The sequence below is a fragment of the Pholcus phalangioides genome, unplaced genomic scaffold, assembly GCF_987345545.1.
Source record: "Pholcus phalangioides strain wild (caught in Gottingen) unplaced genomic scaffold, Ppha-v1.0 ptg000001l_1, whole genome shotgun sequence".
NCBI lineage: Eukaryota > Metazoa > Arthropoda > Arachnida > Araneae > Pholcidae > Pholcus > Pholcus phalangioides.
The window spans coordinates 17,401,085-17,473,173 of NW_028301594.1; the positions used below are offsets into that span (position 1 = coordinate 17,401,085).

Sequence of the window (72,089 nt, forward strand, 5' to 3'; positions counted from 1 at the left end):
ATTAAACGTGACAGACGTGCAACCCTTCCGCAAATTGCTGCAGATTTCAATGCTGGTCCATCAACAAGTGTCAGCGTGCGAACCATTCAACGAAACATCATCGATATGGGCTTTCGGAGCCGAAGACCCACTCGTGTACCCCTGATGACTGCACGACACAAAGCTTTACGCCTCGCCTGGGCCCGACAACACCGACGTTGGACTGTTGAGGACTGGAAGCACGTTGCTTAGTCTGACGAGTCTCGGTTCCAATTGTTTCGAGCTGATGGACGTGTACGGATATGGAGACAACCTCATGAATCCATGGACCGTACATGTCAACAGGGGACTGTTCAAGCTGGTGGAGGCTCTGTGATGGTATGGGGCGTGTGCAGTTGGCTTGATATCGGACCCCTGCTGACAGGTACGTAAGCATCCTGTCTGATCACCTGCACCCATTCATGTCCATTGTGCATTCCGACGGACTTGGACAATTTCAGCAGGACAATGCGACACCCCACACCCACTCCAGAATTGCTACGAAGTGGCTCCAGGAACACTCTTCTGACTTTAGACACTTCCGCTGGCCACCAAAATCCCCAGACATGAATATTATTGAACATATCTGGGATGCCTGGCAACGTGCTGTTCAGAAGAGATCTCCATCCCCTCTTACTCCTACGGATTTATGGACAGCCCTGCAGGATTCATGGTGTCAATTACCTCCAGCACTACTTCAGACATTAGTCGAGTCCATGCCACGTCGTGTTGCGGCATTTCTACGGGCTCGCGGGGGCCCTACACGATATTAGGCAGGTGTACCAGTTTTTTTGGCTCTTCAGTGTATATGAACGTCTGGTATAACCAAAAACAATTCATAAAATTATTATTACTTCCGTCCGATGAAATTCAGTTTTTCTTTTGTCTAAAATTTTCAGTCACTGAGATGGCCAGAACATTCACGAGTCTGCTCCAGTAGAATCTTCTCACAGTCTCCCAGCACGTACTCCTAGTCCGTTGATTTATTTCCGAAGGTGGTGCCATCTGTCGTCGGGAGGAGAAAACAGAAAAGATTCAAAGGAGGGGGAAAAGTATTATTTAAAAAAATTCGTCCTTCACATTTGGGAAATTTTCACCATAAGAAAAGTACGATGTTGATGTGGAAAAAATTTAATTGCACGCAGACACAGAAAGTTATATACCACATATATATATGTGTGGAAAAATAAGTGTGTGACACATGTGAAAGTATATTAAAAAATATATATATTAATTATATACAAAAAAATCCTTTGTTGTTCGGAATTATCGTTTGCTAGTCGTAGTAGAGATTTTGTCTTTATACGTATAAATATAACTATTATCGTGACTTCATCATTAATATATACATATTATAAAAATTAATGTTATTATTGACTATCATTGCCATTTATGTGTTAATTGTTGATGTTGGTGATGATCACGTGATGTGTTGAATGTTCATTCTGCCAGAAGTTGTAGAAATTTTTCCTTTTGTTGTCCTTTTTTTATTGGTTTGTAGTAATTGATGCTGTTGTTAATGTGTTAAATTTGTTTTCCTCTTCGGTTTGGAGAAGTTAGAGATACATACCTAAATAATTAATTAATTAATCCAGATTTTTTTTTTTCTTTTTTAATCAAAATTATTGATTATCTTTGTCAAAGGCATTTTGTGGCTAAATTTAGTTTTGTTCCTGTATTACATCTGATGTGAGATTGTTTTTCTTAGCAGCCATATTGTTTTTTTTCCTTTTTCAATTTATTAATTAATTTCTTGTCTTGTTGCCAAGTGTTGCTAACGGTAATTTTTTTCTTTTTCTTTTGTGCATTGATTTAATGTATTTAAAAGAAGAATAAACGAATTGATGAAATTTTTTACCCGTTTTGGTTATTTGATTCTCAATTTTACGATTTTATTTTCAGCTTCATCGATTTCGATTCAGCTTATGATGGTCATTCGTTTTTTTTTTTAAACTTTAGTTAATGTTACTTTTTGGTAATTTGGATGTTTCTAATTTTAGTGAGTACTATTCCTTTTTTAGAAATTCCAGTATTATACTTTTTTTTTTAAATTTTAGTAAGTTTTTTAGTATTTTCTTGACTAAATTTTTTTCTGATTTTAGTAATTTAGGTTACTGTATTCAGTACATAATTATTTTTGATTATTACTGACTTAAATAGAAGCATTAAGACAACCAGAATATTTTTTATGGTCAATTCATTATATAGTATTAATTATGGTTTTTTTTTTCTTTCGTGATACAGTCGAATCCCGTTATAACTAACTCCAATACACCGGAGAAATCAGTTCGTTATAACGAAATTTCGTTATAAAGGAATTCCAGGCTTTTTTATTGTTCCTATGTAAACTTATCTGGGGGATTAGTGTTGTTTAAAACGAGATTTTCACTATAACGGTATTCGTTAAAACGGGATTCGACTGTGTATGCTTTTATATTGGATTTCTGTGTATATTTGCCATCCCCACACATATTTTATTATGGGCGTCTTTTTTTTTCAGCCACCTCGCTCGGCAATTTGCCTGTTGTGGGATTTGTATTTTTTTTGGTATAATAATTACATCTTTTTTTTTTTTGATGATTTAATTACCTTTTTGATTTCAGTACCTTTTTGTAAATTAGATAATTATTAAATTGATTTATCGTTAACCTTCATTCGTGTATCGGGGTGCCGCAGATGAGACTGCAATGGGTTCCAGTAGTTACTTTTTGAGAACATTAACCAAATTTATAGAGTAATTAAGTTATCAATGTTTTGATAACTTTTTTATTTCGGGAATTCCTTTAATTTTGTCTACTTAAATGAATATTCACCATAAAAACAATATTTTCATTAACAAATTAAAATGATGACAATTATTTAATTTCACTATCATTGCGTGTTTTTTAGAAATTTATTCCCGTCTTTTGAAATTTTAGTGAGGTAGTAGATGCCACCTTTTTTGATATGAGCACTAAATTTAAAAACTACTGATCATTCTTCATTTTCTATCTATTGACCCACCCCCCAACATACAGGGACGACTATTTATGCCGCTGTGGTGGTTGTAGTGACGGACTCGCATCGCGAGGACTCAGGTTCGAACCCCACCGTCGCCACAGTGGTGGTCGGCTGAAGTTGGTTTTCCGTGGTTCTCCTACAAGAGGTGCGAATGCAAGCCGAGATCTCCCCTTTTAAAAATGTCTCGCCACAGAGAGCAACAAGCCTACGACGGGACACTTATTCAATCATTTACACTTCACTCATAGTAATAGACATTAATGGCAGATGACAGCACTGCACACAGCTAGCGTTACACATTGACAAGCTTCGCGTTAGGTTAGCAACACGTGCACGCACATTCTAACATGCACCGATTCGTTAGAAATTCCGCAAAGGAATGTGGACTAGGTGCATGTGTGGTTTGGTACTACAGTCGACACTCGTTATAGCGACCATTCCGTTGCAACGACTAGTAGGATATGTCCCTAATATTTTCATGCAACTAATAACCCAAATGTTTTTCCGTTCGATATAACGACCTTCCAATGTGACGTGTATTTCCGATGGGACGATGAGGTCGTTATAACGAGCGTAAACTATAGTAGGGACGACATGCTTCTGCCCTGTGTTGTATTCAAATTCTCTCGACGCTCTTCGTTGGTAACCCCTTGAAACGAAAACTTGAAACAAGTAGAATGAATGCAGGGCGTCCTCCTCTTAACCAGATCATTCTGAGCCGATCTGTTTCAATGAAGAGATTTCAGCAGGTGGTCAAGGAAGACCTGGGCCTTGCTGGGAGCTGTGCGTGCATGTGCTGTGATCCCAACGCGAAGTTTGTTTCCGTATAATTCTTGTTATGTGTATAGTGCTGCCATCTGCCGTCAGTTTTTCTAACTATTCTGGAAGTGTATTGAATATTTTATCGTTGTAAGCGTGTTGTTCTCTGTGGCGAGACTTTTTAAAGGAGGAGATTCGCGCCACGAAGATGGGAACCACAGAAAACCAAACTTCAGCCGACCGCCACTGAGGTGACAGAGGGGTTCGAACCCGAGTCCGTCACTATGACCACTCGACCACCACAGCGGTAATAGAAAGCGCTGCACGAAAAATAAGTCACAAAAACTTTCTTCAATCTCTTCTGTGTCCAAAAAAACATTCGTAAAGTTTCAGGCGGTGATTTGCTTCATCTGCCAAACACCACCATCACAAGGAAAACCTTATGTCGACACCAGTAACATTAAAATTCAGAAATGAGCTGCTAATTGTACGCCGTTCATTATTTTATAGCGCTGATTTGCATATTTCCTGTAGATGATTTGCTTCCGATCAGTGCTCTCTATCGACAGAAATTCGAACTAATTTTTTTTCTGTGACATAAAAAGGACCTTTGAGAGAATAACTTTTTTTCGCAAAACCGCATTCCACAATATGCCAATTCCTTTCATTTTTTATGAATTTTTTTTATCTATTCACGAATTTATGGGACACCCTGTATACAGTATTACTTACATAGGCAAAAGGGTAACTGAGATAGCGTTCATTAAAGCTACTGGAATCGGCTGTGTTATGATGAAGGGGGTTTGATGGGTTTACATCACTACGCATTGCAACCCCGTATCACTAATTATGATGTTCAAGGGTGCATTCTGTTTGTTGCCAAAGCCCTGTAAGTAAGGGTTTAATCGATGTTTTCACTGAATCTCCAGGAAAATGTGTTCGCCAATTTTTGTCTGATATCGGCATGGCATTTACGACCAGTTATTTCGGTTAATACTCTTCCAGGACTACTCGAAAATTTTGGCCGGGAATTTTCTGTGATCACTGTATAATTAGAGCACACTAAAGCATCAGAGAGATCGAAGAATTCACAAGTGATGCGATAAGTCATCTGCAAATATGCCGCGAGTCACTTAAGTGGTCTATAAATGTGCTGCGGGTAGCCAAAGCTATGTGGAATAGCACCACGGGTGGCTCAAGTGCTGTGGAACTGTGTCGCGGGTTACTCAAGTGATCTGTAAATGTGCTCGGGGTAACTCAAATGATGATGAACTGTGACTTGGGTGGCTTAAGTGCCCCACAATTATACCGCAGGTCACAAATTTGATCTGTAAATATGCCGCGGGTCATTTGAGTTGAATGATTCGACCGTGGGCAGAGAGAGCTTGAATGATTCGTAAATGTGCCCAGGGCCACTTGAGTGATCTGGAACTGTGACGCGGGTCATTAAAGTAATCTGTAAAAATGCTGCGGAGTCCCCGTAAGTGATCTGGAAAAATGTGCCGCTTAGTTCATCTTTTACAAAATTGGTTTGAATTCGTGGGTCACATCCACGAAAATTTTTTTCTCTTAATGACTCCGAGGGCCACGGGTTGAGCATGCATGGATGTACGGTACAGATCCGGGATGGCCAACAGCTGGCCCGCATGCGGCCCGCGACAAGGTAAAAGTATCGTGAAAAAATTTAATTTGTGATCATTATTTGAACTATCGGAGTTCCAACAGCAGATTTTTGGACGAACAAACTGCTTACAAACTTCTTATTTGTAGTCGCGAAATTAATAACTAATTAATTCAATTAAAATAATGGAGCGGCTTATACACCGAAGTTGCACCACTGATGCGGCCCGCGACGCTATAGATGACCATTATGTTGGCCCGCGAACAGAAAGAAGTTGACCACCCCTTTTATAAGATCATAGTTTCCCAAACTATTTGTTCCATCTTTCCTTTTTCAACAAACAAACCCAAATCTTCCATCGCCCCCTTTGAGAAACACTGGTATAGATAGATCAGCGGTTCTCAACCGGTGCTCCGCGGAGCCCTTGGGGGCTCCTTGTGCACTCTCCAGGGCTCCGCGGCCGCTCGAAGAAAATTAAAAAAAAACTGAAATTTAAAAAATTACTGTAAATATTTTTAAATAGTAAAAGAATTTTTTTTCTTGAAAGGGTTCCGTCAGTCAAAAAAAGGTTGAGAACCGCTGAGATAGATCATTCCAAAGGGGGGGATAAAAAGATAACCTATGAGTGATCCGTCACGCAATGTTCGAGCGACCCCTCGCTCGAAGTTCTTACACGTTGATGACGATCCATTTGCTAAAGTAATATCGTTTCTCTGGTGTGTTTTTTTTCCTCAGAAATTTCTGGAACGTTTCCTGGAAGAAGGTGCGGTGGAGATAGAGGGGAGGTTAGCGGTTGTGTGACGTGTGTGTGCTATTTCCACCCGGTAGGAAATTTTCTTCCATAATTAAACATTTCGATGATTTAACATGAGAGAAGCTCTGTTTTCTAGGTGATCCATTGTGTCGTAAATAAATGGCTATAGATATACGTATCCCATGAAAATGGAGGGGAAATAATCCTTCTTTTTCACCATTTTACTCAAGGGGTGGACTCAAAATTAGGGGAAATTTTTCATTATCCAAGAAAAAGGTAATTTTTCCCGAAACCAATAAAATTTACGAATTTATCACAATTAAAATCCTTTTATGCGTTTAAACTGTTTCAGTGAATTTTTTCATCCTATTCGTTTTGTAATAATGTGTTGTACTGATTTGAATCCAGTTAATGCAGTGATATTGGGATCAGTACTGAGTACCGTTACAAAAAGAACCGGGAAAAACGGGTCTTTTGTGACGATACTCAGTACTCTAAAATTACGGGAGTTAATGCAGTGATATCGGGATAAGTATCACTGCATTAACTCCCGTAATTTTTGACAAACCTTGAAAAAAATTGCCGATTTTTTACATTAAAAAAGTATTTTTCCCTCATGCTTCCAACAGTCTAAGCCCCGTTTACATGGGAAGTAGAAAAAGCGGGTTTAAAGCCCGCTTCAAGAATTTCCACTAATAACTGCTTAAGGGAAAAAAAGGAAAAAAGTCTTCAAAAGCGGGTGCTATAACTTCAAATGCTACCGCAATATTAGCACATGTAAACGGGCCTTATGTGGATTTTAATTCTTCACTCAGACCTCCAAGTTATTAAGTATAATTATATAAATATTCAACGCATAAATTTGTCATTGTTCAACTTAATTTTTCTTTCCTGAATTGCATTATAATACAGCAAGATTTGCAGGAGCGTTTCATTTCCGGTCATTTGCGATTTTTCAGTGATTTTAGCTGCAGTTTCACTGATCATTGGCATCATTTTTGGTGACGATCGGTGACTTCCCGTATTGTGATCTTAAATTTCCGTATTTTTCTCGAGGAAATATGGTTAGGTTTATTTAAGGAAAATATGTTTTTTTTCCAATTCAAGTATTACGTTAGCAGATTTTTAGCCCTTTTCTGACACCCCCCCCCCCACCGCAGCAAAATTTCGTCAGCTCCGCCCTTCTAACGCCTATTGGGATCAGGGACATACGTGGGTTGGGGGCACAAGACCACTGTGCTTCCCCCCCCCCCCAGATGATAAAAAAAATTATTTTTGATGCGAAAAATATTTTTAAAAAAATAAATAATATATTGGAAGAAAACACCGTTGTGTATGTTATTGTAACCAATTTCTGTCAATTTCAATGCTGCTTGATGGCTAAGAACTCAAAATTCCTCTAAGAAATTCATTGCGATCCACTCCCTAAGCCTTTTGTGCCCCCTCGATCGTACGAAAATAGTACTAATTACGGCTGAAATTGCTTAAAAATGTAAATTGGCAGAAAATCAAGGGTTACTGCTTATAGTAGTGATTTAAAATATATTTCACGAAATTAACTTTGAAAAAAAAAAACATGGCAAATATGAGAAATGAATTTTTATATCTATTCTCATAATTATCGCAATGCAAGTAATTTATGAGAATTAAAAATTACTTTCATGAATGATTTCTCTCAGCTCGAGATTACCAAGTAAACATTTTATGTTTTAAAAAAAGACAGGAAGATATGGGTCATTTGATTACATTAATTATAACTTCCCAGCAATCGTGTAGAATGTATATGGTAACCACATTTCTCATCCAGAAAAATATGGAAAATTGTCAATTATAGCTGAAATTGCTAAAACATTCTTTTCTTGCGGGAAGTTAAAAGTTGAACAAAACAGAATTTAATTTATTTCGTCGTTTCTCAGCCCAAAGAGGCTGTCTGACGACTTGTAAATAGCCTTTCCGAGGCATTGTGAAGAACAAAGGCAAGGATGTGTAAAATCAGTTAAAAGTTGTAAAAATGAATATAAATATTTGTGTGTGGTAAAAAATTACACTGGTCTACAAAATTTCAAAAATTTTCCGCTTCCGAGATGGAAAAAGCCATTTCCTAATTAATTCAATGTGATGAATACGAATATGAAAAAGCTAAATTGGCTACAGTTTTTTTTGTAATGTGTACGCAATTTTTAGAAAAGGAAATGTGTATATGTAAGTAAATTATAGTATACACTGCTCAAAAAAAAAAAAAAAAAATTTAATGTTCTTAAGAAAATTTTAATGGTTTTTAGGGTATATTGTGGCAGCTGATTCCGAATCTGCCATTGATTTTAGCAGATTCGCTCTAGTTTTCGAGATAAAGAGAAAATCAAATTTCTCTCAATGGTAATACATAAGCAGCATATAAATCACATTGATGAGAGTATGAATTATCCCGAATACTAGAGCCAATTTGGCAAAACCAATGCTACATTCGGAATTAGTCCCCCCCCCCCCCCACAATATCACCCTAAAATCGCTGAATTATCTTTGGCAACCATTTGCTATATTTGTTTATAGCGCAGTTTCAATTTGATACGCATGCTGCTTATGGTACTTCCACTGAAATTTAATTTTCGTGTTATCACAAAAACTAGAGCCAATCTGCGATTTTTATTGTCAGATTCTTGTTCAGAATTTGTAATTTTCGCCTACTTCGGTTTCTGAAGCTTTTTGGCTGTAGACCTGTGTTATTATTAGAGTGTATCCTGTGAATTGAAAAATAGTTTTAAAATCTTTCAACGACAGGACTGAACTGAGATTATTAAAAATTGAAGGGACTGCTGTATTTGAATGCGTTGTGCGAAGAAAGTTGTACTCACGAAGGGGAATTTTTTTTTTTTTTGATGAGAAAAATATTAATTAATCTTTTTTCTCAATAGATGTCACTGCACGAAGTCGAATGACCAAATTCTGGATCTGAACCTTTCTTCAATCTCTTCTGTGTCCAACATGTTAGTAACGCTTCAGCCGGTGATTCGTGGCTGAGGTAAAACAACTTCTCCAAAATGTCGGCATGCTTCACCTCAATGTCAACATGACAATTAAGAACCTTTTGTAATCACCAGAAACAAATATCCAGAAACGAGCACTATATAAATCGTACACCATGCATTTTATATGACTCAGATTCACATATTTCCGGTGATTTTCTTTCATGCAGCACTCTTTAACGACAAAAAAATAATTTTTTTCTGCACCAAAAAAATCCCCCCCTTCGTGAGAATAACTTTTTTGCAAACCGCATTCAAATATATACCAACCCCTTCAATTTTTATAAATATATAAATTGTTTACGAATTTATGTGACACCTTCTATATTAATAGGATGACCACCCACAGTGGTGAAAAATACGTAACATTGTCAGTTCCCGCCAAAAAATGAGAAGGACAATGCCAATTATGGCTAAAATTGCTAAACAAAATTCATTTTGCTGCAAATTAAACCTTTGGCTGTGCGGGAATAGTCGGAGAAAAGCTGCTTTCGAAAAGGCTGCGTGAAAAAAAAATTTTCAGTTCCCTTTTTTGAAAGATAGATGGTAATTAAACCCATACATTGAAAATACAGTAATACCTCTGCTAACGAAGATAGTTCGTTCCAGAATTACGTTCGTTAGCAGAAAACTTCGTAAGCCGAGGCATGACTGTGCATTGATACCTAAGACCGACACATTATGAGACGGAAATCTGTCTTCGATGGAATCAAAAAATAGTCTCTTCATTGAAAAATGCTTTTGTAAATGCACGCGCACGTTTTTTAAAATGGAAACCTGCTTCAAATGGAATATTATTTCAGTCTGTTGGCGTTTTTCGTTGTATAATATAATCGAGATAAAAAGTGTAATACAAACAGAGAATCGAAATCACAATCACCAACAAAATAGTAATTGAGGACAGGCTTGCACTCCACCACTACTCAACAACGTACAATCATCCCACGTAATACGTACAAGCAAACCGCCGCTGTGGTGGTTGAGTGGTCATAGTGACGGACTCGCATCGCAAGAACACTGGTTCGAACGCCATCGCATTGGTGTTCGTCTGAAGTTGGTTTTCTGTGGTTAACAAATTCGAGGCGTTAATGCGAGCCGATGTCCACGTTAAAAAGTCTCGTCACAGAGTGCAACAGGCCTACAACGGTGCAAATATTTAATCAGTACACTTCATTCACGATTTGAAGTATAGATGGCAGCACTAAAATTTATTAATTTATTTACCTACACTTAAACTTATACAAGCGTTCAAGTGGAGCAGTGGTAAGACGCTCGTCTTCCACTTTGAAGGTTCGAGTCCTGGTATAGAACCTTAGATACAACTTCTTTACCTGCCGATCCTGGGCGATTTACCTCTCCGAACAGGAAAGATGGCGCCTTCATTTCCCACCCAACTCCACTGGTTGGAAATTGCAGTATGATGATATATATCACCCGAGTTGGTGTGCGGTAAAGTGGTGTTGTGTATTACAACAACGCACTCAGACTGCTAGGTGCACTCACGATTCCGGCACAACTCAATCGGTAGCAAATTGCCCATGGCGATAGACCGGACTTGTGTTCGGTTTAAAGGAAAAGTTCTACTTTTGCGAAAAAAAAACTAGAATATATGCAGGTGCCATCTATACTTCATTTTAAGAGCTTTATGCTAAACAATTTCTTGGGGGGGAAATCCAAATCATCTCAGGATGATGCTGCTGACCCATGGTGATCTAATGTATATGTGAATTGACATAATCATCATCGTGCCCCCCCCCCATACTTCCAAGTCTATCACCGCCTATAATGTGCTACGCTGAGGGTTAAGGGTTACTACTAATCGCAGGGAATTAAAATGCATTTCACAAAATTAACGTTAAACATGGAGAATATGTGAGATGAATTCAAATATGTATAGAAATAATTATTTCCATATAAAATGTAATTTGTAAGTATGCATTAAAAACTATTTTCACGAACGATTTCTTTTATTTTAGAGATTATCAATAGAAATAAGCTTCGTTAAAATACGTAGTGAAAAAACGGGACAATTTTGTGGGGGGGAAAAAAAAGACGTGACGGCCACGATTACGGGAAAATACCGGAATGTCCCGTAAAATACGGATCACATGGTACTTCTAGAAATCTATCGGTTTCCTTAGACTTACTACGATAAAATGGCAACGAAGATTACATTACATCTACGGATATTTCGCGTCGTAATTTCAGATTAACCCCTTCACGGATAGCGTTATACAATGAACGGCAGTAAATCTTTTCCTAGTATTTGGCTCCTTTTTTTTCCCCTCCGACGAACATCAAATTTCCCTTTTTTTTTCCCCCCTAGAGATATACACATTGGTACGTACAGTATAAAACAGGCGAAATGCCAAAACTGCTTTTCATTTTGTGATGACATTAAACAACTGAATAATTCAGAATGCGTATTACTTGTCCCGTATTCTTCTCGTATTACCTTTAAGATAAGAAATATACATATTTATGTTGCTGTTTCTTTCTTTCTTTTTTTTGAATGGGAGTACGGAAGGAGAGAAAATTCATTTTATTTCATTGGGAAATATGGGAAATAAAAACGGGAATTTAGTTTCGCTAGAGGAGTTAAATATGGCCGCTACGAATGAAATTCCGTATTTTGTTTACAGTATCGGCTTTATAGTGTTTTATAGATCGTTGTTATTCGGTTGTTTTTCCTTGGAATTTCATCGGAATGTTACGACGGATTTGCGTGAGAATAAGTAAGATAATCATGCGTCCCGTTTTTTGAAAAAAAACTCTTTGCCGTATTTCTTTTTTTTTTTATTATTATTCGCTTTTACAGAAAATGTCCCGTTTTTTGAAGCATTTTTCAACTCCTTCTTCCCCGTATTTCTGTACTTTTCGTTTTTTTTAACATAATTTTTTCCGTAGTTTTCCGATTTCCTCTTTCAAAAAAATGTCCCTTTTTTAGACTTTTTGATTTGATGAAAAAATTTCAAAATTTTTTTACACATTTTGATGAAATTTTTTCAACATTTTTCCATTTTAACTCTTTGCGGGTCAGAGGTTTCTCCGACATTTCGTTGGTACGGTTCGTACTTTATAGCACTTCCTCCGCAAGGAGTAAGGCCCCTGGAAGATCGTCCCTTTGCAGTTTCTGTATAGCTTATGAGTTCTGCTAAGATGCCGAATTCACAGTGCCTTCCCATTATTGTAAGAAGTCGTTGTTGCAATTAAATACCGTTGTTTGCTGATGCAGACCTATGTCGAGTCCACCTCGATATAGGACCACATAAGGTTAACCTTTTGGCTGCGGGAGTAGTCACAAAAATAATACTTCTCTCACTGCGGAGAATGTAAAAAAATGCATTCTTTTTATTTTTCCTTTGTGAGAGATAGATGGCAATCCAGCTCAGACGTTGTAAATTCAATAATATCCAAAAAAAAGGTGTGACACAAACGTGACGGTCAAAAATGGGCAAATCTTTTAATTCCTTAACTTTTAAAATTAAATACTTTTATTAAACATTATCCACGTAAGGCGTTCATTGGATGAAAACAAAATCAGCCTTTAAGATGCGGGTGAAACGTCCGGAAATATGTGCTCGTGTGAAAAGGCATGCGGATGCAGACCACGTGAAAGGGGCCTAAGCAATATTTGGCAATTTCACCAACAACTGGCAACGTGTTTGGTGAGAATCGGCGATGTCACGTATCAATTACAAATATGGTCACTATAATCATCATGATATTATATGCGCAGTTTCATCTCTGATTATATTTTTTGCCCAAAAAAACAACCTCGGGGTGCGTACGAATGTAAAATTCGTTTATAAATATTAAATTAAAGCCGAAATAAATTTCGGGAACAAAAAATAAAAATCTACAGCGGTGCACAGATTGCCTGTGTTCCATAGACGTAGAAAATCAATAATTCCATTAATGAAAATAATAGCGATGTTTTCTTGTACTAATTCAATTTTTTGTAATAGCAAATGTTAATTAATTCCTCGGATAATTAGTGATAACTATTTTTTTTAATTGGCAAATTATCTTGACGTAAAAAGTAACTAGATTTGGAAACTTTGACATGACCGCACATGCTTGTGCTACCTACTTAACGACTCATATCTCACACCACAACAGATGACGCCCCCACTATACTTAAAAAAAGCAGTTTTTCGATCAAAACGGAGCTGTTATTATCTTTTTCGGTCTTCACCTCAGCTGTTTTAAAGCCAGATCTCGAAACTTTAAAATGACCACACATGCGCACACACTCTTGGAAATCTCACTTGCATATTTTCACAACAGATGGCGTTTCTGTGCAGACAAAGCACAACAATATGTTTTCCAATCAATAAACCAGAGACATTCAATATTTATATAGTATTTTTTGAAGGGGAGGGGGGTTGCTTTTAAGTAGAAAGTATGGCTCTCAATTTCCGAAAACGATGTGAATATGTGAGAGAAAAAAAACATACTGTAAAAATGTACTTAAAAAACACTGTAAACATGTTTTTTTTTTCGCAGTGCATTTTTTTTCAGGAAAGAAAAAAAGGGAGGAGAAATAATGGAACCCGGGGAAAATTACGAAGAGAAAAATTTTAAAAACGCATGAGGACGTTTGAAATGAGATCAATTAAAAATGGGGTCGTCTGGTAACCCTACTCGATATCCACTTTTGCCTTTGCAAAAAAATGATTAATCTACGCCAGGGGTTCTCAACCTATGGGTCGCGATACAAACTTGTGTCGCAGGGGCTTCCGAGATGGGTCGTATAAACCCACTTACAGCCGAGTATTCTTGAGCTATGGTCATGACAGAAACTTTATTTACAATGTCTTTTCAAAAAGAGTCGTATTTTTTAGCCAGCCTTTTATAGCCAGGGATTCTTCAATTATGGGTCATTACCCGAAATCAATTCGCAGTACCATCGATTTCGAGATGGGTCCTACAAACCCTCTTACAGCCAAGCCTTCTTGAGCTATGTCACGGTGAAAATTTTATTCCAAAATGGGTGGCACAAATCTATCTTACAGCGTCGTCAGGAGAGCGCTTGCTCCCCCTGGCATTAAAAAATTCACTATAAATGGTGTATATATATATAAGTCACCTCGTTGGGCATTTTGCCTGTTGTGGCGTTGTATTTGTATTTGTATATATACATACATACATTGAGTACATGATCTTTACCGCCCTCCCGGAAAAAGTTTAGATGGCGGCCCTAGACCCATTTATTATTTTCAAACCGGGTCCAGCGTCTGGTAAGAGCGGCCCTGACAATTGTAATTTCCATTAAATAATGAGAAATTAACAAAACTTTCATTCTATCTAATAATAATTTTATGCAATGCGAAAATTGCTTTTGAAAAACTTGACAGTCAATTAATATCAGCCAGAAATTATCTAAAACAGTGAAAAAAATCTTGATAAAGAGGAAAGAGGAGGACACGTACTCATTCGAAAAAGATTTGAGTATAATTCGATTATAATGGTTTATAATCCTATATAAAGACATTAAGGAGCGTTATTAAGATCCAATAACGATCGCAACAAATCACGTCCAATTATCGTCATTTTATCCACCGTCAATAGATGCGCGATCCCCCCTATCAAGGCATGGCAACAGCACCGAAATCGTAACAGAATTTTCGTAGTGTGTGTGTGTGTGTTGTTTGAACGGAGAATCCGGGATTTCCCTCTGGGAAACGAACCACCGACCTCTTTTCCCAACCCATCTCCATTACTCTTTCTCCCTTTAGACAGAGTGGGAATTGCAACATAGAGAGAGAGAGAGAAAGCCCCTAAACGATCAATAAGAACCTTCCACTAAACGGAAACAAGAAGAAGCCTTAGGAATTCGACTCTTTCACTGCGACGAAATTCACCAGAAATGATATACGATATGCGATATTTCTTCAGAACAAAACGTCGTATAATTACGATCACTTCCAAATTTTACGAGCAATTCATGGACTAAAATAGTGGTGGTCGTGATTTTCCGTTGAGTGCTTCCAGTCACAATTGAGTCCAGATTTAATAACACGAGTCAACTTGAATTAAACATGATTGTTTCTCCCATGCCGGGTGGATACTATCGACCTCCCAATAATTACACACGTGATTCCTTAAGAAAGACTAATACGGAAAAAGGCTTTCATTTTTTTTTATTTGACCAATAATTATGGATTTATATCCTATTAGTTACGTCGATATAACATTAGCTATATCGCATTGATTACGTCACTTTCGAATCCTGCCAAATTGACCGAACGTGCATTACACGTACAACTTGGCGTTTTTGATGATAGCAATGCTACAACCCTGAGAGTAATCAAAGCTAAAGTCATGCAAACCAGTTTTTTCCCTCAACAAATTTCACTTGACAGCGAAGAAAAAAAATTACCACATTTTGGCAAAAAAAGTGTTGATTATGGGAAAACAATTTTTCTAAGTAGATCTCGTTTGGCGAACGCACTGCAAATCTGGTGATAAAATTTGCCGATATAGTGGGGTGAAAGTAACATGGAATAACAAGGTTAACATCACTATTCTAAACACGAAGATGAAAAAGCGCCAACCGCGGAAAAAAAATAACTGAACTTGGCTTCAAACGGAGTTGAATATTTCAGTTCATTTTCAATTAGCGGTAACCCGCTGCATGGGGCAATCTTTTTTTTCCGTTGGATGTATAGCGCGTAACCGAGTAAGAAAACTGAAACACGTCACAAAATTTCAAACCGTTATAACTCCCTCAATACGGGGGAATGGCAAAGCTACGTAAGGTTGCCAATTATTGTCAAAGGTGAGAAAAGCTATCAAATATCAAAAACTGAAATCGCTAGAAAATCGCCAATGGCGGAAAATAGAGGTCTATTGCAATTCACAACTGATAAAAATGTATTATATTTGTCAATTATGTATATTTAACCAAAGGACGAAAAATATACATAATTGACAAATATACGGAATGAATATATTTGAGTAAAATTAATTATGATAACTATACAATGATTATTATTATCGCATAATTTATAATCTGAATCTTGATTTCAGAAGGAAATATAAATTCGGGTAAGATTCGTTGAAAAAATCGAGGGAAAAGGGGAAATTTTTTTATTTAAAAAAAGTCCCGTAAAATGCGGGTCGAATGATCTCATTAGAAATTTTAGTTTTTGACATACTAGTGGGAGAAATACCGCACATCTGGCCCGCGGATTGGAAAGTTTGCGCACCTGTACTCTTGATGAACCCCGTGGCTACGCGGAACTCAAGTGGAAAACCCATGCTCTATGAGAGCTATTCTGAAGTTCTCCTAGCACTGCCGATAGAGCCCGTCCTGAAAAATTGGGAATCCCGGGACGTAAATATTTTGTGGGTTCCCCAATTCAGCTTCGGTCAAAAATAAAATATAGAGTGCGGATATAAATTCTTGAAGATAGTGATTAAAAACAGGGCCGTCTCAAGAGCATCGTGGGCCTCCAGAGCCAAGTGATTTTTCTGAGGCCCTACCTGGCGAATTCTCGAAAATTTCAACCAGATCTCATTTTTGTGAGGCACCTTCTTCTCTTGAGGCTCCCAGGCTGTGCCCAGGTGAGCCCATGCGTTAAGACGGCACTGAATAAAAGTTCAGAATTAATGAAGATTCGAAATTGTGTGAAGCAAATTATTTCAAAATTAATGAAAATTCATAAGAAATGAAAATTGAGAATTAATGACAGATAATCTCAGAGATAACTAAAATTAATGAATAAATGAGAGAAATAATTTCAGAATTAAGATGGTTCAGTTCCTTCTACAATTCAGAAATGGACAAAATGGGTAAAACGACAACACCCAAAGCATGATTCTACCGTCCGTTAAAAAGCATTCCTAAAAAATACGCTGTATACAAATTCTAACCGTCCTCTTCAGTATGGTGGCGTCCTCTATCGCAAAACATGTAAGTGATGTCGTAAAAAGCGCGTGCGCATATGTCTTCAATTTCAATTTTCGGGATCTGCTAATCCCAGTCAAAAAACAGAAAACTTCCTGCAAAATAAAGCTCTTGTGATCGCCTTTTACTCCGACACACCAAGTACTACTTCAATTTCTTTTTTTTTTGATATTTTATGAAATTTACATGCAGATGTCGCCATCTGTGTTCTTATTCTAGAAATTTAAAACTTTCATTCCGAGTTACTGATACCGCAACGATGTGATCGGTTTTTTTTTCGATCTTTTTCACCATCTACATAAATGAGAGGTTTCATTTATTCCGACGAGACGGAATCCCATAATACTGAAATACTCGAATATCGATTTATTTTTTCGGTCATGACCATTTACTTATCCTGATTCCGAACAGTAACATATGGCCATTCATTATTAATGAATCTGTCACACGAGGTAAAAAAAAATAAATGGAAAAGCTGATTCGCGTGCATGAACACGTTTTCCCGTTCCTGTTCCAGAAAAAAGACGAAGTGTGGGTCACAAATGGATAATCATGGTCTGCTCTCATTGGAAAATAACGGGAAATAAATCTTTTTTCAATTTCTCTTTTCCCCCACCCCATAGGACTTAATTACTATAATTCATTAGTTTAAAGATATAATTAACGCGTGTCTGACTCTTTAATCACGAGTTTGTTAAACTCTTTGAAATATGTTTCCCGAAACGCAAAACTGATTACATCGTGGTCTGTTATTAATTACTTTCAGGATCCCAATTATTATTACAAATAATTAGTCTGTGCATTAATATTATTCACCAACAAGAATAAATATTATTACAGTTGAATGAATTTTTTTTCTAATTTATTGAAACCGAATAATTGAATTTTTGTGAATTCCTGAATAACCATAAATCAAATTATCGAAATATTTATTCATCTTCAAGTGTGCGATTTCATTATTCTAGTTGCGTTTAATGTAAAATTTGCATAATTTAGTTCTATATAAATTTTTTAATGAATAATTTATATAAAAATTTTTAATTGAATGATTACTCAATTTCTTTTTTGCCGTACTATTTTACTGGCGAACCGTTGATCCTAGAGAGGCACACTTCCAATAAGAAAAATTATCCAAATAATGAATAGATCTCAGATAAACCATTCATGTTGCAAGGGGTTGTATACTTATTAAAATAAAAAAATTAACTTTTTATACGGACACTCTGTCCTCAAAAACCCAAGTAGAAAGTCACTGCCCTCTCTCCCTTGAGGCCAACAAAAGACTCCCACTTTTCTAAGTCCAATATACGCAGAGATATTAGAATTCAAAAATTGGGGAAAGTTAGGAAAGAACAGCATAAAAATAAGGGAAAGAAGCGTTGTCCGTTAGTTTTTGTTCATCTTTCTTAGTGAATATTGCATTTAGAAACGAGAGAGTTTTTTTTTTGTTGGCCTCGGAAAAGACAGGGCAGCAACTTTGTAATTGGGTTTTTGGCACCGGGACTGTATAAGAAGTTAATTTTTTTATTTTAATAACTACACATCCCCCTTGCAACATCAATGACGTATCTGAGTTCTACACGTTATTTGGATAATTTTTTCAATTGGAAGTATGCCTCTCTTGGAACAACGGTTCGCCAGTAAAATGCGGCCAGGGGAATTAAATATAATCACTCTGTATATACTGTACTAGGTCAGCTAAATATGCCTTGTACTTTTAATATGTTTGTCAAAGGGTATTATAACATTTTTGAGGCATACTATTGACAGAAAAGTAAATTATTTGCTGTTCGTTTTACAATATCTTTCAATTTTTCCTCAAGTCGAGGAGAAATATACATAAAACGAACAGAAAATACAGTAAAACCTCGTTAAGTCGTCACTTCGGTTAAGTCGTCATTTTTCTTCAGGCCCCTTCCATCTCTCATAGACAACAATGTTATTAAACCCTCGTTTACTCGTCGCTAATTTCGGTTAACTCGTCACTATGAAAAAGTTTGAGAAAGAGGAACAAACTATTTTTATGGTTCCCATTAATAAAAGAGCTTGTTAACAGCATTGCCATATGCTTAAAAGTTACTATAAAATCCTATATACCCAAACGGAACAGTTTAAGTAACGAAAGTTACGCTGGGAAGTTCATTTGGCGACTAAGGTTTTTGGAACGTTCGGAACTGTTCGAGCTAGATCTCATTTCTGTATTGGCTCTACTAATTTAGGGCTTGAAACTTAAACAAAATATCTTTGTTGAAAAAAATTAGACATTCTTTCCCAAGTTGTGGTCTTGTGTTTACTTTTCCCTGCCCAGGGCCCCTCCACCAAGTCAAAAGTGTTCGAGATTACTTTGTAGTTGTATCATGAACTACTGATGAAGAATTAAAACATTTAAATAATTTTAAAATTATAAATTTGTTGTATATGTAAAATTAATGTGAAATAGAGAGTTCTATTATGAAGAAAAGCTCCTTATTCTAACAGTTGCTCTGTTAGTCTAAATTAAAAATTACTAGTATAAATCAAAGTGTACAGTACATTTTAATACAATAATTTAAGTAATAAGAGATAAAAAAGGTAAAAAAAGTGGGTATTTTTTTTCGCAATCTATAAATTTTATTAATATTGTATAATTTTGATTCATACTTTAATAAATGTCATATTACTTTAAATTTATATGATTTTCGCAACATTGCACATTAAAACTGACGGTACTCCGCTTAAGTCGTCACTCCGCTTAAGCCGTCGTAATTTTTCTATAACTTGAGGTGACGACTTATCGAGGTTTTACTGTAATTTAGTGTCTAAAAAAATTAGGGTAGGCAGTGTCATTCCGCCCAGTTCACACGGCCGCAAGTTTTGACGTGAATACGTTTTTTGTGCCTTCAATCACGTGGTATGTACTGGCGCAATATATCATCGGCTTTGTCTTTGGAATAGCTAACAAACGATACCAATGTCGTCTATTTTCGTTGTGAACTGCTCGAGATACAGCGTAAAACAATTTGATACTAATCAAGAAAGTAGATCTGGTGCCCAGACGGGAAGAGATATTGAAACCGGAGTGATATCATTCTCTCTCTCTCTCTCTAACTGAATGCATTTTTGCATTGTGCATCTGACGATACCATGATACCATTGCTTTTGACGTTGCGTATTTTCTGAGATATGAGCATTTTCGTCACGCAACTTTTTTGCGAATGCTCCCAATATCGTCAGATAATTTCGAAGACGTAATCACGTCGAAAATGTAAACAGAAAATAATTACTTTACGTAATATTTCCCGTTTTTTATGTATTTACACAGTTACATTTACACATAATTTGTATTCTGCTTTTTTTTCACTTATTTCTTCTTTTTTTTTTATCCCATTTTTTTTTACCCTTCTTACTTTTTTCATTTTATCCCATTTCTGCGGAAATATCTTTTGTTTTTCTTTGTTCTTTTGATACATCTTATTTTTCTCCTTCCTTTCTTATTTTTGCTTTATTTTTCTTCGCTAGTTATTTTGTTTCCATCTGGTTTTCCTTTCCTATCTTTCTCCTTCGTAGTATTCCTTTTTCATTTTCTCTACAATTTGTGTGTTCCCTGTTTTTCTATTCCTATCTTACTCTTTTTTTTTCTATTTTCCTTCATATTTCTTCAACATCTGTTTATTTTTCGTTTTTTCCTCTCCTACGTTTTTCCTATTTCTTTCTATGCTTATTTAATTCCTTTTGTTGTTTTTCATTTCTTTTATTTCTTTACCATCTGTTCGGTTATTTTTTTCCCCTTCCTTGTCTTTCTCTTTTCCCTCTCTTCCTATATTTCCTTACCATTTGTATTATTCTTTTCTTTCCTACTTTTCAACATCGTTTTCTGATTCATTTTTACTTTACTTTTTTTGCTCCTACCCCATTCAACTTTTTACTTTTTCTTCTCCTTTCTTTTAGCGGTTCCCTGTTTTTCTTCCCACTAATCATTTTTTCAATCCACTAATCCACCTTTCTTTTTCAATGTTCCGCTTGTATTTTCCTTTTATAACTCAAATACAGTAGGCTATTTTTCACTTTCACTCTATAAATTTTTGTGTCGTTTGACACTCCTTTTTTTTTAATTTTTCAGAATTTGTATTTTTCAGCATTTTTTTCTCCAACAAATATCAATATTCTTATATCTTCCCCAATTGGGCACGACTTTCTTCTTTTCTTTTCTAATCAGATTTGTTTTTAAATCTTTCTTTTACACTTTTCGGCGTTTTGGACCTTGTCTTTCCTCCGAGATACATCCTTCTTTCTTTCTCCCGCGGATCTTTTTTTTCCTCAGTTTCCCTTTCTCTTCTTTTTTCTTTCGTTTTCTTTCGTTATCTTCTTTTCTAGCATGTATAAAAAAAAGATCATACTACTACATGTTGTTACCTTTCTTTTTCCTTCTATTTTCACTCTGCTCCTTTGAAGATCTACTTTTTTTTGTCTTCATTCTACTTATTAGTAGAGATAAAAAATCTCATTGCTTTTTCGGTTTCAAATATCTTTCTTTCTCGCTTATGTTCTCCAACTTTCATTTCATTTTTTTTTTCTTCTCGTAAATAGAAAAATATATGTCTTTAATCGTATTCTTTCTTACAGTAAGAGACCATCCTTGTCATTTTTCTTCCTCGAGCTATGTTTCTTAATATCTCGTTCTTCTTTCTCATATATGTTGTGTTCTCTATATCTGCTCCTTTTTTTCCTTTCTCTCTCGCATCCTACGGAGACTTGCACAGAAACTCTAATCTTCGCTATTTCCCTAGTACAATGTCTTTAGTATTTCTTTTCTTTGTATGATTATTTCGTTTACTTTTTTTCCGCCTTATTTTTTTTTTTTCATCTTCGTTTCCGTTTCACGCCCACTGACACTGGCTGAAGCAATATTTCTCGGTAAATGCAATCCGGCGGAGACGGACGGGCAGGAATCGATTTCGTGAGAACGGCCAGGTCAAGAGGGAGGCTGTAGAAGGGAACCCTTTACGAGAAGCAATCAATTGCCTTTCTCGGAGGAAATACACACACATATATATACATATATATATACAGAGACAGCATATATACATCTATCTCTCTCTCTCGGTACTTCTCTGTATGCATGCACGTGTGTGTGTATATATATATATATATATATACAAATATATATATATATATAACGCGCTGGTTTGATACGTGAGAGTTGTCAAGGGATACCATCCTTCCATGCACTACTAAATCCAACAGCAATGATATGCGTGTATCGTGAATGCTGGCTCGTCGTCGTCGAATAACACACGAGAATCGGAAGTCACTATTCTCCGATAAATGCCAGAAATGATCCTTGGCAAGAGGATAAAGATTCCTCCCCCCCCCCCCCAAAAAAAAACGTAGCAAAAACAAATGAACCTGCCACTCCGTTAATTATGATAAGATTAGATTATTTTCTTGTTATAGTGATTTATTACTGACAAAACTTTCCGTGATATCTTTCTTGTTATCGTCGTCGTCGTGAAACGTATACGAAGAGAGTAATAGATTATTGTAATTGATAACCTGCGATACTCAATTAGGGGAGCGATTCCGACCATTTCTATTAACTCCCCCCATCCCCTCTCGCTCCTGAAGAGTAGCTCTGGCATCATCCTTCAATAGCTTGTTATAGAAGTGGAAAGAAATTTATTTCAAAAGAAATAAAATAACCACGTAGGAAAAAAAAACACATCATCGTGGATTTTAGTCGCGGGGATTGAAAAACTGTGATTATTTTCTTCTTTTTAGGAAAATAATCATTTAGTTATACGGTTAATTGGCATAAAAGATAACAATTAAATAAAAGATAAATTAAGATAATTAGCTCTTAAAAACATGTATAAAAACGTAAATAAAATAATTTAAAGATGTTTTGATAAATTGGTAATATTATGAAATATTATCGGCTTATTGACAACTGACGTTATCTATGGACGATGGGAATTGACATCGATTCTATGAAATACTTGATCTTGTCAGCGGCATTTACGAGCTATCTCTCCAAACTTGATGCTTTGTACAGTGTTTCGTTAATTACGAGAGATATATCTTGTTCCGTCAAAACTCTCTCATTTCGGCAATGACAAGCTTAAGCGGTTCTGAACTCTAGTTTCGATTTTTTTCATTCCTTCCGAGAATTCGCCGCTGTGCGATCGTTTGATCAGAGAGACGGGTTCACAAAGCACAAATGCGGGCCGATCTCCCAGAAGTCCCGCCACAGACCCATAACGGTACAAATATTCAATTATTACACTTCACTCATACTTTGAAAAACCGATGGCAACAGCACTAAATATGCACGTAAAACAATAAATTCGCAAAACATACACACTTCCAGCACAACTCAAATCCCATGGCGATAGACCGGAGTTTTGCTCGGTATCAAAGATAGATAGAAAAGTACAGGTATGCTTATCATCGCTAGTGTGGTTGAGCGCTCATGTAAATTCACCACCGGTGTATATAGCAAATATGATCCGCTTACGGAAATTGAAAATTTGACAGAACGTTGCTTAGGGCTGCTTGCAGTCCGAGTGGTTAGCCTCTTACCTGGAAATAAAATATCTTTGGAAGCTTTCATCCACAACCCAGCTAGAGAAAGGATGAAAATGCTCCCTGTAACTACAGGTAGTGCCGTCTTAACGCATGGGCCCACCTGGGCCTCAAGAGAAGAGGGGCCTCAGAAAAACAAGAGGTAGTTGACTTTTTCGGGAATTTTCCAGGTAGGGCCTCAGAAAAATCACTTGGCCCGGGGGCCCGTGATGCTCTTAAGACGGCCCAAACTACAGGCTGACTCATCCATCATCTTTGAGCGAAGTGTGAGACACTGTAGAAAATCCCTTTTCACTATTAATGTTTTTTTAATATATTTTCTAACGATTGGACGTCAAATTTGCTTTGGACAGGCAAATCAAGTTTTTTGTGGAAAGATGAATAACGCGATGCGTCCGCTTTTTTTTTTCCAGAATCTTCAATACATTCCTTAATTCAATTGTTCAGAATATGCTCTATAATATATTCGCTGTTGTGCCAGCGAAAGATGACGACCATCACTGAATCGCACATGCATCTCGTAAACATTCCACAAGAGAATTTCTAAATTGGTACCTGCCGGAAAATCTTACGTGTACGTGGGACCTCTAATGTAGTCAGGGCCGCAACTAGATACTTGGTCAGCCAGGGCAAGCCCGCATTTCGGCGCCCCCTTTTAATGTTGAAGGAGAGAGAGCTTAAAGGGTGAAATCTGCTCCCCTTCTGCTATCCCCCCCCCTCCCTAGTTTCGGCCCTGAATGTAATTATGCGTGTTTGAGAAGTACTGCCAAATATTTTCACGTACTACATCAATGAAACTGGCGGATGCCCGAACTTTGATGTTTATGTAAATAACCGTGTCCGAATGTCCGCCAGCTTGCAATCGCACCTCGAAATGGGAAAACCACAAAAAACCACTTCATCCCACCACAACTACTCAACCTTCAGGCTATCCACCTACTTAACCTTTTAAAAAATACTCAACCCTTACAACTTTACTGGCTTACGCATTGCCAGAACTTATACGTGTGGCCCTGACGTGCTTCTGTTGCCGCAGTCATGTGTGTTTCTTGTTATGCTGGTGTTGACAAAAATCTGTCTCCTATATTTTGAAGTAAAAATGGAAAATGCCTGATAGTTTTCATGTTATATAAGTATCGTGTTGAGGAGCTGCAGAGGGACTTTTTTCAAGTGAGAAAGAGAAAGACCGGCTTGTATTCCCACCCGGAAATTGACAACACATCGACTACCTCTGCACCGCCTGTGGGGATCGAACCCGAGATATCACGACGCCCACGCTATCTTACAGAAGCAGCGAAAAATGGTTGTGTGATGGTCACAAAAAGTGGCAAATCGAAAATTGTTGAACCAGTCTTACGAGACTTCTGCTGCTATCTAACGGCGTGAATGAGTACTAACAGGATACACAGATTAGTGTTTTCAAACCTTTTCTTGCCGGTGGTCCTCTTTGGGTGTTTTTTTTTTCTCATGACTCTCCCTGTACTATCCAAAAACCATTATCCAGGAACGAAACGCTTTTTGCTTATTGAATTCGTTTTTTTAGAGTGAATTTGTAATGAGAGCAAAACTTGAACCAGGATCATAAAATTTTAATTATTCATTACGTCCCTGTATACCTAAATTTCAGTGTTCTTCCCCCCCCCCCGTTTTGGGGAGGAAGCGTATGTATGGGGCAGTGACAACATCAATGCCCCACTCTGGGTGAAGTGTCATGGGATCTTGTATTTTTCTGTAAGTGCAACAGCCATATATATATATTATATATACATAGTGATCTCCCACTTATACACTTGCACGTTTCTCTCAGTTATGAGACCATTTTCTGCACTCCCAGTCAAAGATATAGCATATTAATGCTATTCACTTATACGCCTCTCTCATGTATGCGTCATTTTTCCTCGTTCCCTTGTGAGAGATCACTGTATTTACAAAAGTTCCAGAGCTCATTATGTAGGCTCTCCGTCCATGCCAGGATTGGTCCATGTGATATCATGGACCTGGTTCTATGGACAGTTCTGCCGGATTCTGAAAGTAGTCACACTTTTTCTCCCATGCATTTAAAAGCTTCATTTCTTCGCACTTGGATTTTTTTTTTACATTTCTGTGTGGCTCTCCTTCCACTTGATTTTCACCCATGGTCCCCCATTATTTCAGGATAGCAGGGGAGGGGGCATGTGTCTCAGCCAGACCAAGAACCACTGTCCTAGATCACCAGTAAATATGGCAACAGAAGTTTCATTCATAGCCCTTTGAAATTTTTATTCAGATGACGATAGATGCATAGCACAGCATGATCTTGATAATACATTAAACTTTGAGAATAATAAATAATTTTGAAGGAAGCAGCTCCTTGGACCTACTTTTTTCGTTTCAGATAAACAAGATATTCAACTAAATTACTGAAGAACTCGTAAACCAAACCTTTTTTACCTCAAATGCGAATCTCGCATCCAAATTAATTTTAATTATTTTAAGGTTTTTATTGCTGAATTTCAATTTATTCCTTTGTGTTATCGAATTAGTTTCGAAATTGATTTTCAGAACTTTTCACTTTTCCAAACACCCTTCGGTCCCGATGTGTTCGGATAATCGATGTTCTACTGTATTTAGAAGTTTTTGTAGACTCACAGTAAAAAGAGTTTGACATAAAAAACAGCTGAGCAGATAAGCTGTATCTTCAAACAATGAATAAACTGAAGATCTGTAACATGTGCAGCATCATGAAATACTTGTCACTGTTGAGTCATAGACAAGCTACTGGTGAGAGAGGTTTTAGCATTAATAAGAAAGTAAAAGTAGAAAATTTAACCAAGAATTCATATATTGCACAAAGATTCATTTGTAATTTCACCTGGGAATTGTCCCTCAACTCCTCAAAAACAGTTTTTATGAAAGTTACCCATAAAAGAATTCCCCACAATTTACCTTACTCGATAAACAATTCTTTCATCTATGAGGTTTCCCATTATAAATATCTCTTCTATAAAAGCATCTCTTCCTATTTCAGCCGGAATTTTCACATTGATTATATTTTTAGTAAATGACTCAAACTCTTTTTCCTTCATCGCAACCTAAAAAACTCCACCGTCATGTCCGTCACTTGTGATACCAGAAATATATCCTCCCTGCTCTCTCCTAATCCTGGGACCTCCCATACCCAAACCAACATAGACAAATTAGAATCCATTCAAATTAGAATAAGTCCACTCACTTCATTTTTAACTGTTGGTCTTCATCTGCCTCCATATCGGAGCTCTATTCAACCGCTCTCCTCTCTTAGACTTATCTCTCCTTTAACTTTTCTTTTCAAAATCCTCCATGGGTTTTTTAATATCGTCACTTCCAACATTCTAATTAAACCCTCACATTTCTCTGTTAGACTCAACCATTCCAAAAAATTACATCCCATCTTTGCTTCTCCAGAGTGTCACAAATTTAACTTCTTCCCAAGAACTATTATCGACTGAAACAGCTTACCACCAAATACTGTAGATTGTACTACGATTTCCGATTTCTGAAAGTACCAAGCCCTTTGAGGCAATGCGCTTATATATTACCAAAAGTTCAACAAATCGCTCAAGTACAATGCATAAATTGGCCATGATACTTTCAGTGAGCTAATTCTGATAGAATGAACTCAATACTTTCTCATATGCTAATGTACTAACTTCAGACCATATTTGATTAAGCTTTCAAATTGTGAAGTTTTGAAAACACAAATTACTGGGTAATTTAACTTCATAGTAAGTTCTGTGATTTTTCCCCCTTCTGTAGATGTTTAATATACACCTATAGAATGTAAAAAAGTAACTAAAAGTAAATAAGAATTAAATTAACAAAACAAAACAAAAAAAAAACACCCAAACAAGATACACATTATGAATATTTAATTTACCATGTACATATTATAAAATACCCCAGACTTCTTCAAAAGCTGTACATAATTTTGAACATGCTAAGGCAGCTGAAAGAGGATATTCACTAATCGACACAGTCTCTTCCGTGTAATCAACTTTTGCCTAGATCAAAACAGAAAGAGAAAGTGAAAATCTTTCCATTTAATGCAGGGATGAAAATTGATGCGTAAAAAAAGAGAGAAGAAAAATGAATTAGAAGCTACACGCCAACTCACAATCCTATATCCAAAGTATTCAACAAGTTGTTAAACAGTCATCTGTCATGTAGACAATTAATTTCTCCTTTTTCCCTTTTTTAGAAGTTTAAAGGTAATTAAATATATTTCCCTGAATAAAATTTTTTTATGAATACATTGAAACTGACTACATGTTCTTAACTGTGTTTTTAAATCAACAATAAAAAAAATTATAATAATTTAAATAATTACACAGAAAATCGTCATGATGGCATATGCCATTGTAACCAGTTGACTGGTAAATTAAATAATTAACATCCACTGTCTGATAATTAAAAAAACAACAGCAATGAAGTAGAAAATGAGCAGATATGTCATATTAGGAGTTAGAGTAAGAGGGTGGCCAACATTTTCCTAGGCCATGTCACTATCAAGACATACTTTACTAGCATCATTCTCCAAGTTTTTATACAGAGAACCTGCATAGTGCTATTACAGGACAGAATCATTCCTTTTTTAAAAAATATAATGTCCTGTTTGCTTTCCGAAAAACTTGCCATTTTCTCACTTTTTTGCTCAATAAAATCAATAAATGTAATAAAATCTACATTAATCATTTCAGCCCTTATATTTGAGATTAAACAAAATGAGAAAATCATATATTAAATAAAATAATTTTAAATTTCTCTGGCAGATGTGATGTACAACCAAATATTTATAAGCACGACCTACTTTTCTAAGTCCATGTGTGTGCTATAAAATTCATAGTAAAATATGATGAAAATGTGAGGAATAATTTTGGCCAAGTTCTGTATCGATGTTTTTATTGTTTAAAATTGTTGACAGACTATAGTGACAGTTAGAAGAATTATTTGATAGCTTAAATATTACCAGGATTCATTCAAATTTCATACGTGTTTTACTGAATTTTGTAGGGAAAATATGCTGTTAAAATTTTTTGTGAGATGGTGGGTTCCAATAACTGAACTAAATCAAGCAAATTTGGTTTAGTCCAGTCATTAAATTAGTTACTAATTTACTTAGGAGGGAAAAGCTACAGTTTAAAACAAGGAAGGGGGGGGGGAATCTTAATGTTTTGCATTCTCTATACCATATGGCGACACAATAATAGTGCACACAACATAAGAGCCACTGAATTATTTTCAGAATAACATTTAGTACATGATATAAAAACGATAAGTTAATTGCTTTCCTTAACCAAAGCTCATATCTACCTGAAATCTTCCCATGGACTCCCCGGTTTAAAAGGGTGCACACACAAAAGAATATTTATTTTATAAACAACTATAGCTATAATACTCAGCACTGTCCAGGTATTCCTCCATGTACTGGCATCATCAAAGAAATGACAAACCATTGTAAAGGTATATGTATGTCTGAAACTCATAGTTAGGGAAATAGTAACCAAAGTAAACATTCCAAAAGTCATTTGACCATTTTTGTTGCACCACAGTCATTTTGTGCACATGAGGGCTAACTAGACCGAGACCTACAATTTATTGCCAATTCCAAATGGCAACCTTGTTTTTATACTCACCGAGAGGTTAGTGCACTAACCCCTCGATGTGGGGACTCCCTGCAGTGGCAATATTTTTTTGGCGGCCATATCACCATTTCTGTTGTACCCGTGTCAGGAAAGTTTCTGACAAGGACGAACTGGGTATCGAACTAATGACACCTCTAAATTGTGTCCTTTGGTACTTTAGGTGAGTATCTTACTGACCTAAGCTACCACACCCTCCAAAAATCATTGGTGAGATCCAGGAACCATTGTTGCATGACAGTTTTTTGACCATTTCAGGCATTTGCATAGCTCTGACGAACTTTTAAAGTAGCCTATAATTTAAGTCAGAGAACATACGCACAGAAAATCATATATATATGTGCATACTATGTTTCAGTGAAAGATGGATAAAATAAATGTAGTTCATGCTTATCACAACAAAAAGATGCTAAGGTAAATTTAAAGTACAGTTCATTAGTGTATCAAATAATGTCTCATAAATTTAATTTGTCTGAAGAAAACTAATGCTTTTGCTAATAGTAAGATGTGACAGATTAATTTGATTATTGGGGTCATTCAAGTATTACATCAGCAAATTTTTAGTCATTTTTGACTCCCTCCCCACCTCTTGTCAGCAAACTTTCGTCAGCAGCTTAGAATATTTCATATCTTCAAAAAAAAGTGATTGATGATGTAAGCAACCTCCAAACCCCCCCCCCCCCCCGTCATCAAAAGTCAGCACAAATTAGAAAAAACCCCTCCCTCCCCTCGATGATGACATAATACTTGAATGACTCCATTAGTAATAGCATTACAATTATTTTTCCACACACACAATATTTATTAAAGATATAAATCATTTAAAAAGACCAAAATTTCAATTATTTATAAATTATCCTCAATTTCATTTTCAATTTAAAGCAGAAAAATGTCATTTTTATTTATCATTGTTATGAATTTGAAGCAAAGACAAAAATTTAGCCACAAAATTCATTCAGTATTCTGCCACAAAATTAACTATGATGATGGAAAAGAGTTTGAGGATAACCAAAAACCCCCATGATTTGAAAAGTTGTCATCTAAAATATGTTATACAAACGAGAGAGAAAGGTTTCCAGAACTGAAAATTTCCATCTCACATTACCTGTCCATGGGCCATCGCTCCTACAACAATAACTATGGGATCTGCGCTTGGAACCAATTCTCTCGGATGTGTAACTTTATCTGCATGATATGACGTCCCAATTTTTCGACATCCAACAGGTAAATGATCTGTGACTGGATTTTTGATGACCTGTAATGATGAAATACATAATACATATATCTTCCATGAAAATTATGAAGTTTAGTTTTATGCAAAAGGTCACTCAGTATAACACACAGAGGGTTAAAAGACCCTAGAAGACAAGATATAGAGTAATTTTAGCTGAACACTGCTTTTCAAAAGTTATGCATGTGGTAGTAAATTTCACAAAACTCGAATGACTCCAAATTTCACATAAGCAAAGTAAATTGTTAAAGTTGTCCCTTCATGCACATGAAAAACAGTTAACATATGTTTAAGGTTCCGACTACCTTTCTTGTCACTTTTCTTTAAAATGGTTCTGGAGTGAACTTTAAATACATTTTCTGATAGAAAGTGTCTCGAAATGGTCAAAACAGTGACAAATTTTGGTCTATCTGTTATATTTTCTATGAAAAAGTCATTTCTATGTCAAATTTTAGGCAAAATTCATGTGATATTCGAAACACGATTGCAAAAAAAATTATCAATGAAAAGCTTTGTGATTTTCACAGTGCATTTAGCTAGTAATGTTGCAGGTTATGAACTAAAATTTAAAGGATTGCATGATATGTTCATAAGTTACACCAAAATATGTTTAAGTACGTGTGAATTTTTTGAAATTTCATCCTACATTTTGTCTATAAAACACTGTAATTCAAAAAATATATGTGATAGACCTTAGATTTTGGTTCATAACCTCAACAATATATAGTAAAATATCACATTAAAATTTCATAAGGATGCAATGCATCAATTTTTACACATCATGTCACAAAGGCAAGTAAAATGTCACAAATAGCATTCATCATAAAACACATTTAAAGTCTTTATTCGCGTATTACTTGTATTTAAAAACGCAACACTAAAGTGAACGTAACTTTGATTCTAAGCATCATATAAATAAAACAAGGCCAATTTTGGAATCACAACAAATACGGCTTTTATAAAAAATAAAAAAATGAAAATCCATATTTTTTCTTCCAAAAGGACGTTTTCAACGTAGTCGGATACCTTAAGTATGTTTTTACTATGTGACTGCCCATTAAAAGCATCTGCCATAGGAGTAAGAAAAAATGGGGTTTTGTATCCCACACAAACAAGCCAAGGAAATTAAAGTTGTGTCTCTGGTATATTGGTTAGGGCACTTGCCTGGTATGCAAGAACAGTGTTTCTCAACCCTTTTAAGCCTGACTCCCTTGGGGACCATATATTTTTGTGTGGCTTCCTTGTCTTATCCAGAACCCCCTCCCCAATCCTAACCTAAAAGCAAGACCCTTTCTGCTTATCAAATTGAATTTAATCAAAACTAAATTCATAATGAACAGAAATTTTATAAACAAGATTGATCTCTGGAAACATGGGCCAAGCATGGATCAAGAAGGTGAGTGATTATCCATCCCGAGAGCAGAGTAATATAGGTCTGTGTGAAATACAGTGAACATCCCAGCAGATGTACTGGCACATCACCCTTGGCTAAAGCTCAGTAAGCTTCCTTCTTGTGGGGATTATATGCATGGCCATCTCAACATAATGGGTCAATGGGCAAAGTGATGATTTAGGTCCCCATATTGAGCTGGAAATAACAGACATTTACATACTTACATTTGAAAATCATAGTACCAGATCTCATTGTGTAGGACCCCTTTGGATATAAGGTCTCCCAAAGCAGAATATGCAGAAATCTCCAACACACATTAGCAGAACAATCAGTGCTACTACTGCAGACCAATCTGGAAGAATTTTAATAAAAGTGTAGTGAAGAAACATTATTATGGGAATTTTTACTGCAGGACATTTCCAGTCAGCTGAGGGCTCATTGCAGAACAATGCAAAATATTCTGCTTTAGGGATGAAGTTCTAGATCATGCTCACAGGAGTTCGTGGGTTGAGATGATCTTGGTCCTATGGACAGCTCTGCTAGCTTCTAAAAGTAGTCACAATCTTTTTCCATCATATTTCACTAGAAAGCTTTATTTCTTCCATGGACATGGAAGTTCTCTATGGCCACCTCCACCACTTATTGTGGCTCTTTTTTTCATCTGATTTTCACCCACGGCCCATTTAGAATACCCCAGGACCTAAAGGGGGCCATATGACTTCAGGTTGAGAAACCACTGTACAAGAGGACCCAGGTCCGATTCCCAGAAGAGACAAATAATTTTTCATTCCAAAAAATTTGTTTCCATATAACATCCATAAAATCCAATTTTTCAGCCAAGAGAAATAAACTGATATACCAAGAGAATGACACTTCAACATAGATGTGTCATTCTCTGAATTCAACATCAGCCACACATTGAAGCTTAATTTTTTTTTAATCACTTGATTTGGAGCAGCAGAAAACAGTAACTGTCATTTCCACAGCCTCCTTAAGATCACTTTAAATTTATATTTATTTTTAACAGTGAAACTGCCTGATTCATTAGTTTCTGCCAACACGGGTGAGTCTAAATATATTCCTGCCATCTAGAACTAATTTTGAGGTATCTGTGAGCATTTCATTTAGCTTGGTAGACTTTTTTTTTAAAGTGCTGTTTGGTGTGTGTATGTGTGTGTCCCCACAGGTGAGGTAGGCACTGACGAGAATAGAACAGATTGGCAAAGAATGAATGAGCAAGAAAGAATCTTTAAAGAATGTCCAAATAGTTGTGTAGCTTTTGGATACAATCCAAGTAATATCTTTGCTTTTAGCATTGTCATCTATCAGTAATAATCCATTTGTGGGTGACTATTATTTTCCAGCAAAAGAAAATCTGGACCAATTACCATCATGTAGGGACCCACAAATGGCTCAAAGACTCAATACCAATATATTTCCAGGGCTCCCACTCAAAAAATTAGAAAAAGTAGGAAAAAGCAGGACTAAAAATGTAAGATGGGGAGGGTACCCCCCTTAGGCAGCATAATCATAACATTGAAAAAAAAAAAAATTCCTAAAAAAATTTTTTTATACAAAACAATTTCATTAATATCCCCCCCCCCCATAGCACTATTTCAGTATCCAATAAGATTGACTCAAATCAAAGCAAAATAACAGAAGTGACAGCTATAAAAACAATTTTTGGCCAAAACAGCAAAATTAAAAACCCTGTAATTCTTTTCTGTTTGCCCCACAATATAACTTACTTTTTTTGGAGCCTTCTACAGTCCAATCTGTCAACTCTGACAATACACAACAAATAATGAAGGCATATAAGATTTTTAAGAATGCCGCTCCTTCGAGACCGCATTCAAAAGCACAGTGCAAAATGTTTAAATTACAAGCTTTGACGTAATTATGTAAATAAGTCAAGGTGAACCAGATGGTTTTACTGCATTGCCATCCCTTTTTTAAAGGAATTTGTTTACATTTTACTGTTCAATACCAGTGTAATCGTTTTTGGAAAATGAAGCACTTCCGTTTCTAGCTCTTTCCTGAGTATTGTATACATTGTTTATGCCTCTGCATGCCCCTAAAAATACAGAAGACAGTGGAATGCTATTGGGTAGCATCAAAATCACAAAACCTAGAATAGGCCGAATATAGCAGTATTCAACTGCTTTGTAATGTAAACTGTTGTTTCACCTATACACAAAATGTGCACCGTAATTTTGAATGATGACTGCTAGTTACTGTCCAAGACCATGAGAAGCATAGTAAATACAAAATCATTTTTTGCATCCAGACAGTTTTTGATGACTACTCTACTTGTTGAATCCTCAAACTAAGCAAATGAAAAATTAATAAACCAAATGGTCCACATATGTCCCCCCCCCCCCAAATAACCTTGAAAACTATACAATTCCTGCTTTGGCAGAATCATTTATTGTAATCTATAACATTTGTACTATTTTGCAACATATTGATCATTCCCTGCTCAATTAAAACCAATTACACAAATTTTGTAGATAGGATTTGTTAAAAAAAAAGTAGGAAAAGTAGGGCAAAAACTAGAAAGCAGCACAAAAACAAAAAAGTAAGACAAGTGAGGAGCCCTGTATTTCTGATATTATATTACTCCTCCATGAACATGTGCAGGTTCATGTGACAAGAAAGCTCACCAACAAGGCTAAATGAAAACTGTTCACCAAAATTATTGGTTTGATTGTATGTTCTATTGTCACAGACACTCAAATGCTAATTGTCTTAGTTTAGAGCAAATTCTGACATGAAAGAAGTGAAATAAATTATGAAGGGTACATTTGACCATTGCATTGCTCTTCGAGTTGCTTTCCACTATTTTAATAATGCTTATCTAAGCTTAGTTGAAGAGATAAAACTTTTCATACCAGATCATAGAAACTTTGACATGTATTTTGGTCTTACAATACTGGTGTAAGACCATTTTCTGGATATTATGCCAAAATGAGCTTGAAAAAAAAAGTAATCTAGTCTCCGCCAGGACTCGAACCCAAGTCCTCTTGCAACCGGGCAAGTGCACTACCATATACACCACTAGAAACACAACCTTGTCTTTCTTATGCCATGCAATGTGGCGTGAAGTGCTGAAGTGTAGGCATTAGTAGCCTCCCTCAACTTTGACTAATGGTCCCCAGGTGAGACGGCTTTTTCTCAGCCCAATACATGAAGGAAACTGGTCCTTTTCTGAAGTTAAGGGAGGCTACTAATGTTACAGTGAGTGAAATAAGGAAAGCGGGTCATGTCTCCAGTGTTGTATATGATAGCATTTTCCCAGTTTGCAAGAGGACCTATGTTTGAATCCTGCAGAGACTAGATGAGTTTTCTTTCCGGGTTCAGCTCACATAATATCCAGAAAAGGATCCATTTCCTTGATGTATTGGGCTGAGAAAAAGTCATCTCACTTTTTATACTGAATATTATTCTGGAAAGGGGTCTGTAGCCTTCATTTCAATGGCACGAGGTATCCATTGACCACAAAAAGAGAAGAACTCCTGGTTTAGAACATACTAACACATGAATTTTGAGACTGAAAAACCCAGGATATCTAAATTAAAGCCTACTAATTCTCTGCAGCACAGTGCTATATGACGAATATCATGAGCTGTGAGAGAGAGCTCATAAGTTGTAGTCTGCAAGTTTGGTGAATCACAGAAAATATGCACTTACCTTCATTAGCCTATGATGACCTTCAGTGGCACGAATACCCAACTTGAAAAGCAACTGGACTGTTAAATTAAGAAAAAAGAAGTGAATCATTATGTAATTTTAAATGATCTTCTAAAATTAGTTCGAATATTGGAAGAAAAAAATACTTGAATAGAAATATTTCAAAAAATATGAAATAACTGTTCAGCGAACAACCATGTCAGGAATAATTAACAGCTGTTTTCCCACCATTGGCAAAACAAAATTACTATTACAAAATAAATATTTGTAAAACCTGTCTCCAATGGAACCCTGTCTTTAATGAAAAAAATTGTGGTCCCATGATTGGAACCTGTCAAAGATCAGGTTCCGTCAGGAAAATCATCAAATTTTACAGTGGTAGGGGCAGCGAAATCATGTTATCCCCCCCTCCCCCTACCAAAAACATCCTAGTTACGACCATGGTGTTGAGGATTACATAAATATAGATGGCAATGTACAAACTGAACCTGATACTACAGATATTGACACCTTCATTGAAAATTTCATAGAAAGTAAAAGAACGTAAATACAGCCATTTCAGATAAAGAACAATGTGGGGTGAAGTTTCATACAGATGCTGTGGAAACCTAAATATTTAGTAATTATAGAGTAAATAATGTACATTACTTTATTTTATGTGCATTCAAATTAACTATTTTATTTTCAAGTGATTTATTTTTATTATACTCTACTTCAATTACATACGAGATCATTACATAATTTTACACATTATGTCAATTGAACCTCCTTTAAGCGAAAACCTGTGTTCAATGGAAAAAAATCTCTATTCCTTGCGATTCCATTGAAGACAGGTTTTACTGTATTTGCAAAACAAAATTATCTAAAAATAAATAAAAGTCATATTTTCCACGGTTCATACTCATTTTTGTAAAAAATTTCCCTGACTTTTCAGGTTTTCCAGTCAAATTTTTAAAAACAACCAGGTAGTTTTTAATCAAAAATTTAATACAAATTAGTTACAATTAATTAAAAAATAATTATATTAATTATTACTATTATCATTATAACACCATAATCATAGTTTATTAGTTATATCATTTTTTTTACACATTTATGCTTTTCAAGTACACCTGAAGGAAAAAAATGGAACACAATCAAGAAATGTAAAAGATTTCCCTTTTCTGCAATATCACTCTCGAATCATTGCCTGAAAAATTTCTCCAACATCCTCAAATTATTGTAGGATGAATGGAGCATCACAAATTTCAATACTCCACAAGATTTAAGCCTTCACTGTTGTTTCCTTTGTAACATAATTAGTCAAAGATGTAGTTGGTTTCGCTGTATCACTATTCCTTGTAGTAGTATAATGCACTACACACTATTCTGACATTATGTGGTCCCAAGTCACATCAGAGTAGTGTGTAGCAGCCTTTACACTCTATTTTCATTAGCGCTGGAACCGAAAAGTTTATTAATCAGGGGTTGTTTACAAAACTACAAAACTCCTCTGATTTCACATATCTGGCATGGCTCTAAATAACTTTTATGTCCACGTAGCTCAAATTGAACATTTTTCTGCAAAGCCGGCACTGCTTTATATAGGTCATTTTTGATTGCTTGGATCCAATCAGCCTACTGAAGATTCAGGTATTTACCCACCCATTCTAGATTGGAAACAGTTTTCTTACCACTCATTGTCTTCAAAATACCCACTGCATTGGCATTGCTTATTGAAACTAACTTACAAAATTATCAGAACTGAGCTTTCCTGATATTTTTCCTCATGGCTTTCTACAATAAGTTTTTGGAAACACTTTGTTGTAGTTACGATAAGGTCGCAGCAATACACTCTCCCACACAGACTTACAAAATCCTAGTTTCTCCTTGACAGTTTTTACAGTATTTTGAGTTCCATTGCAAGATTTACAACTTTATGATGTTATCAGATCACAATTCACTTTCTCAATTTCCCTTTCGAGGGAAAAAAATTTTTACTTTATTATTTTTTGCTTTTGATCAGATTACAATCACAGTGATTTTCCAGCTCCATTGTCAGAAACTTCCAGGTTTTAGAACAAAAATAGGCTATTTTCCCTGATTTCTTTAGCAAAAAAATTTTTCCTGGCAATTTCATGTTTTTTCTCCCTCTATTGCTTCAATAAAACACAACCTATTAGACACAACATAGCACTAGTAGTTTAATCTCAACTATCACCCAAAATTATTGGAACTTCAACATGTAAGGTAACAGATGGCTTAAATCAGTGTTTTCTAAAGTGGGTAATGACATAGTCTGGGAAGGGGGGGGGGGGGGTAAAAGATGAGTATCACATAGGACCCTATGGGTTGGCTTGAGTTGGGGACAATGGGGAAAAAAAAATTCTGACAGGGGCAATGGAACAGAAAAGTTTTGGCATCTCTGACTTGGCAAATAAAAAATACTTAGGAATCAGCCAAATTTTTTAGGAATATAAAGCATGGTTTTTTTGCTCAAGAAAAACAGTTCTAAATAAGGTTTTTTGAGACTCGATAGCTCTTTATTCATGTTGAAATACAGGGTGATTGATTATAATTAAAGTTCAAATACTCTGAGTAGTTTTTCTTTAAAATCTGCTTATTCGAATACAACCAATTTTTTAGGATATATTAATGAGACCACGGGAGACAGATTTATCGAATTAAAAAAATAGTTGAGTTTTCGACCACCACGTGAAAAAAGTGGTGCGTTTAATTGAGCTCTACATTTTTCCCATGGTCCATACAACATGTATACGAAGTTTCAATGGATACATCTATCAGAACGGGCATTGCATAGGTCTGAATAGTTTCAGTATACTGACACCGCTCAGACCAATGTAGCACTTGTCAGTACACTGACACTACTCTGACATATGTAGTGTCCCTTTTGGAGGACATACTCTATTGAAACTTGGTATATATGCTACATGGTCCATCGGAGGAATAAGGAAAATGTAATAAAAAAAGCTCACTTTTCACCTGGTGGTCAAAAAATTTAAATTTTATAAATCTCTTTCCCCCCAGGTCTCATTAAGGTATCCTAAAAATTTGGCTGTATTCTCAAAAACACAGTTTTTGGGGAAAAACTACTCGGAGTATGGGAACTTTAATTATAATCACCATGTATATACTGTAAAGAATCAGAAAATTCAGCCTCATCCTTAAGCTTCATTTTTTGCACCATTATTTTGAATGATGAATGTTAGTTACTGTAAAATGAATAGTCCAAAACCATGAACTAGTAAATGCAAAATTTTTTTCTTTCCAGACAGAGGCTTTTAATGACTACTCAAAACATTGACACAAAATGAAGAGTTTTTGAACCCTCAAACTGAGCGAAAGAAAGACTAATAAACCAAATGGTCTACATATACCTCCACCCCAATAACCTGGAGAAAAAAAGATACAACTTCTGCTTTGGCAGAATCATTAATTGCAGTCTACTACATTTGTATATTTGCCAATATTTTCATGATTCTTTTTTTATTTAAAAAAAGTTACAAAAATTTTGTTGACAAGATTTGATAAAATAAGTAGGGAAAATATGACAAAACCTAGAAAGTAGGACAAAAGTGAGATGTTTTATAAAAATGTAGGAAAAGTAGGACAAGAAGGAGCCCTGCACCAATATTGACAGCTTGCCTCTGACATACTGATTTAATATTTCATTCACACCCATGTGAATATCATTATTTATGGCGTGTGAATAATTTTCATTTTAATTATAATTAAATTTTTAAGTCTATCTGAGGATCACCTCTAGTCTGTGGACTATGAGTTGAAAAACGCTGCTTCACAAGTACATTTCTCTCATTAAAATCGAGCATTTATCATGTATTGATTTGATTGCAATGAATATTGAGAATATTACAAATGTTTTTCATGTTCCCACGTGACTTCATTATATCCGAGTTCGACTGTATATATATAATGAGTCTCTAAGTAGCCGATGGCACCTCAGATTTGTCAAGCCCTAGCTTACATGCAGAAGTAAATAGAAGGATATTTTTTTAATAAAACATGATCAACAGAAATAATTTAATATATTAATTTAAACAAATTATTTCAGCTTATTTACGCACATATTTTGAGTATTATTCACACCACTTATGAGTAAATACATGTAAAAACCACAAACAGAAAATCCAACTAACAGAGAGAAATGTAATTTACTAACCCATGAGGCCGGAAAATCGCTTGAACGTTCTTGGTATCCTGGTCTGAGGATTGATTTCAATAAGAACTCCCTTTTCTGTATGTACATATACTTGAAGTAGCCCTGCTCTGTTGAGAGGACTATCAAATAGCATGAGGAGACACTAGAAAAATTCAAAATTAACAGTTATATACGAGTACATTCAATGAATATAGGATTGAGTTTAGCAATCAAGAGATTAAAGTATAGAAGAGTAGATAAACTTTGTCTAATAATACTCAGAAAATCACTAATGAATAAGCAAATACAAGGAAAATACAAAACTTTGAACACATTTTGACACTTTGTAGGTGTTGTCTAAAAATAAAAATACCGTGCTTAGGATCCAACTTGGATTGTTACCAAATCTAAACTCTTGGTTGCTTAGTATGTCTTCTGTGATGCCCTGATTGACTGTTTGTGAAATCAGGGTGTTGCAGAAGACTTACATGCAGGTGGTCAGCTTCATTCTGGTCATGATATTTGACTTGGAGAGATGCATATTTTTCTTTCTGCTGAGCAACTAGGAGTTAAGATTTGGTAACCAATCCAGTTAGAGTGACATTTTTATCCTCTGAAGATGACACCCATAGCGTGTCAAAATGCATTATGGATTTTTCCTTGTATTTGCCTTATTTATTGGTGATTTTCTAAGTAAGATTTACCAACTTCACACACATTTATTATATGATCACCAGATATAAAGTATTTATTTTTGAAAGACAATATGACTTATATTTATCTCCAAGATATTGGCAGCAAAGAACAACATAAAGAGGTCATATAGGTCAGTTCCATTGAAATATCTGAAGCAAAATATAATGGAAGTGTTGTGGATCCAATTAATAATGAACCTCCAAATACATCAAACAAAATTTTTATTCTCATCCAAAGTTCCCTCTATTTTTTTTATTATAAGCGTGGATCTATTTTTTTTACGTGTGGACCTGCTGTTTGTTTGGTTTTTTGTGCACAGAATGACATTTTCTCATATATGCACCCCCAATAGTACATTCGGTGCATTTCATGTCAGTGGAAATATTTTCACTATGAGCAGTCGAGTGATGGCACAGTTTTAAAGAAACATTGGTCCCGTCCCATAGAATGTTCTTTCAATAAATCTGATTGAAACAGTAAACATCTAGATACAGTAAACAAAATTTTTGGTCCCCTCTACGGGGGACAAAATGGACGGGGGGGGGGGGGTAACTTTAAATAGCTACACTAACATAAGTAAAATTTCACAAGTAAACAATAATACAAAAAAAATAAAAAAAAATTCAAAAAATATATATATAATTGAAGCTTTTGGCCAAACAGTCTATGTTACATTTTTGCGAAATCGGTTTTTTGACTAGATATCCTTCAATGTAGATTCTATTATACATTCTTAAATTAAGGTCCTGCAGAAACCAACAGATGTAGTTGCTACGCACCTTTACACAGCTGCAATCCATGCAAAAAAGTGTTTCCCTAATTCAGCCAAGACTTCTATTGTGTATCCTCTTAAGTTTGAAAAAATGGCATAGACCGTTTTGTTTGGCTAAAAGCTTCAATTACCCTCTCAGCAAGAAATTGTACTCCACCCATCACTTTCATTTCCTTTAATATGACACAAAAACATATGTCATGACATGTGCAGCTTTCTATAGTGAGAGAAACTTTTTTTCTGGGGGAAAAATCTTTTTGTATCATTTACACTGAGTATATATTTCTTTCTCTATTTTTCTCGCTCCTTCTTCTTATGTAATGTTGATGTTGAATACGAGCTGACTCCGCTTACTGCAGTTGATAGGTTGTGGGGAGAAATGAAAACATGACTTATTGTAAAAACAGCTTCATTGAATTTTTAGCAGACAAAATATCTTGGAGTGACCAAAATAAAGCAGAACAAGTTTGACGAGATATCTCGGGATTGCCCCTGAAACATGTCAAACTAATGGAGGTGAAATTCAAAAAGACAAATTATTGTAATTTAAGCACATTTAATTATTAAATTAGACTATTTTATATTTGATTTTATTAAATTGAATTTAAATTTTAATTAGCAATTTAAAATCCTATGAAACATAAAAATTCATACTGGCTTATGGAGATTTCTCCTTATAACGAACGCATAACATAAATATGGATTGATTCGAATGAGAATATTTAGAAAATAAATTAGTCGTACACTGTATCATGGAAACGGACACATACACGATACTCCTATAAATTAAACTAGTTACATATAAAGTGTATACAAGATTATTTTCTGCCAAAAAATACAGGGATTTTTGACCGTCTCTCTTTTTCCTGCTGTTGTGGAAAAAGTCATTAATGTTTTGCAAGCAGGTAAATGAATCTGCTAAATTCTTTTGCTAAACGCTACATTCTATTGTTAAATGCTAAAAGCTATTGCTAAACTTTGAATCATATCACTAAATGCTATGTTTTAAATTTTTCTCATTCCCGAAAATTTGGACGGAAGATCTTTAACACTAAAATACGGAAAGAGTGCTGGGGGCTGGGTAAAAACTTCAACTTAAATATTCCAGAAGTTATCGAATTTTGACTTATCATGAATAGACTGTAATGCTATTAACTTATTCTCTCATGGATGCATCTTTTTTTTTCCTTGTTCCCTTGCACCAACGTATAAGCGACAAATCACTGTAATAATATTCACCTCATTTATTTTCTTTAAAAACTGATTTTTGTGAAAAAAAAAAGGATTTTCTTTGTTTTTTTGCAAATTCGAACACAGCATCAACAGGAATACACTACATGGGCTTGACAGATGCCAGTAAGGCGGTGGTTCTCAAACTTTCGTCACCAGCAGCACCTCCCTTTTACCCAATTCAAGATTCATCTGTGGAATTCACCTCACCCAGAATAGTTTAGTATATATTTTCCACTTATAAAAAAACTGCATCAAAGCATAAATAGGCACACAAATCAATATCTTGAGCTCACTGCAATGAACATTTTGAGAAACACTGCAGTACAGTTAGGCCACTATACACTGGATTGACATCAGTAGAAAAGTCTTCATTTACAACCAACTACACTTTCTATGATAAGCGTTTCAGAAACATAAGTCGAGTAGCTGCTATATTAGGTAAAGAATATAGCAATACAAATAAAACCATACAATCAACTAGCAAGATAATACAGAAGAGAAAAAAAATCCATACTTGATGTACGATATCGGGTCTGTGTAACGAAGGATCTTTGCTGTATTTCTTCATCTGGCCCAAATGGTCATCACAGTTCAGGAGAGCAAATGCCTTTCCAGTCTATAGAAATTAATTAGGAGTAGAAATTAACTGAGTCTATGGAAATGTTTTTTTTCATTATTAACACAGAACATAACAATATCATGTATACAGTAAAACCTTGTTTAACCGTCAGTTTCTGTTATCCGTCATCGTCTAAAAAAAATACTGAAAAAACTGCCAAAGATTTTAAAGTCCAAAAAGATAGGATCACTGCTATGGTCTGTGCAAATGCCACCAGCAATCATAGCAACCCTTGCTTATAATTGGTAAATCCAAAAAAACATGTGATTTCAAAAATTTAAATACGAACACATTACCTATGAACTATTATGCCCAATAAAGTGCTTGGATGGACCAAACAATTTTTTCAGAATGGTTCCACAGAGTTTCATGCCTCCAGTTAGAGCTCATATGGCCGAAAACCAATTGCTGCAGGAAGCACTGCTGTTAATGGACAATGCCCCCCACACACCCTCAAAAGTGATTATGAAAAAATAACATGCCTTGTTCCCCTGGCGAATACAACTCCACTTATCCAGCCTATGGACCAGGGCGCAATTGAAAATATAAAGTGACGTCACAGAAAAGCTTTTATCGAAGGCTTGCTTTCATCTGATGATATGACTCTCACAGAATTTTGGAAGAGATACAACATAAAGGACTGCTATTTTCGATGAGGTTCCGGGTTCGAACTCCACCGGCACCACAGTGGTGGTCGGCTGACGTTGGTTTTCAACTTCAAGGCGCGAATGCGAGCCGATCTCCCCGTTAAAAAGTCTCGCCACAGAGAGCAACAGGCCTACAACGTTACAAATATTCAATCATTACACTTCACTCACAATTAAGTATAGATGGCAGCACTGAAATATCAAACACAACACTAACTATACACTGAGACTGTTAGGTGCACTCACTTTGTTCCAGACTCTGCCACGAAGCTGGGCTGGAAGAGATCTCAGCAACAGGATAAGTCCGGTGGCAGAGCCCCTGGCATTCATTCATTCATTCATGCTATTTTCGATGTCGCCACTGCTTAGGCTGGCCTTATATTGATAGCTTTTATTCACTTTTAAAGGATTTCATTTTTATTTTCTTTCCACGCCCGCAGTGAAATCATGTTATTGTACATACATATTAAGAGATTTCTGATATCTGTCTATTCTGTTAATCACAGCCCTGGTCCGGACGGTGACGATTAATCAAGCTTTTACTACACACTGTGTTTGCAAACTGTTTCAATAATATAAAAAAGTAGCATTCCACCCAGACTGTCAAAAAAATGAAAACTTAAATTGTCCAATTCGGAAGTTCCAACAGCGAAGAAAAATTGACTAAAAAACAACTAATGAAATGAAAAATTTCATAATCCCGAAGATACAAATACGTCTGTATGGCTAGTACATGATAAATCCAACATGCTAGATGGCCACGGCGACCAAAAAAATTGGCGGCAATGTTTCCTCTGATTATTTCATCTGCGTGGACCAGAGGCAGATATGAGAGTTTTGCCCACAGCTTTTCTGGAGTATGTACCATATATAGCCTTTCTGGAGATGATACAAAGACTCAGTCCCCCTCCAGCACAGAACAATCATTTTTGGTGATATGCACCTCCATCTCTCCAGAAATTTTTGATGGAAACACCAGCCAGGATGGCATAATTTCCCAACATAAACATGTCCATCAGATATATCTTGACGATGACACAGCACCATCTCTAATGATCTCGGGTCGAAACTGGATATTTGCTTAAGTTAAAAAGATTTAATGGAAAATCTTTAAATTACCAAACACTTATTTAAATTGCGGGGGGGGGGGGGTGCACAGTTTGTTCTGTTCTCAGCTTGTTATTTAGTATGTACACAAAGTTTTAGGCGCTTTTTGAAAGTTTTAAAATTTAGTACTTGTTTTTTACTCGCCATGATGACCCAGCAACTGTAATTTGTCCAGGGTCGGTTCTGGACATTTTAATATTCAGCCAAATTCATACAAATAATATTCAGCACACACAATAATGTACAAACAACAGGGTTATTGATATCTAAGCCAAGATCACTGACGTCCCCCCCCCCCGAAACCTCACCAAGGTGACAAGCCACTGCCCTAGGGCTACACGCGAACTCAGGTAGGTACCACTGCTGTATATACAGACACGGTAAGATATCATTCATCCACGAGATACCTATAAACAAATAAAACAAATTGATACCTTGACAGTTTCCAAGTTGGCTTTTTCTAGAATTATAATCAATCTTTTATCTTGTTTACGGATATGAGCTGGAATCGATTTCTTCGATTCACCTTCGTCTTCAATATCGTCAACATCAGCTCGAGCACGTTTTAGCGCCATTTTAAAAATGAAAAAAAACGTGTAAATAAATAATAACTCTGGTCGGCTTTGACTGCTTAGAAGTATACAGAAAAAAAACTAGGCTGAAACTTTCATGTTGACCATATTTATCATTTTTCTATATCTTTCCGAGAAGTTCTGTCCTCAAGGTGAAAATGAATTCTGTGTGGATGTTTTATGAAAAATAATCAAATGTCTCCATTGAATGACGAAATATTATTCATGAAAACTGTGTAATTAAATCTTGCGATAGTATAAAAAAGACTTAACACCGCTGATCAGAGACGGAAACAGATAATGTGTTTGAAATACTGCACTCGTGCTGCAACCTAGCGTCAAATCTACACACTAAAGTATCTCATAAACTTGTCAATAGGTCACCAGTCCCATTTTGAAATATCTGGAAGTATTTAAGGCGCGAATTTCAAACACAAAATTTTATGTCCGCATTTTTCCCGGTTTCAAATGGTTTTTAATGGTTTTTTTAAAGGGACAAACATGTGGCTGTGCCTTATTCAAATGGTTCTAAAAAAATATCGACCATATCAATTAATTAATTATTTTTTAGGGCATTTTGACATACAATAAAGAATAGACACAAATCAATCCAATTTTTTTTTTTTAATAATCAGTTTTGGCTCAGGTTCAGTGACATCGGAGCCAGGGGTGCAGTGGGTGCTCGAGCACCCACGGTATTTCGTAGCACAACCAGAATTAATTAAGAAATCAAACTCTCGTCCTATATAAAAATCCAAGTCGAGCACCCACAGTTCTGAGAAACACTTCAGACACCTCTACTTAGGTGCCAATAGGTTAATTGATGTGTGGTAAGAGCTCCTAGAATCCTTTATAGGCGTCAATGGCGTACGTAGGAAAGTACAGGGGGTCTCTGTCCCCCCCCCCCCCGAAGAAAATGGAAAAAAATAGTATTTTTTTGTAAAAAAAAAATTAAATGTCAAAGGAAAATACTCTAAAAAGGTTCTTAAATATTCTAAAACCAGAGGTTCTCAAACACACATATCGCCCCGTAGAACTTTGAGGATCCTTTGATAGATTTCAGGGGATCCGTTATCTCAGATGAGATAAATATCTGCTAAATGTACTAGGTGAATATACTGTAGTCGCCCTACCCGTATTCACGGGTTCTGTATTCGCGGGTTTTCTCTCCTTTATTGGAATTTTTTTTTAAACACTCAGAAATCGTCATTCATGTGTTTTGTTTAAAAAATTTGAGTTTTGCATGTTTAGGATGGCTCGCTAATGACATTACTGTCATCACTAGAGCCGTGGCAGCTCCCAAGAGAGAAACAGTCACCTTGGGTTGGATTAACCTTTTGCCACAATGTGCGCTAAAAGACACAACCATTTCTACAGAGCCAATTGAAGAGACTATAAAAGACATTGTCACTTTAGCGAAACAGGTGGGTGGAGAAGGGTTCAATGATATGGATATAGAAGTCGAACAGCTAATTGATAGTAATTCAGAGGTATTGACCGAGGATCAATTAATACAGTTAGTTGACTGCTCCTGAAACTGAAGCGGTACCAGATGAAGAAGATCAAGATAAAGAAGTGGACGACACAAGTTCACCATGAGTGACATAGCGGAAGGGCTTCGTCCGTTCAAATCAGCAATAGATTGTTTTCATGGCATAAATCCCTCTATGGTACGCTCTTCGCATGTAGAAAAATTGGTAGGCGGAGCCTTGTCATCATATTCCAACGTACTTGATGATATGAAGAAGAAACGGCAAACAGAAATCACAGTGTTCTTTCAAGCCCCGTTCACATGTGTAAGATTGGGGGGTCGCTTTGGTGATAATTACCCTGGCATGACAACTTTTTTTCCCTCGTAGGGGAAAAAAGGTGGGAGAGAAGCTCATCAAAAAAAACCCATCTTTCTTGGGGTGGATTGGTGGTCGACACCGACCTTCTCTCCCATAATCCTTTGCGCCGTGAAAACTACTGTAAGCTCCTCCGTCAGCCATCTTGAATCAACCACTTCCGTTCAACCCATGTAACCAGTGACGACTTCCGGAAAGAAGAGGGGGATTGCCCGCATAAACTAAACGTCATGTGAATGGTTTGAAGCGAAAATCCACGTTACCGGGAACTTCCCGGGATGTTTTATTGCACATGTGAACGGAGCTTTAGAAAACATCACCAACAATCGCGCGCTGCCCCCCTCTTTTACATTCCCTTATACCTCTGCGTTACCCTGCTCTTCTCGTGCTGTTCAATAAACGCGATATATACAAGAAACAAAACTATGGTTACGATAATTCGCGGATTTCCCGTATTCGGGGTCACTCCCTGAACGTAACCCCCGAGAATACGGGGGGTCGACTGTACTGACTATTATTTTGTAAAAGGGTCCGTGAACTTCATCTTATTGGCAAAAAAGCGTCCGTGGAATACAGAAGGTTCAGAACCATCTTTGCTTTATATGTTATCTTAATCAATTTCTGTTAATTTAAAACGCTTTCTGAAGGTTAGTAACTCAAAATTTATCTGAAAGAGATTCCTCGTTCCCTTTTCTCAACCTGGTGCACTCACTCTATATGTCGATCCTGCGTACACTCCTAATAGGTGCCTTAACCCTTACAGCGGAAATCCCGAGATATCTCGTGGTCTTAAAATGCTCCCATTTTTGGTATTGAGGAGCCCAAATACGTATCAAGTTTTCTTTTCTTGATAACATTTTCTCACCCCCCCCCCCCACCCTGTCATGACAAACAACAAGCACAGTGGGTTGTCAGCTTTCGCTCAAAGTCTGACAACAGAAGGGGGGGGGGGGAAGCGATGTTTTTCCTCTCTCCTCCGAGGTAGTATAGGGTTGTTCAGGTTTCCTCAACCGCAGGACCGTGGCCCGGTACCCGACCCTGACATCATTCATATCGTTTTCTTTCCCCCCCCCCACCCCCCATTAATTTTCCTTTGGGGAGTTATTCAAGTATAACAGGTTATCCTCGTTATCTTCTATCTCCCTCCCCATTCATCGCAACCAGAGAGCGATATTGCCCACTTTGAGAAACACAGACCCAGGCCATAACAATAACTTTTCCCAACTAAAACAGAACCGCTAAAGAGAGCAAAAACAGAAAAAAAGACAAATACTGATCCGCTTTACTTCGCTCACAATAAATTGTTCTCATCGTCCGTTCAGTTTTATTTTTTTTGCGGCCTTTGCCCGGAGCATGGCGAAGTTCTCTTCGGCCGATAACCTTGTCCTTTACTACATTTATTGCAATTTTTAAAAGCTTTTATAGCCTTGTTAAGGGGGTTGTTCTACGAAGCACGGGCTGCCTGCTACTCTGCAGTACTTCCAGCCAGCTTGTGTGGTTTGCTGGAGGCACTTTGCAGTTTGTGCCGAACTTTCAAATCTTAGAAAAAAAACAATAATAATAATAAAAAAAATTTAATAAAATTTTAAAAAATAATAACACAAAAAGTTATTATCTTTCTCTCCGTGTCGTGTCAATTCAATCCAAACCGTAGAACAGCCCCTTTAAGCCTTTAAGGTTTTAAGCTCCACGCGCAGGAGACTTTTTTCTTTTTCTTTTGAGAGCGTTTTTTGCCAGAAGCGATTTGCCATTGGAATCAGTGTAAGGTACTTGCATCATATTTCCTTTATCTCTGAATGGAAGAGGTAATACTCCAGGCCCGTCATTTATGGGGGCATGGGGGAGGGGGGCAACGGCCCCCCTTCGGCTTTCTAAAATACACTAAAAATGGTATACAGGTGCGTAGCCAGAAATTTCGTTCGGGGGGGGGGGACCAAAGTGACAGAACAATGGATTTGGCCATCTTTTACCCTTTTTTCGGTCATTTTCTCACATTTCGGGGGGGGGGGGACCAAACCCTCAAGTCCCCCCCCTCGCTACGCCCTTGATGGTATATATATGTATATATATATACATTGAGTATATGTGCTTTGCCTCCCCCTGGAAAAAGTTTGCCCCCCCCCGGAAAAAGTTGAAATGACGGCCCTGTAACACTCCCTCTCTCTCCACTGTAAGAGCTGGGCCATGGTTAGAATAGCATCTGCCCTGCTTGGAGGCAACTTGGGTGTTTTTATTCTGGGAATTCAAAGGCGATTGGTCAAAGTGTACACGCGCAGATAGGTGTAAAAAAGGCTTTCATATCAATGAGAGATAGATATATGTTTCAAAGTGAAAAAAAATTTCCCCAGGAAAAAAGAAAAATTCCGGAAACCTGGAGAAGGAGGACAAAAGGGCCAATTTTCCAAAATATAGTAGGACGTTTGAAAGGACATCAAAAAAGGAGGACGTCTAGTAACCCTACATATAACAGGCATTCCTCAGAAATAAACTTCACGTTAAGCACACACCACGTACATGACATATTCCGACAGACATGCACTGATTCGAAACAGTCCCTCCAAGGACGCTTTACGATGTGCCTACATAGTTTAGTAGTATGATCGGCATTCGGGACTTTTATAGTCCAACGGTACACCACTTATTTACGCATGATAACAATTACTTTCACTCAATCTTCTCAGATCTTTCCTATATCTCAAGTGCGGATGTTTTCCCCCTCAGCTTATTGAGAAGATGTTAACATATGCGATAATGGTGTGTATGAAAACACTGTGCGCGGAACAGGGAGCACGTGTGACTGCCCACGCGCGCAGCCGAGAGGGAACATTGCTTACTGGTACGAAAAAGTTTGGGCAATCGGAGTTTCCTCCCCCTGCGATTAAATCGCAGCCCTCTGGTATAAGAGTCGGGTGCTCTACTCACCGGTTACTCGGGGTAAAAATTGATAATGCAAAACCTCCTTAAACATCAGAGGGCATTGAGATTTTGATTGCTCCATTCATTCACGTGACAACATTAGTATGAAAAATATACTCATTATTTTCATAAAATATATCAAGCATTAACTCGCCTTTCCATTAAAACTATGGGTTAAGGACCGAACAAAACCCCGAGAACGATTGAGAAACGCTCTTGAGCAAACAACGCAGATGATGAGTGTGTGTGTGTGTGTGTGTGTGTGTGTGTGTATACCGTTTTAAGGAAAGGCAAGAAATAAGAGGAACCGAATTCAAGGAAAAACTGGAGCAAACATTGAGTCGGAATTGATGGTCAATACTCCGAATCCATTGAGAACCATTATTTTCCGATATTTATTTATTTTTCCTTCTTTCATCGATTGGCCTTCAAAAATTGGAAGCCATATACAGGAGAATTTTTCAATTAACTCTTCCGATGCAGTTCTCCTTTATTTATTTTTTGTTCTGTGTGGATGTCGTAATGTAGGTTCCCGGATTATTATAAGACATAAACACTATAATGATTGGAATGAAATCTTTTTTTTTTTTTTAGGTTAAATGAAAACTCGTGAATGATTCGATTCCATGTTTTCAATTTTCGGTGTTGAAATGTGCTTGATGTTGTTGTAGTTGTTGGAACCTCCTGTTTATGAGATGAATGAAAAGAAAAGGAAACTTGATAAGATTTTAAAAGCAAGAAGAGGAATTCAAACATTTCGCCAGCCTCTCGGTGAGAGCATAGTTTTAGTTTCATCCTTCTCCGATTCTTCTTCAAGTCAAAATAGCGATGTTTCATCCTCATTTTGATAAAAAGTAATGCCTCGTTCTGATCCTCCTTTTCTTTCTCTCAGTCGTCTTCTTTTCAGTTCTATTCCCTTCAAGCCGAAGAATAGAGGACTTCATAACTTGAAATTTAGATATTCCTGTGTCGGGGTCTGATTCAAAAGCCGATGACGATTCGCGAGCACCGTGATGCTCTTTAAAGTACTAAGAGTGTGCTCTCAATGTTCCCGATTCTATACCAGCGAGATTGATACCCGTTTCACACATTCCTTAATCATTTATGTTGGCCATAGTTTAAGCATTGACCATAGACCATGTTCAACTCATGGGTCCATGGGCCAAATGTGGCTCTTGGAGTTGTATCGGATTGATATATCATTTCATGTACAACGAGTGGGGAAGTGTGTGTGGGGGAGAAGTTGTATGAGGGGTCCTGCTGCTGGTTGGCTTGTGGCTATGTGGCTTGGTGTGGGTGGTTTCCTGGTCTTGGATTTTTCCACCGTGGCCCACGTCTCCTGAGACGGGCCAGCTTTATATCCCCTAGGGGGACAGAGCGGGAGTAAGTCATTCGCGACTTATTTACAGAAAATGTAAGTGACCTGCTGTACAGTTCCACAGCACTTAAGCGGCTCATGGCACATTTTCACATCATTCTAGATACCTACACCACATTTACACGTAACTCAAGTGACCCTTGGTGCAGTTTCAGAGCACTTAAGTAGCCCACGAAACGTTTTCAAACCAATGAATTGACCTACACTCTTCTAACGGTTGAGCACCCTTGATGTAGGTGCTACTCTTCTAATAATGGGCATGTATCGATGCTCTTGACTCAAAAAATATTGATGTCCACTTCGTGTCCCATTTTTAAGATGTCAACATACGAACGGGAGGGGGATGGAGTGGATGAAATTGAACTGGTACTGTATTTATGGGGATGATATACGGCACTATTTCAGCAAGAGGATGAAATGAGGAAGGAGGAATCGGTACTCACCATCGGTGAGTATAAAAAAAATTGCAAAATTTCGGACGGTGTCGTTCAGAATCGGCAATAAACTGTAGGTCCCGGTCTAATTAGCCCTCGTGTGCAGAAAAATTGACGAACATTTCTGTTGAAAATTAGAGAAACCTTGAAATTTCATTCTTCAAGACACTATTTATTACAATTAAGGTGACAAAATTTTCACCCACGCTTTTCTTATAGTTAGGCCTACTTGGCTTTCTGATAAAAATATCCCGTATTTTTTCTGCAATAACTATCTATCTCACTGGGGTTCTTAAATTGCAAACAGCATCTTTCAAATTTCTTAGGCGAGCCACGAAAGCTTTCAAAACCGGGGGTAGGTAGCCAACCAGCGAGTAGTGACAGCCATGGAATGAAGAGCGGTGCGCAGAACATTCGGCAGAGAAATTTTCTAAATGCTGAAAAAAAAACTTGGTAAGTTCTTTGAGCACTGTTGCATCACTCAGTAAAAAATAATCGTTGTTTGTTAATGAGATCGACCTTCTGATGCTAATACGGTGTAGAGTGGGCTACACCGTATTGACAAGTTACGATCCTCACCGTTTACTTAATCGACGAACGGGAAAAACTATCCAAAGAGAAAAAAAAACAACAAACTTCAAAAGGGAAAAATTGTATCATTGGTTTCAAACCTATTTAAAATTTTTCGGGGCACTCGGAGATTTCTTAAAAATACGGAATAAGAAAACGGAAAAGAAACCTAAAAATACGGGGGGAAAAAATACAGTAGTCTTTTTCCTTTTCCTTCCCTTTGAACGGAACAAGGCCCAAACTTTATCGCGATTGACCATTCAGCAAAGAGGTGACGAGACCAAATTTGAATTCATTCAAAATAACATAAAATTTACGTGTATATTAATCACATTTACAGAATCTCAATAATTAATTATACAATTTTGAATAATATATTATGTAATTGGAATAGTCCATATAAACGGCACGCTCGGTAGTCATGAGTGACGTCACAAATAAGTAAAAACGCGCGCGTAAGTTTTTCAGTCTTGTTACCAGTATAGGTAAGTTCCAAATTTCTCAACCTATTCGGTAGTAAACTCTTTCTTTTTTTAACCTTTTGCGGTCCTATGTCGAGTTGGACTCCACAAACGAATCTACGGTAATTCGAATACAAAAGTTGACACTTCGTTGCATGTTATAACGGCTCCTTAACATTACACGATAACCCTAGAATTTGGCTTCCTAGGAAAACTTGGAGTTATTAAAAAAACGCAAGAAAAAACATACAGGGGCCTTCTCTATTGCGGGAGGGGACACTACTACAAACCAAGTACGAACTATACCAACGAAGCACTAAAAAAACCCTGGACTGATAAGCATTGACTTGACATATAAAAAATAAAATAAAATAAAGCACTGGGAGTTGTGTGTGTATTGTGTGTGTGTGCGAGCAAAATTATGAAATTCATGCAAGTATGTTTTGTATGCTCAGGTGAGTCTCTGCAGCAAACTGTTTGAAAAAACATGGACTGTTCTAATTTCCTGTACGTCCCCACGAAATATAGTCACGCTAGTCATAACGAAAATTTAACGTTATATCTGTAAACCAGACATGGATAGACATGCTAGTCTCGATTTCGTCTGGCACGTTCCTAAATTCTCGCAGCCTTAACGTCTAATACATGGAATCGTGAATTCTCTTTGATTGTGTATTTACCAGACAAAACACGTGGAGTCGTATAGCGGAACAGCGACCACGTGCAGCAATAGACATGCTTCTAGGAATTGACTGCCGCGGTAATTCGTGCCTATACGAGTCCACTGATGAACTCAAAGACTGCAAGCATCATAATCATTGGATATCATCGCATTCAAGGTCGCAGTTAAGAGTATGCAAGTTGATTAGGATCAGAAGCTAGGTATACTTCGAAAGAAGTACACAAATCTGTTACTGAAAATATCAGTATAACGCAATGAGGGCCATGATGTTAAAAAATGAGTTTCGTTGGCGTGATTACGGGAAGGTAATTATACCTTTATATCAGACAGTTGGGTAGGGGGTATAGCTTAAGTAGAAAAGCTTTTATGTGTTCACGATACGTTACACTCAACCGTAATGCGTTCCTTTAGCATTAGCTTCTCCGGAATCATAATATCATAATAAACTGGGACACAGAGATCATTGATTTCTTAACGGGGGGGGGGGGGGGGGAGGTGAAGCCCGAGCCTAGGGCTTCGAGTCGAACAAGAGCGTTCAAATTATTGAAAACTTCAATTTACTTTGAATTCTCATCGATTTAATTCCTATTTTACATTAATTCTGAAATTATTTCTCTCATCAATTTTAGTTTTTATTTCTGTTAGTTCTGAAATTATATTTCTTACGTCAATTCCTACGCAATTTTTATTGAGCCTGAAATTATTTTTGTCATCAAGGCTGAACTATAATTAATCTGTTTGGTGTGAGTGTGTATGTGGGTGTATTTTTATGTATTTATTTTTGGGCATTTCTGTATATATCCTGAATTATGCATATATTTTCCTTTGGAAGCTGTTGAGATCCGATCCCAACATTCGATAGTCTAATTTAGTTGATCCTAGTGTGTTTCCATCTTCCTTTCTTTCATTAAAATAAATTTAAAAATTCGCCAAAAACAGAAGCCGAGATTGTTTTAATGAAAGAAGGAAAACGATGTGCTTATAATACAGAGTTAGCGAAAAGTCTTTGATTCACTTAAAAAACCAATCAACATAAAAAAGAGCAGTTTGCACTGAAATACTTATTATGTCATAGATTTTTATTTAATAAATGAGAAAAAAAAAGTTCAAAATTAAACTCACAGATGCATTATTAGCAGCGCAGATGCAAACTCACATGCTCATTATTAGGTACTGTATCACGAATAATTTGACATAAAATGCAACACAAACAGAGCAAAAATCAATGTTTATTATGATTTTCTCTGCATAAAAAACGACCACATCTAAATACAGGGTGATCAGCGAATAAGCCCTTATTTCAAAATTAACTATCTCTACGACAAAGATCAATAGAATTATGCGGTAAACGGTACGTTTATTAGAAAAACTGTAAGAATGTTGTACAGAAATTTCGAAAATTTAGAAATTTTCCGAAATTTTTTAAAATAAAAAAAAAAAACTGGAGATTTTGGGGTTCCGAAAATCCTTATTTGTGTGAAGAGAAACCACTGCATTCGCCTAAAGTTACTGCATGGGCTGCGGTATGCGCCAGAGGCATTATCGGCCCCTTCTTCGTGCGAGAAACGATTACTACTGAACGTTACGTTACAATTTTGGAACAATTTGTCAGCACACATGGCGCATACCGCAGCTCATGCAGTAACTTTAGGCGAATGCAGTGGTTTCTCTTCACACAAATGAGGATTTTCGGAACCCCAAAATCTCCAGTTTTTTTTTTTTTAATTTTAAAAAATTTAAAAAAAAACTAAATTTTCGAAATTTCTGTACAACATTCTTACAGTTTTGCTAATAAACGTACCGTTTACCGCATAATTCTATTGAGCTTTGTTGTAGAGATATTTAATTTTGAAATAAGGGCTTATTCGCTGATCACCCTGTATAAGCACCCTTTTATTCGTTTAGATCAGTGTTTCCCAAAGTAGGAAATATCCAGGAAGGTGGCACAAGCTTAGGTTTTAGTATAGGATCCTATGAGCTGACTTGAGTTGGGGGACGATGGAACAAACAGTTTGGGAAACTATGGTTTAGATGTAGCCCGAGATAATATTGAAACGTGGTAATTAACGCAAATGGAAATTTTATGTTCTGTTTGTATGGCATTTTATATATTATGTCTAGTTTTTACCGCCATCTGTGAGTAATCTGTGATTTTGAAGTTTTTGCTTTCTTTATGAAAAGAAAAATCTATGCACTATTGTAAGTATTTTAATGCAAACAGGGCAATTTTTTAATGCAAATTGGTTAATTTTTTAATGCAAATTGGTTAATTTTTTAATAATTTGATGTCTAACAATTCACGTTGTTAACACTTGTTCAAAAATCGACTGATGGTTTTCAAAATGGGATAGTAAGGCAACGAACGATACAAACGTTGTATACGGGCACCCTGTGCCCAAAAACCTGATTAGAAAGTTGTTGCCTTATCTCTCCCGATACCAATAAAAAAAATTTAACGTATCGGAGTTTAATATTTGCAGAGATATAAGTTAAGAAAAAAAGCAGCAAAAACTAACGGACAACTATTCTTCCCCAACTTTTCTCCGATTTTTTGAATTCAAATATCTCTGCGAATATTGCAGTGTTGGAAACATTGAAGATTATTTTTTGTTGACATCAGGAGAGACAAAGCAACAAATTTCTAATTTGGTTTTTGGGCACCGGCTATCCGTATAAAGAAAAATTATTTTTTTATTTTATTTTAATAACTACACATTCCCTTGCGACATGAATGACGTATTCAAAATTCCTGACTTCACACATTTATATTCTTCAAGAATGACTTTAATATCTGTCACCGTTTTTTTTGCTATCCCATTTTGAAAACCGTCAGTCGATTGCAGGACACTCTGTATACATGTATATCAGCCTAGCTTACACTCAGGCCCTCCCCCTTTCCCCCTCAGTATTTCTGTGCTGTTATGTATGTATGTATGCATGCATGCGTTATAAAAAAAAGGGCAATGCACGAGGGTCATTTGATAAGTAAGACAAAAAACTGCTTCACTTATTTTTTTTGGAAAAAATCTATTTTATATTTCAACATATTCTCTTTGTCCCGCAGAAAAAATTAAATTTTTCTAACTCTAAAAAAGTCATTTACAGCTCTGCAATGGTCTCTTCATTTGATGAACGATTTCTTCAACCAAGCGGAACTTTCAATATTTTTAGTAAAAAGAATCAGGGGGTGGAATTATGTATAGTAGAATTTAGAGGATGAGAGATTGGTGCAAAGATTAATTCATGCAATTCGGCCATTGCAATAGCGTGCCTGTGAGAGGGAACATTCATTGGCTTGGAAAGATAGAGCTCATTTAAAGCGTCAATCTTGGCCGTTTCATCTGCAGCTGTGCTTTCGAATTTCCCAGAAATATGCCTTAATATCCTCAAATTCTCTTGGCCAAATTCAAGGCCCTTCTCGTGGTAGTCTATAGAGCAATATATAAGACAATGCCTTGAGAACCTCCTCCCCCCCCCCCCCCGCCAAAAAAAAAAATGTGATCACTTTTTTAGATGACAAAACGGCCTTTGCTTTTTTGGTGCCGTTTCACCACTTTCCATCCACTGCTTTGATTTTTGTTTTGACTCTGGTGTATAGTGGTGTGAATCCATATTTCACGCACAGCCGAAATCAACGCTGAAAGTTTCAAGGATTATGATACAAAATTGACAAATTTTCTTTTGGAATGTCTTTTGCATTCGATTTCCATCAATCGCGACCGATCCCGGCAACTATCTTAGGGACAAAGCTTTTTCATTTTTAATTTCTTATAGAGAATATTGTGAACCCATTCTATCGGGATGCCCTCAGCATCATTTATCTCAAGCATCTTTTCACTCTGCGATCTGCCATGACAATACCGTGGACTTTTTCCAATGATTTCCAGGATAGTGGCCTATACCAGGCGATCTTCTTCTTCGGTGGATGTGCGGATGGATTCAAACTTCCGTTTGAATTCGTTGAAAATAAAAAATGCCCTTTAATGGTGGAGTAGAGCCCCACGAACTTATTACAGTTCAGTTTTGATTTGGGCAGCTTGCAACTATTTTTTAGATAAAAATGTTTCATAAAACTTACATTTTCCGAATAACTGACTTTTAGAGTCGAATTAAGAACGACGCCAAAAAGAAATAAATAAACGACAAAGGTCTTTGTTTTCTACTTGTTGTGACAGGTTTTGAAGAGCGATACTTTCAGTTGTAATAATTTGAAGCGATCCTGCTGCTATCTCATAGAGATTTACCTTACTTATCAAACGAACTACGTAAATACATGTACAGTAAACGAGGACTGGCTGTTTCGTCCGAGCCGCGGATGCACCCATAATGTTTTGAAGGACTGTGCCAAATACCCTCGGCATTAATTCAGAAATAAATACTCTACATAAAAATTTAAGAGGCGATCCCATTGGTCTTAACACTTCCGACGCTCCTGCTTGGGTGTTTCAGTAAACACCACAATTCTCCCGAGTAACGGGTTGAAGAAGTCTGATCTGTCTACCTAATAAATCAATGTGTTTTAGAACACCTTAGTTTTTATTCCCTTTATTTTTCCTTTCACCCATTTTTCACTGTTCGGAAATTTTATTTCCCTTTGTATGCATTGTTGGGATATCATCTACATAACAAAGGTGCATGTTGGCGACATGCATTAGGTCACGATCCCCAATTCGAGAATCCATTCTACTGTTCTGATGACAGAGCACGTGATCAACGCGTGGTAATTGATTAAGGCAACGCTCGTTCCCAAAAAATCCATTGATTTAACTGTTTTTTCCAAATTGATTCAATCGTGTGAGGAAAAAGAAAAGGAAAAAGACCCCCGTAAAGCCATACAAATAACTTTTCGGGAGACTAGACAATTTCCTGTGAAACCGGAGCGCCGTCTGGCTACCAGTTTATCCAGATTGCTCTAGAAACGTCCTGGAAATCTGCAAAATGAGACAAACACGAGCTCAGCGTGTGTTTTTTTTTCGTCCACTTCTTCCCCCTTATTACTTCTCAAGGACTGTTTAAATCAGTGACTCCTGGTAGAACAAAATGAATGAACAAATCAAATAAACATTAAAAAAAAAGAAAGAGAGAGAGGAAATGCTGTAATACTTGTCTGATGAAATCGGACGACGTTATTAAGTTGTCAAAAAAAGATATCCATTCGGTCTAAGCAACATATTGAAATATTTTCAAGTCTATTGAGAGAATTCCGATCCTAAAAATAATTTGAATGATGAAAGTATTCGAAGAAGGTTGTCATCGATAGATTATGAGTTACAGTGAGATTTCATAAGCCATTATTTGGCATGATCGAACGAAAAGGCGAGACGAGAACTGCAGATAAAGAACAAAACGTATTTAGCAAAAGACGAATGTGGTGTCTGCACCATGCTATATGGCGATGATACAGCAATATGACCCCAAGCGTTCAAAGAGAGGAGTCATACTGTATGTCTGGCCATACAGTTCACTCCCCCAGCTTCACTCACTAGACATCTTGGATGACCAGGAAAATCAATTAGCGACGGTCCATGGTTATCGAAGAAGCCAAGGACCTTTGCTAACTCCCTGAGTTCCCTGTGCACAATGAATCACCGTAGACTGTAAAACTGGCTATACACTGGCAGCACAACGCGATTCTAAGCTGTGCAAAACTGGTTTTGGAGGGGTGCGTACTCAAAATCGACCATTAAAATAGCCCGCATTGTGTTCAAAGCGTTCAAGTCACACACCACAAAGCCGGTTTTAACATGAGCTGAAACTGCGTAGCGCTGCAGGTGTAGATCCAGCATAAGAAACCGTCACAGCAACGTCTGCATCGTATCATAAACATCAAAATGTAATAAGTTCGGGTGTTGTGTGTTTTGTTTTTGCACGTCAATTCCCGATTACATGTGTCCACCCAAATAACCCATCGCTCCAAATTTTTCAGAGAAATGCTAGAAAACGAACTCTACAGAAAGGAACTGTGGTACTGACATTTTCACTTATATATTCTCACCTTCAAAACGAATCTGAAAGGATGTTTACTTGTATTGTTCGCTGAGGTGAAGGACATTTACCGTACAGGATTGGTTGCTCTCAAAGTTCAAGGCTTTTGTTGTGAAGAATGTACGTCGGCTTGCAAAACTAAGTGATACCTGTCTTCAGTTCAAAAGCACTTCTAACTGGTACGTATATTTTATTATCAGAGATTGTTGTCACCTCTTGGTTTGATCAACCCTAATATAATGCTTACTTGCTTCTTGCAACAAAAGTCTTTTCGATGTCAAGACAAGAAATATCATCGCGTAATTTGGACATCACAAATGTTTTTGTGAACAATCGTTTCTCGGTTTACAGGAGAGGAATCAGAATCTTCTAATTTTATAATAAACTAAGCGCCTGTAAGACTAAATATCCATTAATGAATAATAATGCACAACAGACATTAGTTCTATTGAAACCTTAAGAGAAGGCTTCCGTGGTCTCATGTCTTGTGTCAAACATCATTCTCAAAAATATTTGGACTTATAAATCCCACATGTAAATTATTTATCGTAACACTACCTCATCTCAGGCCTTTCATGTAAAAGATGAAGGTTTTCAAAGCAGTCCACGTATGCACCGATCGACCGTCCATGGAATACTAACTGTTCAACTTTCGTCTCTGAAGAGATGCTAGGCATACCGCGCATGCGAACAGACAATCTAAAATGATTGCCAATCGAAACTGATGGATACTATACGTGTCATCAACCTATAGTTGCAACTGATTTCATCTTAGCACAATAATTAGGTATGGCAGGTGACTATACTACTTGACAGTGCAATATGCACCTCGTATACGTTCTTCTGAGGAATTTCTAATGAACTGGTACATATTGGAATATGTGTTCTGGGTGTGTGTGTGTACGGTCCTAACGTATTTATTTTGACAGTTTTTTATTTGTTTCGTGTTCTTGCTGGCGATGCCACACCATAGGCTCATAGGGCTCCAGCCCAAGGCCCGGGACAACTATCATCTTTTTTTTTATGCTATAAATTCACTATAGATGGGGACTTGGAAAGTCTGGCTTAGGGCCCACCAAATGTCCCAGCCTATGAGCTCCTGCTCCAGGATGTGGAGGGGACATGTGTCCCATACACAACTGTCTTCCATATTTTGAAGTGAAGATGGTGGTAAATGCTTGAATTTTCACGCTATGTGAGTATCATATTGAAAGTCTGCCTGCTCTCTGCGGAGAGACTTTTTAAATGGGAGACCGACAGACCAGTCACGACCCAGGCTCTGTCCCTTCCGGGATAACAAATTAAATGGGAGACCGGCTCACATTCGGGAATCGAAGTTGAAAAACCGCAAAAAAAAAAAAAACTTCAGCCGACAAACACTGTGCCGCCAACTGGGTTTAAACCTGGATTCTCACGATCAATCCAACACAATATCCACATGATCGCACAGTGGTGGTATGACTTCATTATCGCGCACCAACTACGGTCATATAACAGGGTTACTAGATTCGAAAACTGAGAAAGGAGGGCTCCTGCCCACGTACCCTTGAAGACGTCACTTATTCTAATTTTTAACTAAACGGCGGCACTATTCCGACCAATAAAACTGGCCACAACAATGATCACAACTGGCCACACAAAAGCAGAAACAGAAAAAAATCTGGGAATTTCGACGGCTATTAGTGATGCGTGCGGAAAAAAACCCATGAAAAAACACTCATATCAAACGAAAAAATATATGTTTCCAAATGGGAAAAAAAATTCCGGAAACCTGAAAAGAGGAGGAGAATGGGGCGAATTTTCCGAAACGCAGGAGAAATGACATCAAAAAGCGGGATGGTGGGTAACCCTATTCATATATCGCCATACGGCAATTTCAAGCCAGTGGAGTGGCACCATCTATATAGGTGGTCGCCCGCCCCAGGCTCGGTAGGTAAAGAACTTGTTTCTGATATTTTTTGCGTGGACTGTAACCCTCGTAATGGAAGACGAGCATCTTATCACTGCGCCACACGGGCACATCAGTAACATGGCTGGTAACTCGCAGTCACAGTGCCAATAAAATTTAGTTTTTTTCTCTCGCAGGTTAGCTTTTGATATTCGTCGAACTCTCTTTTTACAGCATTGTCTAAGAATTGTCGGCAAGTATTGAAATCACAGACACCGTAAAAACGTTCCTTCCCTTATGAAGGATAATAAAGATCGGATATAATGCGATCAAAACTGTCCATTAGTTACCACATTCGTCTAGCTAATCTTGCTTTTAGTACTTAGAGACGCGTTTCACAAGTCAAAAAGTACTTAATTTCACGAGCTTTTTATCATTTGTGTAACCAAATGATTGTGTAGCAGGAAGAAGAGGTAGTTCATTGACCACACGGAAAGCGTGCGTGACGCGCCACAGTTAAGCCCAGGTTATGGAGTCTTGCCTCCGTCTTTTGTTAACGTTGAAACATTAATCTTCAGAAATGAAAAAGACTGTAAAAAGGAAGAACTGCTTAAGTAACAGTTGGTTAAATGCATGGACCTCCTGCCAGTCGAGAAAGACGTAAGATCTCGGATATACGTATCTATATATAAAATCGAGAAGTGAGACCAGTAAGGCATTCAATCTGCAGATCTCGAGCACTCTAAAAAACTAGACGCAAAGATCGATAAGAAAATCTCCTCGCATTACAGTAATCGAAAATCATCTATCCTTTTTTTCCAGTTTTCTTTTGTACCACCTCCTTCAATAAATCAATATAAGTATCGAACACATGGCGATACTTCCGGATAATATATGATCAGAGATGTTGCTATGCTTAACTTGGCATAACTTGTCTATCAGGAGAGAGTTTATACTGTTCTCTGAATGAAGTACTTAGGCACTGAGCTAAAGTAAATATGATATCGGGCAAAAATAGAATTTACTCGTTTATTTACGAATGAAATGTAAAAATGTACTGAAAATATATCTTATTTTAAAATGTATAAGGAAACCCTTTTCACCAAAAATTTTGTCCCCAAAAAATAGTTGGGGTTTCTGATACATGACCCTTTTATCTACGGATATATTAACAATCAATGTAATTTTGTTGATTTACAACAGGGGAGTCTTGACCCTTTTCAGCTGCGACCCAAAATCAACAAAATCAGCTTCAGGCTAGGTTGATTTCTTTTTTGAGTGGAAGGCCCGGTCATGCACACGACTAATGAGGGAAAATGAAACAGTGAATCACTTGCGGGCCGATTTGACTGATGGCAGGACTCCGACGGTTGAGAAAAACTGTACTCCAAACTATTCTCGGAAGCCACGGGTGACAAAAGCTTGAAACCCACTGCTTTAGAGAATGCCATGTTATACTTCCGTCGTAGTCTTTTTATCACAGAGGAGACTTTTGGCAAGAGCATATTCAGAATGCACCATGGATAATCTCTAAGATATTTGAAATATATCTTATTTATGCGATCTATTTCAAAGCATCTCTAAATCTATGGATCGTCATTCCGGTTGAAATTAATCGTCATGTTTTCTTCTATATATATATATATATATATATATATGTATGTATGTATGTATTAGTACGAAATTAAATGATGAAAGCACACTCGAATACATCTTAAAACACTTTATAATTTATTGTAATGTGCCTGTCGCTATACATAACGCGACCAGTAATTATTGTTCTTTCTACGAAAATCGCTGCTATACCAACGAGTCATTAGAACGGTTGATCCTTCATTCCTTTGTTCCTGGGAACAGATACCTTGGGTTCCGGATATAGGACCTGTCTTGGATGTGGCGAGTCCTCCAACTCATTCTCGGAGTCATTCGCCAGGCATGTACATAGGGAAGTAAGAAATAGTAAGTAAAAAAATACTGAGATACGATACTAAACTTCTTGTATCGATTAAAATATTCTCTAAAATTATTCCTACTATTACTATTCCTACTATTTAAAGCACTTCTTGATTCTATAAACATTTATCGTAACGTAATTATTACTTTAATACAGAGGTTTTGCCATCCGTGGCTTCCTTGCCCCTCCTCCAGAAATAATTTTCGTGGCTTTCTAACCAAAGTTTTCATTCGCACGTGAATCTTTTATCTTACCCCACCCAATTTACTTATAGCTCCCTTATTCTAGCCATTTTTCACCATGGTTCGCTCAACTACGATATATTTAGCCCCGTTCTTTATACCCTATCCCCCTCCCCGGTTTTGTCCGAGGGTTCTAAAATGGTGGTTATTTACGTTGGTCTCTTATTCTCCCTCCAGCCTAGCACAGTGTTTCTCAAAGTGTGCATCGCGTATCCTAGGGGAGCATCGCCCTTTCTGAGGGGTGTCACGACGAGCTGGAGATATTTGATTTGTGTGCTTATTTACGTGTGAAATAATAAGTGTTTTTTTAGTGAAAAAATATTTACTGTACTATTTGGGGAGCCGCAGATAAGCCACGAATTGCGTAAGGAAGCCGCAAGTGAAAACAGTTTGAACCACTGCCCTAGCCTGTATTTACACTTACATCTCTTACTCAAATGAAAAACTAAAACAACGAACAAAATCCCGGACTATCACTGGGTAACAGGTTATGGTCGTTGAGCAAAAGGGTCGGATCATAAACCCGAGTAACACCTAGCCTGACTGACCATATACAGACTTTCATCAGTATCTTCTGCTCGATGATACGCCCCCCCCCCTGGGAGCCATGACAACGTGGACACCTCCCAATATCTGAAACTTGAATTGGGAGAACCGGATATAATCCTATAACACAAAATACCCACAAAGCTGTAGCCTCTATATCTTGGAAGATTTTTCAATGGAACCATAATTGTCTAACTATACAGTTTTTACTGCATCGTGCTCCCGGTAACCATGGAGTCCCACGTTCTTGAGCAGGGTCCTAGGCTGGAATCTTTAGCGGACCTCCCAAACTAGACTTCTCACGCACCCTTCTATAGTAAATTTATAGCATGAAAAAACAAAAAATGATAGTAATTGTCCCCGGGCTGGAAGCCTGTCAGCCGAAACCTTGTGGTAACATGCTTGTTGTGTTGGTGGTATGACTCTGGGTTTCGCGAACTACTTTGGGAAGTTTTACGCATTGTCGACATTCGCTCGACCTCGGCTTATAAAGGCTTAAGACTTGTCCGGGTGAGATTATAGAGTGACGAATTAATCCTTGCCAATTTCCATGGACTACGACAAGTAAGTGAGTCTGCAACTTGACCCGTTCGTCCGCTACTCCCCATAAACATCCCGTATAGAAGAGTATAGGACAGAGATGGCCACCGGGCGGTACCGCCGAAGCGATAGTCAAACCCATAATGGTGACTACTTCAAGTTTTACGGACTACTCTGAGAAGATTTATGCAATGAACGACGTTCACTCGACCTTGGCTTATAATCATTAATGAGACATCATCGTATGTCCGAGAATTGATCTTATTGGTATAAACAGTGAGATTTCATGCTACGCCAAGTAAGTGAGTCTGCCACTTGACCCTTTTTTCGTTCGCTACTGCCCTATGCAGGACTATCCTGGATGTCCTGATAGTGGTTGTCGGTGATTGTGTGACCAAGAGCTTCGAATTTTAAACTCATAAAAGACGACTTTTAACTGTTCCAGGCCGATCCGCCTTTAGGAAGGGGGTTGTGCGTCAGGTGCGGCCGCACCGGGCTCCGCATTCACGGAAAATTATTGGAGGCTTTTATAGTTTTGAAACTACAGTTGAATCCCGTTTTAACGAATACTGATATAGCGGAAATATATTTTTAACGAACGCTTACATAAGGACAATGCAAAACCCCGGAATTCCTTTATTACGAAATTTCGTTATAACGAAGTGATTTCTCCAATCGGAGAAAATTTCTCCGATGTATGAAAATTGACTGGTATTGCCCCTATTTTTTAGCACAATCCGTGCTTAATATGTCTGTAATCCCATTTTGACCATACATTTTTCTCATAACCACCTTTACCCTCTCAGCGACATTGACGCGATATCTCGCCTTCTTAAAAGCCTTTTATTTTAGAAATGGCAAACCCCAAATATTTTTTGTTAATTTGTTAACCTGTTTTCTGAATGAGACAATCCCCCCCCCCACCCACCCCTTTCGCTGCACTGAAAATCGGAAGAAGGCTCACTTTATAAAAAGAAGTATAGTCTTTAACAGGGAGTTTAGCGATAGTTTCTGTTATGACGGTTAAAAGATTTGCAGTCCATTATTTACAGATGGTTGAATGAAAAATGCATGGCATGGTCTCCCCAAAAAACAAAAAAAAAATTGATAAGGCTCTAGCCTGGATACCCGGATAATCCCAAATCTATCCAGGAGCCCACAGAATTTCTGATCTCGTCAAGCATATTTTTAAGGGGCCCGCTTCAGAATGCGGAGACTTTTCAGCACGATTTTAAAAACAATACCCTGCTTCATGGCTTCCATAAGGGCAGGGCTGACAGGCTCGGGGACCCGGAACAAAAAAATGTCATTATTATTTTTATTTTAACACTATAAATCCATTGTAGAGAGTCCCGTCAAAGAGCTCAGTCCAGGGTCCCGGACCTAAGATGTGGAGCCATTAATAATTGAAAATAATCTCTTCAATCATCCCACGAAGACTTAAAGGTAGCTTAATGTAGAATCTATGAATTACGATTTTTTGATGTAATAATAATTGTTCTATTATTTTTATTTTGCTCCAATTACTCAGTTTGTGATAACTCCTAATGCTCTTCGGCTTCGTAGACAATAATGCATTGATATAATTCGATTATGCTTTCGGAAGAATAATTAAATTGAATACCCCTGTATGTGTGTGTGTACACATATAAATAATTTAAAATTTAATGAGAGGGAGACATAATTATTTTTACCGAAAACAATATGGTGATTAATGTAGGCGACACCGTTATAATTAATTTAATTGTTATACAAAAATAATTGATGCGAAATGGAAATTGAAAACATACCCTTTTTATCTCGGGTCGTCGTCGATCACCGATGACATCCGCTGAACGGCTCCAGTTGAAAGACTGGAGAAAAACATTGTCGAAAATTCGTTTTCTAAGATGATTTTAACAATGGGTTTCAAGTGATGAATCGCGCAACAATGAGTGAACGCGTATTGTAGTTTTAAGTGTCTTCAAATAAAATGTATTTGAAAGCAACAGTCTCGAAGAATATTTAACATACGATTACATTAGGATTAATTAGCATACACCTATAACTTAAATGAAATCATGTACAGCCGAATTAAGACAGGGGTTCTTAACCTTTAGGTCTCTATCAACCCTTTGTGACAATGAAAGTTTCATGAAGTCCACCTTGGACCAATGAAATGAAAGCTTCATGAAGTCCACCTTGGACCAATGAAATGAAAGCTTCATGAAGTCCACCTTGGACCAATGAAATGAAAGCTTCATGAAGTCCACCTTGGACCAATGAAATGAAAGCTTCATGAAGTCCACCTTGGACCAATGAAATGAATGCCACGGACTCCTCTCTCTCAACAGAATTTAAAAAAAAACTTATTGTGAAAACAATAAGTTATTAATTCAAGTTCGCGGACCTCCTGAAATCTCTGTAAGGACCCCCTGCGTCAAGATTACGTAGAACGCAGGGCTTGACGAATTAGAAAAAAATTAGGTGCCAGCCGAATTTCATAGGAGCCAAGCCTGGTTTTTTTCTCAAGTAAACTGTCCTAAATGATGCTTCTTTGATCTTTTTTGGACTTATAACCCCTTTCTACGTTGGAAGATACATTGTCCTGAAATCAGAAAATTTTGTGTTACCCCTCCCCCCCGAACTGCAATTCAGCAATCATACATGCAATCGAATCCCGTTATAACGAACTGCAAGAGACAGGAGAAATCACTTCGTAATAAGAACTCTCGTTATAAAGTAATTCCAGATTTTTATATTGCTCCTATGCAAACTTATACAAAACGAAACGTATACAAACTTTTATAAAATTTGAGAAAAACAACCAATAAGACTATTGGTTACATTCACTCAAATTTAACCGATATGTTTATTGGTTACATTTTTTAAGTTTTATAATAGAACTTTCTAAAAACATTTTAGTGTAATCCTGGTCTTAGAAAAGAGAATTTTGTTGAGAATATAGTTATCATATAATGACTGGTTTGGAACGAGTTGAAATAGATTCACGGTATTATCCATGAAGTGGGAGCTGTGATTTGGTGATTTTAATGGTGTAAAGTTATGCAGGGTGTCACATAAGTTCGTAAAATAGTTCGAAAATTCACAAAAATTGAAGTAGTTTGTATAATTGAATGCGGTTTACGAAAACGTTATCCTCACGAATGTTTTTTTTTTTTGGTATAGAAAAAAATTTAGTTCAAAATTTTTATCGATAGCAATCACTGCACTTATGCAAATCGCAAAATTCTAGACCTGAACGTTTCTTCAATTTCTTCTATGTTCGGAACGTTAGCAAAGCTTCAAGCGGCGATTCGTGGTTCGGTTAAAACAACTTCACCAATATTATTTTATCCACCAATGTCAAAATCTCAATGAAAACGTTATGTAAGTGCCAGTAACAGGGAATTTCAGAAATGGGCTGTTAATTGTACGCCATGCATTTCATAGGACTATGATTTTCATATTTCGTGCGATTTGCTTTCGTGCAGCACCCTCTATTGTCAAAAATTTGCACTAATTTTTTTCCCTTTACCAAAAAAAAAAAAATTCCTTCATGAAATAATTTTTTTGCAAAGCGCATTCAAATATACCAAGTCCTTCAATTTTTATGAATTTTTAAACTTCACGAATTCATGGGACAGCCCGTATAATACATATGGATGAATTGCAACGTGTCATCATGCGCATATCTCACGGTTATTCATCCGAACTGACGTAGATAGACCGACCATTTCTAAATAAGACTCCTGGACTCAATCAAATACCAATTATCGCGATGAGTAAGTTATACAGAAAATTAATTTAGAACGAGTGATGATTTTACCCCTTAGGCCGCGGAAATAGATGGAGAAATGATTCTCTCAAGACGGTAGCATAAAAAAAATTTGTTTTTCAGTTGCCTTTTGTGAAAGTTGTCTTTTGGAGTGCTAAATGCTTGAATATTCATGTTAGGTAAGCATTGTGTTGTAGACGTGCGTGCTCTCTGCGGAGATCCCGGGATCATGCCCCCCCCCACATCCTGGAGCGGGGCCCCTAGGCTGGGGATCTTTGCGGGGGCCCCCCGGTCAGACTTTTCACGGGGCCCCTTCTGTAGTTAATTTATAGCGTGAAAAAACATAAAAATGATGAGAACTATCCCGGGCCCCAGGGCTAGAGCTCTGTCAGCCACCCTTTATGAGGGCCATGCCCGAGACATCGGCTCGCATTGGCGACTCGAAGTTGGAAAATGAGAGAGATAGAGACAACTACTACTACTACTTAACCGTACATGCACATCGTCCATATTCCTCTGCGGAACTTCTAATTGGTACACATTGGAATGCGTGCGCGCATGTGTTGCGAACCTGATGACAAGTTTGCTTATGTGTAATGCTTGTTGTGTGTAGTGCTGCCATCTGCCGTCAATTTTTCTAACTATGAGTGAAGTGCGGTGGTTGAATAATTGTATCGTTGCAGGTGGCTGTTGCTGTTTGCGGCTAGACGTTCTATCTGGGAGATCGGCTCGCATTCGCGCCTCGAAGTTTCGAATCAGAGAACACCAACTTCAGCGAACCACCACTGTGTGCAACGATGGGGGTTAGAACCAGGGAAAAGCAAGAGACCAAAGTCCAAGAAAGAACATGCATCTGTTCTCCTTTACAGACGCCACAACATTCATAAAATGTTAATAGAGAACTTTTCAAAAAAATCCATTATTGTAAATATATTGCACTAACAAATCCTACTATTAATTTGTATGGTCCTTTCTTTTGAGTTAATTATATGAATATACGCAGTTTGTAAAGATACATTCTCGTGGCTCGAGCATATTCCGTCCATGACAAGAGAGAGAGATACTTCTCCAATGAGGTTTTCTCCGAAAGGAAGCAGCACGAGTGGGACTCCGCCCAAAACACATGATGATCCTTTGTCTCACGGTTAGGAAAGAAATTGAGGTCTCATCATCCATTGAAGATTATGCTGCTCTTCCGTGAAATGCCTACTATCGACAGTGATCATAATGCTCTCTCTCTCGATCATTTCGAGCAAAATGGAGATGGGAAATTTTATTTATACACATATATATATATATATACCGTATCGGAGTTTATTCCATCGGGCTCCGCCTTAAACACGAGTAGTGTGGCCGAACATTACCGTAAAATGTACCGTCAGGGGATCGTCCATAAAATATTGGAAAATGAAACATCGTGAAATTAACGAGTTGTAGGAGCTTTGCACATCGACGTATTCATTTGATTATAGAATCATTGAATTATAATAAAAATTATTCCAGCTTTTGAGTTAGAGGTCTACTTTCCAGACATCGCGGGCCATATTGGAACTTCTCACGAAGTCTGCGGGCCACCAATTTATACTGAGTTGTTTAGAACTGTGAGATGGAATTCAAATTTACAAAGGCTTAATGTAATGTCATGTGATGTAATGCTTAGTCATATCTTGACAGATGGGCCAAAGGGAACCAGAGTTAAACAGGGAACCCAAAGACTTCATTTTGTTCTAAAATTATTTCTTTTATCATCAATTGTGATTAGTTTGGAAATTTTTTTTTATCGATTCTGGAAAAAGTTTCGATCAATCGCATTTAATTATTCCGAAATTACTTTAAATGGTTCTGTAGCGATTTATTTTGATAATCCTGAAATTACTTCATTCCATATCTTGAAATTATTTCTTTTAGTAATTCTGCAATTATTTCTTTTAGTAATTTTGCAATTATTTCTTTTAGTAATTTTGCAATTATTTCTTTTAATAATTTTGCAATTATTTCTTTTAATAATTTTGCAATTATTTCTTTTAATAATTTTACAATTATTTTTTTATCAATTTGAAACTATTTGTGCTGTTTGAAATTATTTAAACAGATTTTATCACAAAAAAAAAATGAGTAACTTTGCCTGGTTTTAATTTACACAAAAATTGCCACGTTTTTAAGACAAATAAATCACACTGGTCGAATGGTCGACGCGTTTCGGCTCTTCAATGGAGAGCCGTCATCAGGACCTCGTGGTCAGAACTCACACGAATGAAGAGTGATGTTTACGTCTGGTCGTCCGAAGAGTTCGCTTTTGTATTTGCTGCGTCCGAGTGGTCTTTGGATGCGAATTGGGGAGCCATCTGTTGTAAAGTGTTGAAAGTTTTTTCACGACTGAGGTTAATAAAGCCTGTCCAAGCTGACGAAATAGGTGGTGTGTTTCTTCCATCATTAACGAGGAAATTCTGGCATGTTCTGATGAAATATCCCTCGAGAAAATTCAATTCCGAATTGTGTGTTGCTTTTTTAAAAACAAATGCTTTGTCAAAATCAAAATGATGTGAATGTTGCCAGCAGTGTTGGGCAATAGCCGAATTATCCGTCCGTCCCCTCTCAACATGCCTTCGGTGTTCGAGAACTCGAATATTTAGATTTCTTCTAGTTTGGCCAATATATCCATTTTCACAATTCTTGCATGGGATGAAGTAGATACCAGATTCTTTGGAGGGTGAGATAGGATCTTTCAGATGGGAAAAGGTGAGTATATTTGTTGGCTGGAATATTGTATGGAAGTCAAATTTCTTGAAGATAGAAGAGATCATGAAACTTGAAGAAACGAATGGAAGAACAACGGTATTAGAAAACTGTTTTGAGTCAGCTGGGAGCAGGTTCGTGGTGCATGTCTGGGTCATTTTTCTGAGGACCTTGTCGATGATAAAAGGTGAAAAACCCCGATTAGAAGCGATGTCACGAAGGATATTGAGTTCATTCTGGAGGGAGGCTGAATCAAAAAAACTTTGCAGTGATTCAGCCTCCCTCCTGAATTTTCTCGAGGGATATTTCATCAGAACATGCCAGAATTTCCTCGTTAATGATGGAAGAAACACACCACCTATTTCGTCAGCTTGGACAGGCTTTATTAACCTCAGTCGTGAAAAAACTTTCAACACTTTACAACAGATGGCTCCCCAATTCGCATCCAAAGACCACTCGGACGCAGCAAATACAAAAGCGAACTCTTCGGACGACCAGACGTAAACATCACTCTTCATTCGTGTGAGTTCTGACCACGAGGTCCTGATGACGGCTCTCCATTGAAGAGCCGAAACGCGTCGACCATTCGACCAGTGTGATTTATTTGTCTTAAAAACGTGGCAATTTTTGTGTAAATTAAACAGATTTTATTTATACTAATTTTGCAATCTTTTTTTTATCAATCATGAAATTATTTGCCACTAATTTAGAAATTATTCCTGTCAC

The 72,089-nt window shown here is 37.0% G+C and overlaps 2 protein-coding genes across 2 annotated transcripts in view; one reads left to right on the forward strand and one right to left on the reverse strand.

The window, feature by feature from the left end:
- LOC149089992 (uncharacterized) overlaps positions 1-1,808 on the forward strand; it is a 14,256-nt gene extending 12,448 nt beyond the window's left edge. Inside the window, exon 5 of the mRNA XM_089231789.1 lies at positions 918-1,808. Coding sequence (XP_089087915.1) covers positions 918-992 — 75 coding nt within the window. The 3' untranslated portion in view covers positions 993-1,808. The remainder of the gene's footprint in view (positions 1-917) is intronic.
- A 25,713-nt stretch (positions 1,809-27,521) lies between these two features.
- LOC149089993 (ribosomal RNA small subunit methyltransferase NEP1) lies at positions 27,522-45,468 on the reverse strand. The gene is made up of 6 exons (XM_089231795.1): positions 45,290-45,468; positions 42,997-43,098; positions 39,803-39,944; positions 35,623-35,681; positions 30,414-30,563; positions 27,522-27,670 (listed from the first exon to the last, which is right to left on the reverse strand). The coding sequence occupies exons 1-6, from the start codon at positions 45,428-45,430 to the stop codon at positions 27,557-27,559; spliced, it is 708 nt and encodes a 235-aa protein (XP_089087921.1). The 5' UTR covers positions 45,431-45,468; the 3' UTR covers positions 27,522-27,556.
- Between the last annotated feature and the right edge of the window lie 26,621 nt (positions 45,469-72,089).

Excerpts from the sequence above, each read along its gene's own strand:
- LOC149089993 (XM_089231795.1), bottom strand. The coding sequence starts at position 45,430 with ATGGCGCTAAAACGTGCTCGAGCTGATGTTGACGATATTGAAGACGAA. Across the intron at positions 43,099-45,289 it reads CCAACTTGGAAACTGTCAAG|ACTGGAAAGGCATTTGCTCT; the intron begins GTATCAATTTGT and ends TAATTTCTATAG. Across the intron at positions 39,945-42,996 it reads GACCCGATATCGTACATCAA|TGTCTCCTCATGCTATTTGA; the intron begins GTATGGATTTTT and ends GAATTTTTCTAG.